General features: G+C 47.6%; 1 protein-coding gene across 3 annotated transcripts; it reads right to left on the reverse strand.

Moving 5' to 3' along the window:
* Positions 1-4214: 4214 nt before the first annotated feature.
* Positions 4215-36160, reverse strand: LOC144151385 (paired box protein Pax-2a-like). 3 transcript variants are annotated; one of them, XM_077682425.1, is made up of 8 exons: positions 36044-36160; positions 30574-30598; positions 21657-21877; positions 21325-21481; positions 20046-20217; positions 19183-19352; positions 11181-11340; positions 6909-7062 (listed from the first exon to the last, which is right to left on the reverse strand). In XM_077682425.1, the coding sequence occupies exons 2-8, from the start codon at positions 30584-30586 to the stop codon at positions 7041-7043; spliced, it is 915 nt and encodes a 304-aa protein (XP_077538551.1). In that variant the 5' UTR covers positions 30587-30598; positions 36044-36160; the 3' UTR covers positions 6909-7040. The 3 variants fall into 3 exon arrangements, with proteins under 3 accessions (XP_077538549.1, XP_077538550.1, XP_077538551.1); XM_077682423.1 differs by lacking the exon at positions 11181-11340 and having other exon boundaries at positions 4215-7062; positions 36044-36156; XM_077682424.1 differs by lacking the exon at positions 11181-11340 and having other exon boundaries at positions 4215-7062; positions 20046-20211; positions 36044-36155.
* Between the last annotated feature and the right edge of the window lie 35929 nt (positions 36161-72089).

The following is a 72089-nucleotide window of genomic DNA, read 5'->3' on the forward strand; positions in this document are numbered from 1 at the left end:
CCAAGAACAAAACCTGCGCCGCCTGCACCACCGCAGAAAGGAAGTTATACCAGTGAAGCCGGCTTTCGGGCCTGTTCCAATGTGATCACAAGGGGCTCGTGCGTATGCGCACCCTTTGCTATACCATTTTAATGTCTACCAAAACGCAAAAATAAATTGGCGGAGCTTGAACTAGTGGTGCAAGGCTGGAGAAACAGTACAGCTGGTGGTCAACCTAGCTTCTTCCCCCCTGGGATCCGCTGTCAGTGTTGGGGTCCGACCGCAACGGCCTTGTAAAATCCGGGTAAACTTGGCCTCACCCCTCAACACTTAGCCTGGCCTAACAAGAACATCGAAAAGCCTAACGAACTTAGCGAAGCGTAGTAAAACCTAGGAAAAGTAAGTAAAATCGGGCGAAGCTAGGTTGGCCCTCAACTCGGGCTGTTTCTTCAGCCTCGCACCACTGGTGCAAGCTGCACCAGTTGTAACAGCGGAGCTGTTGCTGGCCGTAATGTGCGGCGTCAACAGAAAACCCCTGGCCATAGTTACTCCCGCCGCGTACCACGCACGTGAGCACGCGCCTCACGAGGACCGCGCGGCGTCATGCAGGCGGCTTGTGCGTGGCGTTCGGAAAAAATACCAAGAAAACAGTTCACGTGCATCCACGCCTCAAGGGGGAGCTGGACAAGACAGCTAGCGCTGGACTGGACTGGAAAGGACTTCATTGAAACGAGTCCTGCAATAGGCAAGAACCGGGTTACGGCTCCGCCTCGACGTGGCCTGGCGTCGCGCCTTCTTCTGCGACCCTGCTCGTCACAAGCCCGTTTTACGGAGCCCGTGCCTTTCGAGCGCGTCAAAGACCTATACTGGATGGCCCATGACTGGTCTGTATTGCTTGTAGATTCAATGGCTCTCTGGAGTTCCTCCGATACTCTTCGAAGTTCGCGCCGTCTGGGTCGGCGGCACAGTCCCACATGATTGTGCCACCTGTTGGGCGGTCCTTTATTACACACTTCTTACACACATTGCACTGATCACTCGGGTACTCGTCCGGGTACATTCGGTGCAAGGAAGCCGGCGACGTTGTCGACGCCGCTTGGAGTCAGGTGTATCGCCTCCTCGCGGCCCAGTGCCCGGTGGGGCGACGGGTACGCTCGTCTGGCCACATAGAGTTAATACTACAGTCAAACCCGGCTATAACGAACCCGGATAGAGCGAATTATGCTATATATCGAACAAAAATATTTCAGTTACGGAAATACATGGGAAACATATTCCTTATAACGAAGTTCACATCCGACATATCGAACTCCGCGCGCCTAGAATGACCGCCGAAATGCATGGTCTCGGAGCGGCGATTGAGATGTAGATTTGCCGCGACCACGGAGCAAGAGCCGCGACTGGGACATTGCGCCTTGCACGGAGCGAAGTGACGGCCGACACTTTCCGTAGCTATTTCTGACGCGGGGGACTTACGACGGAACCCGCCCAGTCAGCGAGTCCGGACCAAGACAGCAGCATCGGTGAACTGAGGGAAGAGCTCGCCAACGTTGCCGGTTATGTCGCGAGTGAAAGCCGTCCGATGCTTATATAGTGAAGCGATTTTGGCACTCGATGTGCTCCGCCAATGCTGCTTCGATTTTGGAGAACGCAGACTCGTACTGTTGCAAACAATGTTTTGTGTAGAGAATGCTATGCTAGTTGTAGCCGCCAAAACGAAAGTGAAAACAAAAATCATCGCTTTTTTTTTTTTGCAAAATAGGCAGTTAAGGCGGAAAGAAGCTATATTAATTGCCATAAATGGAATATTTTGGGTATGGTTAATTACTACTTTACTGTGTTCGTTTGTGCATGCTGGGATGGTGGAGTTGAGGGGGGGGGGGGGTACCGCGCAATGCGAACTCGTTACAAAAAGCTCGTTATAGGCGGGTTTGGCTATATCGAACTATTGGATATATCGAACAAATCGTGGTGCATATTGCAGTTCGCTATAAACGGGTTTGACTGTACTGACTCGGCCAGGCGTAGGGTCTTCAGTGTTTCGCTGTAGCTCCTGGCTCTGTCTTTGGCTTCCGTCCACCCCTCCCACTCGGGACGAGTGCCCACGTTGAGAGCGTGGTGTGTCATAGCGCGCGCTTCCCTACAGACGTCCAGTTTGCGAAGCCGGTTGTCGCCGGTTCTAGCCCGTGCTGTCGCGTTCCACTTACGGAAAAAATGTGAAAGCGGGCAGACCAAATGACACGGGGCCGCCAGTCATGCACGAGGAAGACGACAATATAGATGGATATGACGAAGACTACTACTACAACAGTGGAACGCGACGACGGAACATGTAAATAAACAGTTGCAAACGCAATGCAATACGCGTGGTGGTGCTTACATAGAAAGAAATCTTCCAGCTTCGCAATGGATATTTGTCCTACTCCATCGCATAGTTCTGCGCGCACTTATCGCTGCGGCGGCGGCGTCCTCGCCTTCCTCCGCCAGGTGGCGGCACGGGTCCCGCGCGCTTCTCCGTTGCCTCCTCGCCAACCTCTCCCCGCAATCGGGCGCTGCTCCAATCCGGGCGCTTGCTCAAGGGGGTGTGGTTTGACCTCTAGCTCTCAAGGTCAAAACTGGTCACCACGCAAAGACTGCCCGAGGTAGCGTACTGTAGCTTCCGCTACAAAAAAAAAAAAAAAAAAAAAAAACAGCAAACAAAACAGGCGTAATTTAGCGCGTAGGGAGCACCGCCGCCGCCGCCATCCGTTGGAAGTCAGCGCTTGTCCATGCAGCCACTCTCTTCGTCCTTCGTCTCATTGTTCGTGCTGCAAGCATTAATTAAATGAAGTTTCCGAGTTACCTGACGGGCAAAGAGCAGTAATTTTTGGCTGATGTGCTTTGTGACCCTCTAATCTAGGTACTGGATGGGTTGGCTGACCACGTTCTGCAAGCAGTTAAGATTTCGAAAAAAGTTGAACAAAGGGTTTCAGGGCCTCTTTGAATCACCAAAACGAGAACATTTGCACAAAGAAACGTACAATATGAATTTGTTTTTATGCCGACGTTACAATGAAACAGAAACGCAGCACTAAAAAAATTAACCACAAAAAACACTCCTGGTTTTTTGCTCCGTATCCGTTTGAACCGGTTCGAACTGGAATGGAATGCTGCTCTGGAACCGAACCCGAAAAAATTCTGGTTCGACGCCCTGAGTGCAAGTAATCCTGCGCGACGTTTAGATTACACTCCCAGGAACACCTGAGCCAAATATTACACGTGCACGTGAAGCGGTAAGTGCGGAAATCGCTGTGAAAGACGCGGAAAAACTAATAGCGCTCTCTTCAGTTTTCCTCATGCACCCCTGGCATGGCCTAAACGACGTCATTGCGGCCACTGCTGTCCTATTGGCTGTCGCTGGTCAAAATACAAAACTTTAAGTTACAAGGGTAGCCTATTCTTTGTTACCTTATAAACTTTAGCATACATAAACAGAACATAACATTGCAATAAACTTTATGACAAGCGATCAGACATCTTTCCCTTTATCTCTGCTAAATTTCAGGTTTCTGTGACAAAAATTCAAAAAGGTAAAGTATTGGTGTTCAATCTTTCAACTGCAGTTTCCTCAAAACGTAATTTTTTACTCCTTACTTTGGTGAGGAATGTACTCTTTCAGGAAATTCGTTTTCTAATTCGGCGCGTATTCTATTAACCGGCCTGTTGGGGCATGGCAATGTTTTTTTTTTTCTTGTAATACGCTAGAAATCAGGGTCAGCAATAAGGTGGGCGACCAAGGCCGTTGCACAGGGCACTACGAAGGCCCTGCGTTAGAATTTTTTCTAGCTTTTTTTGTTTTATTTGAACATTGCAACCGGCTATATACTTATTTACTTTTCGTTCCTGCAATGTGGTCTTGGCTGACAACACGCTTGCATTTTGCCACTATTCGCATGCTCCCTAATATTATCTACTAACATTGTCAATATACATGTGAGCCGTAGCCTAATATTTCCTCATTTCCCCTTTTCTATTTGTCCACATGCCACTACTGAAAAAAACGATACCAGCCACTGTTTCCGGGGGCGCACACCACGTCGGACTGCCTGCTTGCTTATGCCGGATTGGAGTAGGTAATCGATGCTGGCGACCGATGTGAAGCCAGAATCCTTGCAGGTCCGCTGATGGATTTTCATTTTCTGGTGTCAATTGCCGCGTGGTCCAACATTATTTTTCAGGCTTGTCCATAACGTTCAGAAACGAGCATTTCCTGGTCTTGTTTTCAGGTAGTGAGCCTTAATGATTGTGAAGTCACTGTAGGAGTTGATTGCGTGCTTTCTTTTGAAAACGTCTGCAGAAAAGCCGTACAGCCAGATTTGCAGTTTTGTTGCATTTTACAGGATGCTGCCACACGCACGGGCGCACAGCAAAACTGCTTTGTGAATTTTAGCCCTCACACTCTGCCCAACGGGGCTCAGATTCATAAAGCATTGTTTAATTTTTAAAGCAAGGCTTTAGTACTTTCGTCCAGCGGTTTTGCGGAGGATGCGCAAGTTACCATCTTGACCGGAGATTTGACCGGCATCGCGTGATTCGCCGGTGCCGCTTTCGGCGCTGCGCACAAGGCCTCGTTTTAAGTCGTTCTGCTCGCTTGTGTGGCGGCCGCCGCCGTGATAGCGGCCGATCAGCTGATCGGCAACCGACCACCCCCGCAGCCTCCCATGCATGCGCCACTGGGTCGTCTCGGGTTACGTGACTCGTCTCGCACCCGGCGAAGAGGAAGGGCGCGTTCGCCGCGAATGAACGCCGCGTTCGCCGGGCCTCCTTCTGTGAGCGTTGCATGGGACCGAGCGGCTTTGAGCCGTGGTCGGCAATACAGCTACGCCAAAGGTTAACCAAGCGAAACCAAGACTCAACCAGACTAAGACAAGTTTTTGCTTTGCATATCCAAGGTTAGCTGAGCTAACCCGCAGCCATTTTTTTGTGCGCCTCCCTCTCTGGTGGTTGAAAAAAAAAAGTTAGGTTAGCCAATCTCTGGTCTGACTCAAGCCCGACGTATTATTGCCGGACGGTCCGGGTATTAAACATTTTGAAAGTTCGTGTGAGGTGGGAAGTGACTGGTTGTAAGATTGGGCCAAGGGGTTTTGGTAGCGCCCAATAACCTTAAGCAAAAAAAAAAAAAAAGACTGGAGACATACAAGCGTGGGAAGGAAATGTCGGGCCAGAGAAAAGACGCAGGTATGTTCACCCACTTCATCCTCTTCATTTGTATATTTTTTCTCATTTCTGTGATGGAACATAACTTTGCACATACCCACCGGAAAAAAAAAATTGCAAAAGTGCATGCTCACAGAAGTGCCTTTGACAACGTGAACGACAGCAGCGCAGCCTTAGGTGTACCTGTGCACGCAATTCACAGGGGCAAACCGCCACTCGTACACCTGTGTTGGTATCTGTACTCAAGCTTTTACTCTTGGATCTCTCTCTCTCTCTCTTTTTTGATGCTGGCGAGCAAGCTGCAGCGCTTACCCTCGCCATTTTGAAAAAAATGTTGGACGAAAGTTTGCCACAATTTTTTAACATTTTTTTTTCACATGAAAAAGTGGCATCACCCTTTTGGTCTGTAAAATAAGCAGAAACTTTTTTTGTCATTTCAATGGCTGCATGGAATGTTTGCAAAATAAATACAGCAACATCATTTAGGCCAGGCTCCGTTTTGCAAATACTGAATGCATGCACGCCTGATCACTGACCATGCTGACATTTCTCCAACAAAACAATCTACATCGGCCATACAGGTCTGCTTATGTATGGTTAGACATCAAATAGGGAAGTCATGCTGTCCTTTATCACTTCGCTCACACGCCCTGCCTCTTGAAGGACCACGTAGTCAGCACACTACCTTGCCTATTTCGAAAGACCAGGTAGTTCATATTTCACTACAGCTCAGTCAGGTGGGAAATAATGCTGCTATCGTTGAGAAATTCACATCTAAACAGCAGGTTTCTGACTACCGGCTTCCCCCATAAAAAAAAAAGTATCAAGGGCACTCCGATACGCTTGTGGAAGAAGCCAAAAAACGGGTACCATGAATGCTATTTACCAGGTACCACAAGTTTGGCTCCCGCTAAACTCGGTAGTAGGCCCTTTTGACTGTAACGCTATGGCCATGTACTCCACTGTTGCATCAGACAATAGGACAACATGAACACAAATGAACCCTCAATGCTTGTCGTGCAAAATGAACAGACCTAATGGCTGCTTCTTTTTTTCCTTCGAATGTTTTTGAAAATCATCACGCTGATATACGAGCTGCTCAGAGATGACTCCACGTCTGATTTTTATAGCCACCAGAACTTCAGGAACAGTTTCTTTTTGCCATCAAATTACGGCTGACTTTTCTTACACTGTAGCCATGTGTTAACTGGCCTACCGCTCGAAAATACCTGTGTTCTGAGTTTCAAACTGGCGAATAATTCCTGGTTGATTTTCACGACCCCAGCAAGTCCGGACAGGCTGCGCCGTGATTTCAAGTGGCTGGAACGCGTGCCCGGACATCGTCACCTTGCTTCTCTTTATCTTTATTTACTACCTTAATTAAATGCAGTTACATGAAACTGGCATGGTTGTTGTTTCGATATAACGGTCTTTCGAATGAACCACGGTTGTGTGCCGTGGTCTCTCATTTTAAAACGGCAACCCATTTGCTAACACGGTCAACAAGTGTCCCAACGATGCACCATCAATGAGTCAGCGCGAGCTTGGTCGACGTGTCCGCTCCGGGCGAAGTGGCCGAGTCCGCCACGATGTCCGTCCCCGGATCGACAATCGTGGAAGAAGGTTGCGCGGGCGGGTAAATGGCGGCCATTTGCGAGAAGTACGGGAAGGGTGCCAGCACGGGAGCGAACGTCGTGAACGGGAACGGCGTGAAGCCGCCCGGGCCGGCCCACAAGGCGAGCGCTGCGGCTTGCGGCGGGAACGCAGCCACGGTGCTCGCCGCCGCCGCCGCCTGCTCGCCCAGTTGCTGAGTCGGCGCGTTGCAGTCGGCCTCAGCTGACGACGACGTCACCTCGGCCTCCGGGCTAGACTCCGACTTTGTGAGACCTGCAACAAGAGTGGCTCTGAGCAGAAGTAGCAGCGGACCTCTTTCTTTAAAGACGGTCTTTGAATCACCGCCCACAGAAAGATGTTCGGAGAACCTTGAAAAAAAAAAAAAATTCGACGCCTTGTCTCCCTCGTGCCCATCACCATCATCATCATAGCTCGATTCGTCAAAGCCTCATCCGGTGCTATCTGAGCACTGCGCCGCCGTTGGAGGACCCAGAGGTCCAACACATGGTGCGCCCGTGTGTACGAGATTTCGGCGCACGATAAAGATCCCCAGGTGGTCAAAATTAATCCGGAGCCCTCCACTACGGCGCGCCTCATCGCCTGCGTTGCGTCGGCGCGTTAAACCCTACAATCAATCAACACATGGTGCGACCACGTAGGAACGCTGCGAATTTTTCTGAGTTGGCTGAAGTTAATGGTGGTGAATTGATTGATCGAAACTGCTGATTTGGTTTGTCCTTTTGTCTATCCTTGCTTTAGCGCTTTTGGCCCTGGTGCCCTTCATTTAGGACATTACCCCAAATTCCCCTAGCATGTTGAAAACAAAATAAAACAGCTAGTTTTCTAAGAAATAGTTCTGCAGGGACTCCTGGACTTAGGAGTCCCCTTATTGGTCTGCTTCCACACACGGAGTCAGATTGTGATTCAATAAAATTTTACACCTCCTCCTCCTAGTTCTTCAAGGATGCCTCTGGACCACAAGCAACCACAAGCTGAATTTTTCGTTTATAAGCTCATATGGTCCAAAAGTTAAAGAAAACACGCATAAAAGGTTCTCGCTAGAAAAAAAAAAATCAGGGCTGAAAGAGGTAGCATATCCCCGGAGCAGCATAGACGGCCATAAGCTGACAATAACTCCCCGAGCCAATAATAATAACTCTCCGAACTACTAAAGTTAAGCTGTGATTATTATGACAACGAGAACCTTAAATGGGCACACGCGGGGCAAAAGGTGAGTGCAAAGTAGAGGTGAGGAGTTTTCTGTTAATTTAAAGTACTCATGGGAATGGTTTTCTCGAAGCCGAAGTAAAACTACTGCTTCTGAGATGAGGGAAAACTGCGGAAATTCTCTAGTGCAATTGTCAAATAAATGCTCAATCCGAGCTTTTACGAAGTCGGCTTCACCACAGTATACCAATGAATTGCTCGGAAGACATTTCTTAAGGGCAAAATAAGCAGGATGGCCCCACGGTTTTTATTAAACCCCTTCATAAGACCTCATGCATCCTTGCACGCTGTACTCCGAGTTCCCTTTAAAGTTGGCTTCACTACCACACACAAGCGGATCTTTTTTGGACTACTTAAACGCGAATATTTTGGCCTGCCTCCCTCGATTCAGCCTTCCGACCAAAGGTTGATTAGTCAAAAATAAATATGTATATAGCAGAACCGCTCCAAGCGATTAAAAATGCTGGCGTTGCCATACATGCCAGTTAGCGCAAGAAACCTAAATATATATTTAACCACTAGTTACCGCGTTCTTCCAGTTAACAGGTTTGTTTTTAAGATATCAAGAAAAAAAGAAAATGCGGTAAAAATGGCGCAGAAAGTTTCCAGCACGTGCGAGCAAGCACACAAATTTATTAAAACCAGTTTTACGCCTGCGAAATCTGCTGAAACCGCGGAGCTGACTTCGGCACGCTGGCGGCCACCTCCAGAAGCGGCGGGGGTCGCTCACAACTCCGCTCAGCGCAGTATGTACGTACTCGAAGCACGGAGGTCTGGTAGTTTATTATCCGTGGAATATATGTGGGGTGATAGCGCACCGCACGGGCCGAGATCACTCAGTGGACGGCCATTGCATCGTCTCGGATGAACTTCTGGGCCCGCCTTAGGCGCGTACGGTCGAAGGAGTACGGCCCCTCACAATCGTGTGCGGCAAGATTTCGTTTGACTAATGCAGTGGTATTTTCGTGGGGGTGGTGGTGGAACGGGGCTGTTGAGGGGGTGTATAAATCCTTGGGCAGGGTGCCCGCGGATGAGATTTTTTTTTTTGTTTTTTTTTGGGGGGGGGGGTGTTGTTTGGGGGGGTGTTGGCGGGGTGTGTATAAATCCCTGTGTCCGTACTCTAAGCTAACCAACGGTGGTCTGGTAGCTTATCGGTGCATATATGTGGGATGGTAGTGCGCCGCGTGCCCCGTTGCACCAGCCGGGATCGCGCACTGGATGGCCGTTGAGGCGCTGAAACCGTCTGTCTGCCGAGCGGAGCACTTTCGCCTGGACTGTGGTGATGATGGTGATAATGATGACGATGATTGATAGTGGTATTCCCTTTGTAGCGGGGTGATGACACGTCATCTTACAAAAAAAAAAACTAAAGAGGAACTAATATACGTATGTTTTACACTCTTCATTTAATACTAGCGCCGCACTTTGGGCAGACACAAAAACTTGTTACGCACAAAATACTTACTTTTTCTGTTACAGGTGGTAGCTGTTTTAGACAGTATTCCCCTCTCTGCTTTTCGGCCACCAGCATGCTAATCTTCTTTTACGGTTGTCGAGGTGGTGGCACCGTAAGTAGGCTTAGCAAAGTACCTTCGCCTGGCGTGACGGAAACGGACATTGCGAGCCCCTAAACAGCTTTCCTATTAAAAAGGTCGGAGTTTCCTCTCGTGCTGTTCCAGGCAGAACAAGAAATAAAAGATACAGGAAAAAAGATGCACGCTGTCCCAACAGATGACGCGCGAGTAGTAAGAAGGTGGGAAAATTGAATTGCATTGAACAAACCTCCACTCAATTCATTGCGAAAGGAGTGAGAGGGAAGAGGAAGAGCGTAAGGAGTAGGAGCGGAAAGCAGAGGAGAAGTTACGTGGCAGGGGCAACAGAATATCGTTTTCGACGACATTTGCAGTGAAGGAAGCAGATACGCGGTCAGTGTATTTTTTTTAACACGAAAGTGTTTTATTCCCGGATACACCAATATTTCGCTGACGTCATATTCGTCGCGGAAGTGACGCCACTACAACGAAGAAGAAAACGGCCTGTAAAGGGTGCATCCCTACGCACAGGGTCTTCTTGCGGGGAAGCAACCTTCAGAACTAAAGAGTACGTTATGCCTAGGGTTCGAGTTTTCAAGTTTTATATTTTAACCAAAAGTGTCTTATGCCGCGACACCCCAAGATTTCACTGACGTCATATCCGTCACGGAAATGACGCCAGTACACCTTTGCCGAAACGACCCGCCAGCAGGACGTTGCTCGCCAAGCACACCCACAAGACAGCCGCCGACCCGCAAATTGTGCTCAGCTGCAGATTTTGCTGCACATTTCACTTTCGTGTTTTCCCGATTCCTATGACAGAGGAATCAACCACAGTTTTTTTTTCCCGGGCAATCTAGGCGATCCTGTATGAAAATATGAAGGCCGTAGGGCCTTCTCATAAAAGTATTTTTTTTTTTTTTTGCGGCGAAAGCGCGGCAGGTGCTTTGAAAGAAAGCGGCAGCGCATCAGACGGGGTGGGGAGAGGAGTAGACAAACACTTACATAAGTATTCGTCCACTTCTCTGCCCGTTCCTTTTGATGCGTTGCCGTCTATTCCTCTCTCGCTTTCCTTCAAAGTTACGTACCAACCACCCGAAGTCTTAAATTCTGCTGCGAGACACAAAGCATTTTAGACAGACAGGCTGCTTTTCTCTTTAGTACACATATGAGCGCTTCAGTCATTTACAGAACACGCAGAGACTAAAAAAAAAGGTGGTCACTTGCTGTTTCCACGTGACGCGCCGCCAGCGTCCCGGGCACGTGCTGAACGGTTGCGTCGCCATTAAGTGCGCCAAACGGTTAGGCAGTTCTGATAGAGTTAACTGTTCTCCCTTTGCCAGTGCCTCCTTATTCACTTGGTCAAAATGACGTAAGCTGACGTAAGCTGACGTAAGCTGACGCTCTGGCGTAAGCTGAACTCGTAGCAATCGACTCGTGCTGCTGTAGTTGCGCCATACGGATTCGCTTTATTTCAAACAAGAGAAGCGATTTTTCACGGCGAATACCTTTAGCAAAACGAGTAAATACAGGCTTAGCATCCCTTTTGCAACCATCAGAGGGATGTCTCAAATTTTACAGACTCTAGCTTCCAAAGGCACGCTCCGCATGCATTCCCAGAGAGTGGCTTACATCCGGAGAGCCGGAAAAAGTGTGGCTACGGCGGCTGTATCCATGGTTATGATGTCACCCGCGCCGGAGGTGCCGGCGCGGCGCATCAGCGGCTGCGACAGATCCATGGGAGGTGCGGTGTCCGCGCTGGGGGTTGTGCCGGCGCAGTGTGGTGGCGCCGCTGTAGTATGACGTCATACATTGTATACACGTGGAGCAACATAGCTCTTAAGAATACAGGTTGCGTTGTTTCTTTTAGTCAAAAAGTAAAAAAAAAATACAGCAAAAGTTATCAGCGAAAATAGTGTTTAGATGCCAAGCATTGCCAAGTATTCTTTTATTTCGGAGCATTGCTCGCTGTTGCCTCACATGTATCTACAAATCCCTGCGTCCTTAGGGGGAAATTACGAAGAATCCTTAGTACGCCCTAAGAATACTAGTACAGTGGTGAGATCGCTTAGGGGGAACACGGGAGCGTATGGCCTTCGGTACTATCAGAGCAGCCTACCGTGTGATGTGCGAAGCAGCACGCATGCGCTGTGCGTGTTGAGGGAGGCTATGCTTTCAGCGCGCGCATCGCGCCATCGGAACGTCTGAGCATCGTCTGCTAACTTCATCTTGCATGTAGCGGTGGAGCTTCTGAAAATGTTTCTGAATCAGTGGTTATTCGTACATTAGCATGGATGCAATGCAATCAGTTCGTCACATCACAACTCGGCCGCTTGCTCCAAGCAGATTCGATAAAATGATGAAGCTCATTTTAATGGCACTTTATTTTTTAAGTGGTTGCTACAGAAACCGAAGGAGCCCATGCGCGCAATGTTTATTAGAAATAAATTGAGAGCTTGAAGTTAGCTCGGGCACTACAACCTCGATTCAATTTACGGTGGAAAAGCACCTTTGTGATTTTTATTAGGCATGCAAATACAACGATCCCGGATTCGAGGTTCAAAGCGGGACACCATTAGCAGATGGCGCGCAACATAGCAGAAGACGGGCAGACGCTGCAATGACGCGATGCGCACGCTGAAAGGAAATTTTGGCTCGACATGCACAGCGCATGCGTGATGCTTCGCAGCCTGCGGTAGGCTGTTCTGATAGTACCGGCGGCCACGCGCTCCCCGTGTCCACCCGAAGCGAGCTCACCGCTGTACTTCCTGGGAAGGCGAAAGCCTAGTTGGACGTTCTGCTGATCTGCTGTTAAACTTTCTGTTAAACTTTACGGCTGCGCCTGTCACCACTTGACCTGACCTTTGGACAGCACCCTTCGTTCCGCTCGCTCGCCATCGCCAGGAGCATCCTGTTCGCTCTCGTCGGTACCTCCACCTTTCATAGCGGCTCGTATTGCGCGTGCGGCAGCGACCTACCCTGCTCTGGCGCGGGGTTTTCTCTTTCCTGGCGTGCGCTGTGTCGCCCTTTCTCAGAGCCGTCCTCCGACCCTTCTCTCGCACTGCTGTTTCCCTTTCCTGGCTCGCGATGCCGCGCTCACGCAACTTCAACTTTCTTGGACCACCTATTTTATGTGCCTCACAACGCGCGTGCTTGAAACTTAGAGGTATAAGGCTTTCTCCTAAAATTCTGTAGTGTGCGTACAACGAGTGTGTGTGCGAGAGGGCGAGTTATGGGAGCGTGCTTCGTATAACGCAAAGGTTGGCTACACCACCACAACAGTGTTTATGCGGTGGTGCACCCTTTACAGGCAGGTTCGGCAGAGGGATGCGCGCGTTAGAGAAGAGAGCGAGAAACCGGAGATGGCGAGACGGCGCGAGCACAAGCGGAAGACAAACCACTTTCAAAGACAGCTTCGCTGACATTCCCCCTTCAAAGAGTTGGTTGGCTCTCTCATTTTTTTTGTATTCAGTTTGCTGGAGAAAGCAGCCGAAACCCTCCTCCTAACGCAGTTCCTCTAAAACAACATCGCGGTAAACGCCAGAATTGATCCGTAAACACGAGCCATTTCCTTAGGCACGATGAGTTTGGAGTTCGTCAAGTTGGTCAAGTTAAAAATGACGTTTCGTTTGGGAAAATGATGTTCTCTGGAGAAGCTCACACGCTCGCACAAATGCTGCTGGTGAATGGTGATAGATACAAAGCAGACCCACCCGACCCCAATAAATAAATAAATAAATAAATAAATAAATAAATAAATAAATAAATAAATAAATAAATAAATAAATAAATAAACAAATAAATAAATAAATAAATAAATAAATAAATAAATAAATAAATAAATAAATAAATAAATAAATAAATACGTTTAGTATCTCCTAAGACGCAATTGGAGGAACTTCTGAGTGATACACGGCTCTTTTTAAAGGGTTTAAAGGCAAGACTGATTTGTCCCGATAAAAATTATACCGATTTCATCGCCAGCTTCAAGCAGCTACTTACGATATTAAAGAAAACATATCAAGTGGTGGCGACTCCCCACCTGCTTTCCAGCGACGTCTCTATGGCGTCACAGAATCCGCCCACCAAAGCCGACGCCAAGAAGCGTGACTGGGCGGTTCACTAAAATCGACAGTTGGACTAGATACATCGTTGAGTAGCGCTTGAAACAGGACGAAAGCAGAGAAGACGCACACGACGGCGCTAACTCGCAGCTATTTTTACTAGGCGTAAGCACAAATATATACTCAGAATGAACATGGGCCCAGGTAAACCCCTCAATAGTACGGTTCGATAAACACAAGATTGCAATGGTTACAGGATTACTCTCCGATAAACACAACATTACAATGTTCACATTCTACAACAGCCCACAAAACACCTTAATGCATTCGATAAGAAGAGAAATTCTTTTTCGTGTAATGTAATGAACGCGTGGCTGACATTCTTCATCGTCAGCCACGCGTCCTCTATTGCTGGCCTCTATTGCGTCACTCCTGTTCGTATACCATCACTGTAGCGCAAAATTTGAGAAATTTTCAATATTCCTTGTGTTTTATTTCCTGGTTAGAAAAACGCTTTAGTGGCTCCGTGGCCCCTTGAGGCAGGGACAGCTCGTGCACGCAGGCCCTAAACTTCTATGTTAGTACTCGCCGCTCTCAGAAGTGGAGGTGAATAACTTTTTGTTTGCCGTTGTATCTGTTATTGGACGGACAGAGGGAAGAAAGCAATGCACCGGTCCCCCCCCCCCCCCACCCCCCACCCCCCCTCAAAAAAAAAAAAAGTTGCGCGAAGTGAAATGTGCAACACTCTGTTCCGAGCAGTTTAATCGTGCTCTCCACGCATCATTCTCAAGCAGCATTGGAAACGTACTTACAAATAGGCAGTTCAGTTAGTTAGAGTTAGTCATCTAAAGCACACCTAGACCAGAAAGAATTATCATAAGCGAATCAAAGTGTTTCGACAAACATAGTGTCTAGAGTGCCGTCTGGCGGCGCACCAGCTCAGCGCTTTCAAAACCTTAAAAATAGGCACCTATAACTGCTGGGCTGTCATGTGAAAGAGCAACTCCCTAAAATTTCTGATCTCGTGTTGTGTAAACTTTCACTCATGATTGCCCGCACTAAAAAATTATTTACTTGTATTTAAGCATACATCGCACTTTTTAATAGAAAAAGGAACCTGCAAACAAAGTTTATTTATTTCAGTACGTAATCTGCTGTCCTGAGTGTATTAGTGTTGGCGAAAAGAAAAAAAACATAATTTGCTCCCCCCAGCTCCCCGTTGAGAAAATGCCGCGTTAGAAACATCCCTGTCAGACCACAAAATGCCTTAAACTACAGTGCTCATATTGATATTAGGGGCATCAAAGCCCGTCTGAGACGTATAAACATCGTGCACTATACCACCAGAGTCAACCTAATTAAATTCTCCACTTCCGTAACGTCGCGCAGCAAGGGCAGCAAAGTGTACAGGCACGGAGAAACCTCAGGTAAAATAAAGCCTGGCCACACGCAAAACAAAAAACAAACAAATAAAAAAACGTTTCGGGTTCCCTGAAGCGTCGTATACGTGTCGCATCCCTCGGGGCAGCCGCTATCAAGGACGACCAATCTAAATTAGTTTTCCCCTTATTCAAGAACCTGTCCACACGTCCCTTATTTGCGGTGAGAAATTCCGCGAGGTGCTGATAAAGCCACCGCGGCGGGTCCTCCCCGATCGCCCCTTTTCGCCGCAAACGAAGCAAGTAAAGAGCCGCACGTAGCGGCAAAAGTCAACGCGCCGAATCAAAAGCCGGCGGATAAAATCGCTCGCGGGGAGAGCGCTGCTGATATCGAGAAGCAAAATGTGGGGAGTATTGTTGCCTTCATCCGAGTCGACGGGCGGCCGCCGGTGCAAGGGAAGGTGACCGCGTTTTTTTGTCCCCTCCGTGTGCGGGAACCGTGACACCTATCGCTCCCGCCACGAGGCAACAGCCGTGCGCGCAATCACGGCCGTCGCTGGCGCGTGGCGGTGCTCTTGGTGGAGCAAGGGGGAACTAATTGAATTCTCGTTGGCACCCTGTCGCCAGATGGGGCTCTCTCTCTCTGTCTCGCGGAAAGCGACGCTGTCATAAAGCGCGCCAACGCGTGCTGCGCGCGCAGATACGGCGCTGGCTTTCGCGCTTAATGTCTCGTCGACGCCGCCCGCGAGAACTGACCATAGGTGATTAAGGTTCGCTGCGCTTCGTTAAACACTCGAGATGGCCGGAGGCACGTTACAGCGCGCTTGGGATGGAGGAGGATTGTGGTATAGAGCGGCTAATGGTCGTGAGTGCATGCGGCTAGCTGCTGTTTGACCAGTGGAGTTGTTAAGGTGTTGGCCTCGTTATTCCGCGGCGCCCTAACGGGAGTTGTACGACTTTTTTGGCGGTATCGTTTGAATAACGGGGCAAAAATGGCGTTTTTAAATAGTGGCTATGAGGGCGTTGCCCTTCATCAGAACGTTACGAAAAATTATTACGCAAGGAACTTCAGAAATTCACTGCCGGCAACTAACTCTGCGGATTCTGTTGATGGCCATCCCAAGCACGATGGACATTGGGCTGTGACGAGTGGCCGGCGCGGGAAAAGGGGAGGCACTCAGCTCTGAAACAACTGCCATTATCATATTGTTCCGTGATCATTCTCGCATAGACTGAGGGCCACGTGGTGGACTGTATCGACAAGGCCGAGAGAGAGAGGACAAAATATATGAATTCCTGGACAGCCTCCGGTGCTTCACGTTATGGGATCACCCAGCCTCCGGATCGCTTCACGTCGCCCGATGAGTGGTTAGAATGGCGGAAGAGGTTCGAACGTTTTTACGCATCATCAGTCCTGAGTGCGAAGCTAGAACAACACCAGGTCGACGTCTTGCTGTGAATCTAGCTGTTCTTTTGTAGTACGAAGGTAATTAATTCAGGTTATACAAATACCTCTGTAACTATAAAACGTACAAATTATAACGATATTTCAATGCTTCATTTGTGAAAACGGTCTTGTTCTTCACGATGTGTGCTTATAGATGGTGTTAACTGAAAAGATTATCTGTCAATTTCTTCGCTTGGCAACACTGGAAACGGCCATGGACATGGGCGAAGCGCCACGGACATGGCGCGGCTTGTGCCACTGCGGCCGCACGTTGCAGAAAAAAAAAAAAACCGGCTTGCGCCGCCTGCTTCGTTTCAACCCGATTCTCAACGGGGGTGTCAGCAGAGATGCTATTAATCGCACTCACATTGAACTCGAGGCAATACTTTGCGTTCGGTGGGGTAGAGTTTCAAACGTGCAACACACATCATGTGCTTAGCACGGACAAGTACCGTCATCCCGCGGAGTCCGGTGGAACAAGTGACGGCGCACTCACCTGGTTGCCTGAATGCGCGCCTCGCCGGTGAATACAACTTATACGCGACGGCGTACACAAGAGCGATATGGTATACTTCCTGTGTATACTTCAAGGACCATCTCGTTCGTTAAGCAGGTGTAGTGTACCGGAAGGTTTGACCCAGTACTGTTGCAGGAATCTGAGGGGATGACTCTTTACGATTGATAGCCCTAACCTGGCCCAATGCTATACCACGGTGAGTGAGCGCTATAGCTGAATGACCAGGAAGTACCGGATGACCAGTATTTCCAAACGTGGGCAAACCGCAGGTGATCGGACCGATATATGAGCGCCCACCTGTACATACCTCGGCAAAACTCGCACTCACTTGCGCTCACGCTCACTACTCGCCATCACCAGTCGCACTCACCACTCGTCGTCTCCCCTCGCACGCGCGTGTGTGAAGCAGACTCTCCACGAGTCATGGAACCGAACAGTATTAGTGCATTACGGTGTCAGAAGGCCATCCAAATCATATTCCTAAATCAACACGCCACCAGAGAATTAATTCTAGGGTTAAGCAGAGTGTATACTATTGGGCTAGTTGGTGATTCATCTTAACAATACAGCGCAACAGAAACAAAGACTTAAGCTCGTCCTGTGTGCCTCAGCTTAAGTCTTTGTTTCTGTTGCGCTGTATTGTTAAGATAATTCTAGGGTGCCCCATAGCATGAGCTCAGTGATGACATATTTCCAAAGCTAAAAGCAATCTCGTCATTAACAACCATCACAGCGAGCGGCTTCGGTAACGAACAGCCGACAGCGAGTTCAAGCGCTTTAGTGGCGCTCACCGCGGTAGGCCCCGCAAATGGCGCGAGTGGCTCTCGCACTCGCGAGTGGTGAGCGGGGCTCACGGCGTGTAGGGCTTGAACTCACTCGCAGTCACACTCGCCTGTCCAAAACGATGGAGAGGCTCACTCACCCTTCACTCATGAGTGGTAAGTGGAGGGTGTGTGAGTGCACTCGTGAGTGAGCCTGCAGACCTGTGCACCTGTACACCAAAGATACGGCACTCAAGACCAGTTAGTCCCATCATGGCTGCTGACTCTTAATCAAAGACGCACCGAACCGAATTCCCGACTGATGCTGAACTTGAAAATGGGGCGGCCAATGTTGAGGTATGAGTTTGTGGGTGGGAAACATGAAAGAAATTCCCGCGCCTTCCCGCGAGGGGAACACGAGTAAATGCAGAGCATTGGGGCCTCAGTACTGATTGAAGGCAGTGTTGCTTCCATCGCTTGCTTCTTCCGTGATGCCGGAATAGCAGACACGAGTAAACGTGGGCACGAGCGTCAACCAAGGAAGGAAGGAGCAACGCAGTGACTGAAACACAGCGACCGCTAGCCGCTATATTTGCAGCGCGCGCAGTAGAGGGAGAGCAGTACGGGGGGGAGAGCGCGCATGCGCAAGCAGCGCGCGCCCTTCCACGACCCACCGCGCTGCTATCACGCACCTGTTAGGCCGAGACCGCGACGGAGCGAACGGGCTGACTACGACGCATGCGCGCACCAGCTGCTGTTGAGAGAGAGGAGGGAAGGAGAGGCGCATTTACTGCGGACGCGAAACTGTTGAAACCGTCCGACGCAGGAACAGGCGAGGCTAAGAAATGCTCTGCATTTAAAAGAACGAGTGGTGCGAGTGGATATGCGAACTTTTGGGGAAACAAAGCCCGTGGGAAGAGGATGACACTTCGTCGGGTCGTTGAGAAGTTAAAATAAAAAAACGTTAGACTAAGTACGTTCCAATGCCTCGTCAAACTCGGTTCTTCCGCCTTTTTGTCTCGGCCCAGACAAATTGCAAAGTCGTCGCTGCGCACTGCCACTACATTGTAGAACTTGTCTGATCCTCGTCCGGCCATTTCGCACCCCCCCGTCCTCACTGGTTCCAAGGGGAAGCGTTGACTGGCGACTATGCGGGGCTTTATAAAGTTCAAACTTAGGCTTTACGTTCCGATGCTATACTACTGAAAAATTAGTTTTCTGTTTGGTGCGCTTACTCGGCGACCATTTTGAAACACACCTTACGGCTATCCTTTATTCTTACTTAACCCCCCCCCCCTACCCTCGCCGAACAGGCCTGTAGCCCACCCTGCCCCAATAAAAACATTTCTTTCCCTCCCTCCCCCTGAAACAAGCACACTTTCAAAGAAGAACCGAGAAAAGGGGCTTGAAAGCAGGCACCGGCCCCTCCTTGGCCACAGAGAGAGAGATAAGACGAGAAGACTCACTTTTGGACCTCTGCGTCGTCGTTTCGCTCCGGCTGTCCGAGCCCGTCCAGGCCCTGTGCGAAGGAGGCTCCTCGCCGGGCTTCCTTAAGATCTCCTCGATGGAGTACGACGTGACGCCGCCGCCGCACGGCCTCCTCTTCGACGGGCTCGGCTCATCATCCGGGTCGTCCCTGCACGAGCGCGTCAGTGCCCCTCGTGAGGCTAACATTTGCGCGGCATGCGCGGTGTGCTAAACGTGCGTCGCTGTACAGGCTAGAGAAAGGCAACACCATGTTTTTAGCATATGAGCAGTAGGAATAAATTTATTGAGCAAATGTTGTTGTTTAAAGCCGTTTCTCCTGAGGATGGAGCACTTTCATCTAATAATGGTGGAACCTGGAAAAGTTGGCAAAGTCGAATCTATTACTTGCCGCAGAGTGTACGGCATGCTTGGATCCAAGCGGGAACTTGTCCGTGCGTATGTCACTACATATCATCATCATCACGACAGACGTGAGATCCCTAAGTGGTCTAAATTACTCCGGAGCCCTCCACTACGGCGCCCCTCATAGCCTGCAGGCGCAACTTCAGCGCGTTAAACTCAACAGTCGATCAGGAATAAACTGAGTGGGGAATCGGCCAAGAAGGTGGAGGAGGGATCACGACACATCTCCGTATATGTGGAAGGACCGTCCTGGTTGACCAATGAGTTCATGGTCATTCTTGTCTTCAGGGACAAAGATCCTTTCCTTTTCACTCGAAAGAAACATTAATCAGCTCGTCCAATTAGCGACGAAAAAACGATTGATAAGGGAGATCTTGAACTCGCCGTTCACTCGTCGAACGTTTATCATACTGTCAACCGTCGGTGGCCACGTACGCACCTGCTGCGAAGCGTCTTCTTCTGGAAGAGGAGCCCTCCGTGGGACGCCGAGGGCCGTGCCGCAAACGAGGTGGAAGGGCCGCTCTCAAGCACGCTCGCCGCTGGAGGGTGCGCCAAGTACGGGTAGTACGGGGCCATGGACATTGGGCTGCCGAGCCCGGTAGCCGCTGCTCCTTTGGGGAAATAGAGAGACAGTGAGACGAGCGCACACTGACACCCGTGAGGGGGCTCTGATAGAAAGGAACGCCCTAGTGTTACCGCTAGGCAGGCGCCTCTAATGGAGGAGCGAATCCTGCCTGCTACACATTACAGTGGAACCCCGTTCATACGTTTTTTACCGGAACGGGAAAACTAAGGAAAATGCAACCATGTATTTCTGCCACTTTGGCTTTCGAACCTTAAAATCCCGAGAATGTAGGATTGCTTCTTTTTGCGATCGCTAGAAAACACCACGCGTGGCAACGCAAGGTCCCCAGCGACGTCGACTCTCTTCCGCGCTGGCCGCAGTGCTTGTCTACTGCGTTTAGCACGTCTAGTTTAGCACGTCTACTGCGTCTATAGTGCGTTTAGCACGTCAAGCTTTTCCTGAAGGGAAAGCGCTTCCCGTTTTCGCGACGCCTTCAAGGCACGACAAAGTTCGCGGTTGCAAGTTCGCCTGTATTTTTCAAAGCTTGAAAAGCACGATGACGACGAGAGCGCGTGCTATTGATGTGGTAGTGCTTTTATGGCAAACACGCACTTCCGGCATTCCGAAGTGAAACTTCCGTTCTAAGCGCAGTGATGATGGTGATAGTAGCATAGAGTAACGTAGGAAATCTAGGGGTGACGATTCATACGCGCGCGTGCGGCTTCATGCAGTGAGTTTCGAAGCCAAGCCTAACCAAGGCTCGTCAAACGTCAAAATAACGGTCCGCGCATGTTGCCCGGGCGGGTTCGGAATATGAGATTGCGACGAATGATCTGGGAACGTACCGTGAGCCACGACGTCATAGTGAGGATTTTAGTACATGGGACTCCATGTAAGCTGCGCCGGGACAAGAAAAAAACAACGTAGCAACCGGTGAAACGCGGAACTGAGGAACGTAAGAGCGTAAGAGCGGGGTTCTACTGTAAACGTGCATATGCATCGTCCCGTGGCTATTAGTGACCTTCTATGCGCGCGCACACACAGCATGAGCTGGTGGCTTGTTTATGACACGTCTAAAGACGTAGATCTACGAATTGGCCTGTCAGCGTGTTTGCACATTTTCCCCGGGAGGAAGCAATGTTGGGACGCGTACCCGACTGCGGGGCTGCGCAACGAAGCATCCTGGAAGGCGGCGACGCATGGTCGGCGTGGTCGGAGGGCTGGAGAAGCTGCCGCATATCCCAGCCGGAAGAGCTGCTCGCGTCGTTCTTGTAGCGCAGCATACGCCGCATCACCTGCGGATTCGACACCTGCAAAGAGGTCAGTGTATACCTGAAGGGCTGCACGAAACGACAAAAGTTCTGATAGAAAATGTTCCAATCGCCAGTTTCCTTTCGCGTGGCTTGAAAGCCATCTTCTACATCCTCGAGAATCTGCCCAATGAGATGAGAGGGGAAGGGGGAGGGTGATGTAAGGTGGGAATACCTTGGGTTTGCTCCCCCCGATGGATCCCGGCTTGATGGAGCCCGTCTCGTAGAAGCGCGTGAGAATCTTGGAGACGCAGCCGTGCGAGACGAGCAGCTGGCGCGAGATGTCGCACGGCCGCACGCCCATGAGCGCCAGCTCGACGATGCGCCGCCGAATGTAGTCCGGCAGCGGTCGACCGTTCACGAACACGCCGCCCAGCTGGTTGATGCCCGCCTGGCCTGCATGCGGGGTTAATCACAGCCACACGTGTGCTATGGCCATTTCAAATTTGGCGCCTAATAGTAACACATTCTTACTGAAGCGATGTGCAGCTCGGTAACGACAGATTTTTCCGCATTTCACTAAGTGTATGTAAGGGCTTAAGTGTCCTCACAAATAAATCGTCATTTTTAGAAATATTAGCATTAATGAATTGATTTTGCTTCTCAAAAATTCATGGAATGTATATTCAAATTTTTCCATAATCAACTCCAAAGTGCGTGAACCCTGTTTATGGTTCTGCAAATTATGCCTGTTCACTCATATATGAATATCCTAATACTAACTTTAACATTTGGTAGATTAGCCTTAACGCAAATTAGCCTTAACTCAAGCGTTATCAAGCCTTCGTCCAGCCCTTGAGCTGCTGCTGCTGTCCTTTTGAGAAAGAATGGTGGGATGCTTCTATTTTGCGTCGCCTAGTGGCAGCTGAAAAGCATACCATACATGAAAGAAGCAGCCAAGCAAGCACTGTGAATGTTATTTCGACGAAAAGCCTTTGGGCTGAATGTATACGCCAAGCAGCGTTAGAAAAGTACTATAGTTGGCGCGCATACAACCATAGGATGGCATGTGTGTTGAACATTTCAGGAAATATCGTGCTGTAAAAAATAAGTGGTGCCAAGATTTACGCTAAGAAATGGTGCGTGCCACCCATAAAATCTTCGGCCATCGCTACATTCATCGACGCCTCGAACAGAGAAATTGGCGAATGTGCAACGCCGTGCAGTTATATATCTCAGCGTTATAAGCTTGCGCAACAGCGTGTTGGCAAGATAAGATAAATCCCTGGTTTCTCGCCCAGGCTAAACGGGCACCCAAGCTCTGATTCCTGCTAAGAAAAATGAATTAAGAAAAAAAAAAAAGCCTGCGCGTCAGGAGTTTTCGGAACCCGACACTCGACCGGCAATCGCGGTAAGTGATCGCATGGCCTCTCTCCTATATAGAGGCAAGACGCACGCAGTCCGGTCGCAGCAACGCTGACCTCGCCGATGTTTTTATTGCTTTTATCAATAAGCGAAGAGCCCCCAAAGATAGCTTTTGTGGTTTCTTTCTATGATGCCATCTGCGGTCTGGACACCGGGTCATAAACCAAGCCATGGTCAACGCTGCTCGGACGCATTCGGTGACGCACACAGGCCTCATTTTGCGCCAGGGGAATTGGTTGGTCCTCTTGCCATTTCCTCGAGGAACAAACAAAATTTATTATATTACCTGCTTATTTTTCCGATTTCTCACTACAGACATACAAAGAGGTATTGACGAAAGCACAACAGCAAGAACGAATATAGCGCGGGTGAAAAAAAGAGCTTAAGGGAACGCAATCTTGTTCAGGCCAATAATGTTTTCCGTGGCACCACAGTGTACCAAATAGGCAGGTAGTTTTTTTTTTCTTTTAGTTCTTGTTATGTACTTGGTGATTTGCTTTCTCCGTTTCCTCGCGCCTGGTAAAAATAAAACAAAATACAAGCCATGCGCTAGTTCAGAAATAAATTTGTGTTTGTTCGTAACACCACAAACAAAAACACGGAAATACGAAAAGGCAAGAGAAGTTTTTTGGATCAACCTCACTTGAATATAATCATAAAGAAAGAAACACAGAACGTTAAGGGCCGGTTGAAGTGACTCGTAAACCCGACCCGCGAGCGTCGTAAACACGTCAAAATATTGTCAGGGGTTTCAAATCAGGCTGGGCGTCGGAGAGAGGTAATAGAAGACAATTGCGCGAAACAGCGAAGCTTCCGAGCTTTCGGTCACCGAGGGGGGAGCACGCTTGACTGGCCACCCCTTGTCTACATTATACGAAAGCTAACAGGCAGGAACCGCTTCCCCGCCAGGGAATCGTGGGTACGACGAGAACGTGCTCGAGTGAAGCTTCGCGCAAGTACCCTTGTTCTAGAAAACCAATCCTCATAGCAAATACGCTTGCTAGAGTGAAGCATATACGTATGTACAAGGCTAGCGCACGTGTAGCTATGAAAACCGCTCTCGTTTTCAGCATGAAAATTTTCGGTTTTATAATTATCATTTGCAAAGATAGAAATGGTTTTTTTTATTTTGCTGTGGAGTGTTATTTTACTGATGCAAGGTTTTAGCCGAGAAGTAATCCGGCACCCGTTGTAATATCTCTGTGGATAAGGCGTTGTGCCGCTGAGCTCAAGGTTACAGTTTCGATCCCAGCCCAGCTGCCGCCTTTCTGGTGGAGGAGAAACGAGAAAACGCCCGTGTGTAGAGATTTCGGCGCACCTTAATTAAGATCCTCAGGTAGTCAAAAGTAATCCGGAGCCACGGCGCGCTTCATAGCTCTGGTATCTTCAGTGTGTTAAACCTCACAATCATAGCTATTATCGGAATAAAATTGAATTTAACCTTCAGGACAATGAGGTAAGAATCATGGTGATGATTAGAACGACGCATGTGTGTGCGTGCGTGTGTTGCGCTTAATTCGCCCGGTAACCACAGCTGTTTGATGTATGCAAGATCCCGCATGATAGGAAGCCGGGAAAGGCAACCAGGCCATTGAAAGCTCGATTAGTATAGGCAAAGAACGCTTCTCATTCAAAATAAAAAAGAAGCTACTTCGCCATATAATACGGCCGCATTAGAGCGTGCTGCACAATGCAAGACGCGAAAATCAAGATGCAAGTTACTTTCAAAGAGCGCTAACAGTGGGAGCTTTCGCCAGAAGGTACACGATCGCGTCGTTAACACTTGGCTGTGCGGGCCATAAAGAAAGGCAGTAAATTTGTTCTTAGCTAGCTCGCATTCACTCGGCGTTGCGAGGAAAGTCATTCAAAGAAAAATTCTACAGGTCACTAGCGTCGCTCCAAGGCATGCATATACAACTACCGGTACGTTGATCGTTTTGATGGGGGTTTTATACCTTCCTTTTTTTTTTTTTTCGTACGCGCAATGCTTTACGTCTCAAAGAAAACTTCGGCCAAAGGGCTCTGGAATAACTGCTTTATACGTAGAATCGACTAAGACGAATCGTCTTTGACGCTTCGTCTTGTATAATAATTAAGACGAATCGTATTTTATAATGCAGGTTTTCTTTTGAGCCGAACAAGAATTCTCTCTCGCGATAAAACGTAGTATAGGTTCTCTCTTAACTGAGGTAATAACGCAGCTTCCTGAAAGTAAGGCTTAGGGGAAGTCCACGCAACTTTTTGTGATAAATATCTAACGAAGATAGCAGGTTTTAGTGCAGCCTGTGGCTACGGTGGCTGTTCAGTGGTGGACATTACTAGTACTACCACTTTGAATATGCACGAAGAGAAATGCCGCATCGTCAAAATCACTTTAAAATACCGCAGGTTACACACGCCCATGGTAATTTTCTAAAATTTTGACAATGACCTTTCACTTTTATACAGCGATATAATTGTTATCAGTTTAATGTTTTAATCGTGTTTGTGCCGATCTCAGTTTTTTTCTTTGCAAGAACTTTGATTTCGAATACAGAAAAGTGTCTTGCTCCCACGCGGTCCTGCAGGGGCGAAGAGTGAACTCAGGCTAAGCTCGATTTGAAACGCGCTAAGAGAAGGGGAACACCAAAAAATTATTATCTTTACGCTACCACGTATGTGAGAGACATGTAATGAAGAGAGCCCAAGGCGCCCCTGTCAATCAGAACTGCCGTGGTGTACCGTTATTGCATGCGGTACACTCAAAATGGAGATGGTCAGGCAGGGAAATTTTTTAGTGATACTATCAGCTGTCTTAAGGCGCAAGTCTTAAATGGGCGGCGAAAAGGCCTGCGTTGCCGGCTGTGGCCACCAACGGCTGGTTAATCCACGTGACTGCGAAGTGTGACGTCCCACAGGGGCGCATGCTTAACAATAAATAAAACAAACACACAAAAAACGCACTGCCTGAGCATGCGTAGGCACACGGGGACAACCGAGGGTGCATTGCTTTAAAGCGAAAGCTTTCATATTGGGACCGATGGCGTTCTGTCAAAAAACTAATGCATTTCCCCGTAGACCGGTTGGTCGACCGAAAAACTCTGATAAGATTTCTGGACACACGGCGCGTGCGCGAAACCCCCGGGCTTCTATTGCGTCAAAACGGCTGCTTGAAAATTGCGAAAAAGAATCAGTTATAGATAAGACAACACACGCGCCATCATGAGGAAGGAATACAATAGTGTACCTTCATCTCATTGACCCCGTATCGGAATACATTTAGATCGTTCGCAGCTACGTTTACTTGGTGCGCGCAAAATTGTTGAACGGGTTCGTTCTTCGTTTGCGATTTGGGTTTTTGAAGGTTCGACGATCGATTGGCCGCACTTCCAGCGCAGGTTGGACGCACTTTTAGCTTTCGCGCTTTTCTCAACTTTTTCTTTGGAAAGGATGGTAAAGTTTTTTATTTGGATGAGCGACACGTCCTCAAGTCCGCTTTGCGCTGGACTCATCCAATGGCGAAACAGGCAGCGAACTAGGCCACTCTGCGTGGCAGTAGAACTCTCTGCGCTATCATCCAAATGATTCCGGTCTACAGACAGCACGCGAACCAAGAAAGTCTAGAGAACAACCCGCACCAATTTAATCCATAAACTTGAAAACATAGCACAGTCCGCAGCAAAACATCAAAACATTACTCGTAGCGAAATAATCAAAACAGCACTGAGCGTAGTTCAATCGGACATTGTTGCTTTCGAATTCACAACTCATAAGAATATATATATATATATATATATATATATATATATATATATATATATATATATATATATATATATATATATATATATATATATATATATATATATATATATATATATATATATATATATATATATATATATATATGAGTGGCACGTCTTGGTTAATCCTATATGTTTCTTAGAAAGGGGCGTAACTTTATTTTTATAGCGTTGCCCCTGTTTACCTCTTTATTTATTTCGACGCCATTTCACTTCTCATAAACTATACGATTCTAAAAAAAAAAAAAACAGCCAGTGTATATGAAGAAGAAACGCTAACAGTGTTGTCAACTACTTACATCGGTAACTATAAACTCGCACATAGTGATTTTGTATAGCTTAAAAAAACTTATGAAGCATTTGAAGTAAAACAATAGTACGGGAGTCAAGTTAAGAGTTTTCTCTTAGTTAAAAAGGTTGATTTGATTGATTGACTGATTAATTGATTGTAGGGTTTAACACGCCACCGCAACGCAGGCGATGAGATGAGCCGTAGTGGAGGGCTCCGGATTAATTTTGACGTCATGGAGATCTTTAAAGTGCGCCAAAATCTCATACACATGGGCGTTTTTGCTTTCCGCCTCCATCAGAAAATTCGCCGCCGCGGCCGGGAATCGAACCCTCGTCCCCGCGCTCAGCAGCACAATTACGCCTTAGCTGCTGAGCCCCCGCGGCGGGTCTTAGTTAAAATGAAATATCTCGCGTGTTTGTTTTCTTCGCTGAAAATGTCGTCGAAAGACGATCTTATAATCCGTAACTGCCGCGTAACTCCTTCTCATCTCTCATGCTGCCACCCCCTAAGTCCCTTTCTTCCCCCTTCGCTCCTTTTAGGCTAAATGTAATCACGGTTTGTTTAATCCGATTTTCCCACGTTCTCACTGCTCGGGCGTCATCTGTTTGGTCGACAGGGCGCTTTTGTCTCACCTCTCTTCGACACCGCTTTTATTGCGTTGTTTCTTTCGTTTACTATCCTAAAAACCAATCCTAAGTGTGTTTATAACTTAGAAAAAGTGGTTAAACTTGTTTATGTACTTAAAGTTTGCCTTAAATGTGCCTGAAGTTTCCTCTGCGCTGTGGGATGTGGACATGTATGAGCCGTGACTGCAGTTCATTTGCAGAGAAGCAGACCGACACTCGGCCGATTTTTCGGGGCGAAGGACCTTAGGACCTCGCTCTGTCCGGGGCTTGGCGTCCGTGTACAGAGTTGCGCATGCATGATGAGCATTGGATTGAATTGGACTGGATTGAAATGGATTGGATTTGGATTAGGTTGAAATGGATTGTATTGGATTTGATTAAATTGAATTGTATCGAATTGGATTGGATTGGAATTGTATATACTGTACACACGCGTTGTCACTCATTTACATGTGCGAGTGGGCAATGCCACAGCTGATTTACGGTAAGAACGATCCCCAGTGCTTCTCCCCCTCGTCATGATTCACTTCGTGGAGATGCGTGATTTTTTTATGCTAAGGGGCGACTGGTTGAACTGAGTGAAAGACTGACATGCAGACCAAATATTTGCGCTGAGAAAGCCTAAGGGAGGCTATGATCTTTAAAATGCGTTGATTCTAAAGCCCGTTCTACATGGGGCGAATTTCGCCTGCGAATTCGCAGTTGCGGCACCGCCCGTGCGGCAAAACAATTTGTTTTCCTATTTTCACTGCTGCGACATATTGCCAAATGATAAGCGGCGTTTACAAGAGAAGTTCGGCTCTTCCAAACATTTGGAAATTCACCACAGCAACGAGAATAGATCGTTTTGATTCATGGGCGGCGCCGCAGCTGCGAATTCGCAAGCGAAATTCGCCCCATTTAGAACTGGCTTAACACGCGATTCTGATGCGACTGGTCGTGACGACAGTCGCACAGCAACGGTTTGCTTCGCCATTTACCGCTGTCTGCCTGTAAAGGGTGCACCACAGCATAAACCGTGTTGTGGTGGTGAAGCAAACCTGCGGGTTAATGCGGAGCACGCTCCCATTACTCGCGCTCGCGCGCTCACACTAGCGGCTCTCGCACTACAGCACTTCTTTTCCCGTGGGGATGCAGATTTGTGGATACCTACGCGAGTGATTCTCCCAGTAAAAAAAAAATGCTTGGGATTCAAACACAATCCTCGGAGATGGCTTCTGTGGGTTATTTTTGTAGTTTTTTTTTTTTACTGAAACAAAAAAGGGTTATTTTTGTAGTTTTTTTTTACTGAAACACACATTGAAACTTCTACCCCTAAACGTAGAGTTTCATACTAATGTATACTAGAGGGAAATCTTTCGCTGCAGTCGCAGGCCACCGTGTGCGGCGCCTTTGACGCTAGCGACGTTCCTCACCTACTTGGCTTAGATAGCCATATGGCTTCTGTCAGTACGCTCTGTCATTATTAGGCATAGCGTTTCGCTGTCCTTACTGCGGCATGCAACCGATGGCCACCGCCGTCTTGTTCTGTGGTCACGCCACAAACTCGTAAGATAGCAGCTGATGACACCGTGGCGGCGGTGATGGCCGGGGAGGCGATAACGCAACAAAACTTGCGTTGAAACCGAGAGCTCAACTATGTTACTAAAAGCGTTTGAAAGAAATAAATAGATCTGGCAAAAAAAGATTGTGTGATGTTCTTCATTTTAAAACACGCCTTTCAGTCGCTTTTGGATCAACGTTACTTTATTGCATTCTGCTGTTGACGCTAATTTTGATCTTAAGAAATGTTTTTCTCTTCCCAGCCTCAGCTGACCTCGTAATTTTTAGAATGGGTGCTAGGTGTTTCTATATCTTTTATGCGCAATATCTGATAACTTGGTCGTCCTCTTTGTGAGCTAAGCTTCAAATTACGCTGTATGTCGTCAGAGCTATGCGTGCACATGTCACATAGTTTACTTTTTGCTTACACAAAAAGGAAAAGTGAATTTACGAAGAATTTGCGATATCGAGAAGAGGGCTTTTGAAGTCACAATGTTATGCCCTTCGAATGGCGCCGCCTTACTAGATGGGATCACTTGTTCGTGTAGTTGTGAAAAATGGGCGTAACTCTTGTCCGGATGCAACCCACCGCGGTGGCTCAGTGGCTAAGGCGTTGTGCTGCTGAGTACGAGGACGCGGGGTCGATTCCCGGCCGCGGCGGCCGCTTTTCTGATGGCGGCAAAAAGCAAAAACGCCCGTATGTTCGAGATTTCGGCGAACGTTAAAGATCCCCAGGTGGACAAATTAATCCGCAGCCCTCCACTACCGCGCGCCTCATCGCCTGAGTAGCGTTGGCGCGTTTAACCCCACAATCAATCAATTCAATTGTCCGGATACAGCCACTCTAACCCGGTTAGAAATATGCAATGTCACAATTCGAAAACAATTCAAAAATTCGTTTTCATACTGAACACATATGTTCTTTATCGTGACTGCCGAGGAGTTATGGTGTCACCGCTGCTGTAATAGGAATGTATGACGTAAATATTGCCGGACATACCATGCATTTTCACTTCATTTAAAGCGGGTTAAATTAGTGGTATCTCGCGGTTGAATTAGTTAGTCATTATTATATATTTATTCCTCATACTTTCGGCTATTCCACATAAGAACTCTGTTTATTTTAAATAAACATTTCATAAGCGTTTCATGATTTGTATCAGAGTCCTCTCTCTCTCTCTCCCTCTCTCGCCTGCTCGCTCTCTCTCAACGCAACCTGCATTTCATGGCGCATTATTTCTTTTGCCTCAGATTCTGGTATAGGATTGAAGATCGAAATTTCCGGAACGTTTTTGTTATTAAATTATGGGCAAACTCGCATGGTGGTAAGTTTTAGCAACACTGTTAGAAATTTTTCGGCAGATTCAACGCCTATAAATTCTGCAGCACTGCGAGGTGGTGTATGTGGTCCTTCTTCCCCACAGTCAGCCATGGTCCTTGAATTGCTATTACTAAAAAGGTGCCATACAAAAAGGAAGCACTTACCAGTATGCGGCATCAGTTTCGCCACCTGAAAAATGCAAATATGAAGCTTTTATAAGCGATTGTTACAGCAGCTGAAATGCATCGACCCTAACGTGTAATATTATTACCTGATTCCACGTGATTACTACGACACAGCAGCAGGCGATATAAGAATCGAATTTGCACTGTACCGTGTCTGTATACCTGAACGAGAGCAAGGCATACAGGGACTCCTAACTTAAAAACCACTGCAGAACCATGCATTTCCGAGACCATTTTTAATTCACCTTGACAAGTGTCCTATATTAGTTCCACCACGTTTACACATGTGTTGTAAGTGAATGGCTTCGCCGGATTAATGAAAGAAGCAGCCACAGGCTTAGCAGGGCTAACATAAAGCTCCGATCAAATGAAACACGCGTTAACATGTAGATTGCGTATGCTCGCGTGTTAGTTATCCTAGAGGTCACTGAATGCGATTTAGTGGCGAGCTGACTGTGGCGTACGCACGAAGGTCACGAGGAAGTGGATTACATGGATAGCAGGAAAGCTGTGCGCAGAGAGCGGACCGAAGGCGAACGAAGTAGGAGTCAATCTTGTACTTTTTTTTTTTTGCTGCGTTCGCATCGAATGTTGGTTTCGAACTGCACATTAGTCGATACGGTGTTAGACTCAGCAAGAAATGATGAATCACACATTTACGTTTAAGCACACAAGTACGTTTAAGCACGTCACAGACAAACTGCCATTTGACATTATGACTCCCCGCAAATTAACAAGGATTTTCTTTTCGCTCTAAAGATCCTAAATTGAGGCTGAAACTTTCCCGAGCAAGGGAAAATTATCTGCATGGAAAAACAGCCTTCACATGCTTATTTTTAACTGCGCAGGACGCTCTTGTGAGGATGAGCCCTTTCCTTATGAGATGGGTTGCAATAGACTATACTTCCACAAAAATGAAAAGCGCGGAGAACTACAATGGTTTCGACTCGTGGTGGATTAAGAGGAAAAAAGGAACCAAGAATAAAAGCGAGAAAATAAACACGGCGCTGATTCGCAAGTGATTTTATTCGGGAAACGATGAAAAATCATGTACTTTTCGTAAGAACAACCACACGAACGGAAAATTAAGACTTGTAACGCACAAGAAAGGAGCGTAATCATTCATTGTCGAAGTACTTGCCTCAGTTCGGGATTAGGACTATAGAAGGCTTGCTTGTTTTCCATGTGTATCTTCGTAAGCTCTCTCGGTCTTTTTCTTGTCTCTGCGTCTGCACTCTAAGAAGTCCCCGTTCGTCGTCTTCACCACAATGTCCCAGAATGACAAATTGTAGAGACCGAGTGTGCTAATTCGGCGAATGACGAATCCTAACATATGACCGTGCGCTTGGGCAACACGGAAGGCGTGAACGGCGTTTTGCATTACGCCTTGTCTCTACGCACATGCCATTTTCGTTAAACGGGCACTGACACAAAATTTTGAACGCGAGATAACTTCGGAGATAGATTGGCGGGAACACATATACATCATCTGCAAAATATCAGCGGCGAATACAGCCTAGAACATATTTAAAATCAAATTTAAAGTGTGCGAAACGCAACCAAGCAGCCAGCAGAGGACCACGCGCAATCGACATCCCGAGGATATTGTGTAAATAAAAAACATCCAAACACGTCACGAGTTTGTGTTTGCCGCTTCCGCACTGCCGGCGTTTTTCGCCGGCTCGCCCGGCTCGCCGCTCCAATCGGAGGGCCGGAGGGCGGAGCTTCTGCTCTCGAGAACGAACGACCCGATCGTTGGCGGCGGAGGCGCCGTGATTTCGTCAGCTCATCGGGCAGCTGGCCGCGACCAAAGTTCTACAGCGATTCCAGGCACTCTGTTTCTATTACTGTTTATTACCATTGGATGCGAAAACGCGCCGGAAGCACGAAAAGCCCACTGAGCGAGCCGCACGGTCGCTGTGCAGGCGGCGGCCACGGCCGCGAAGTGGCCCAGGCCGGCGCAGGTAGCTCGAGTGATAGCTTGTTACCGCTGCACGAAATTGTCCCCAAGTCCCGACCATGGTGGCTTACACGAGAAAGGAGTTAATGATGCGATGGCGGGTTGCATTAAAAATTGTCATCTGCACCGCTTACGAGAGCGGCACTCGAATATCCGCTGCAGTGCTAAGCCGAACACATCTGTAGGCGGACCTGTAGGCAGACCGGCCGGCAGCCGGCTGCTTCCAGCGCGCGTCTTGCCACCCACCGTCTCGAGCGTCGCGCGTCGTTCTTTAGCCGCGGTAGCATTTGCACTCGCAGCGCCTGCGTCACATCCACGGTCGCTTTTTAATTAAGCGCCTCACGAGATCTGTACGTGGGGGCATTCGCAGAAACTGCCGTCGATGCGGATTCGACAGTTCTACGGCGGCTCTGCTCTGTGATATCCCTCCGACGGTCACGTGGGCAGCTTTGTTCACACAAAATCCACGAAATCCATCGTTTCGCGGCACTCGCTGAAACCGAAACTGCGACTGGCCGCATTGAAAATGCCTCTAATTAAACAACCGTCACACGCTGAAGCAAATGAGGTTTCTACAGGTTATAAGTAGGTCACTAGCTACTTATCGCAAAAAAAAAAAAAAAACAAGATCCAAAATTTTTGTGTCAGTGCCCCTTTAAAATTGACTGCTCGGCCACGTCGCTCGTCGAATTTGCACACTAGGCCACTTCGATTGGTCATTCTGTAGCATTGTGGTGAAGACCCTCTACGGGGACTTCTTAGTGTGTAGCAGCGTTGTCAGATTGGAAAGAGGCTTCAACACCAGCGCCTTGTCGAAATTTCACCAGATTTCACCAGCACTAATACGCGGCCGCTAATAACATATCCCCGGCTCCTGCCCCTTTTCTGGGCATGCAGCTCGCCAAACCATGGCCTTCAATATGTTGTGTTGGTCGCTTCTAGCAGTCCATCTTATCACAGAAGGGGTGACTCGATTAGGGTCCGTAATTATATTAGCTCTAATTATATATATTATCTCTAATATATTAGCTCTAATGTAATTAGCTCTAATTATATATACATTAGTTATATATTATATTAGCTTTCAGAAAATCGAAATAAAATTGCTTGCTCATATGAGTCATACCCGTCACAGTACCTGTCTGAAGATTTAAAGGACATTGGCTGCGCCCGCTGTGCTTTCCGTCTATATTGAAATGCAAGATCTGGTGCAACGTATATTTCTCTCAAATATGTGAGAATTTAGCGCTTTGCTGGTTGTTGTGCAATAAACATCTCATAAAAAGCATCTGTAGCTGTTAGTGACAATTTCTTAGATACCACGTAGTGCTAGTAAAACTCCCTGTATGTAATATTTAGAAGGATGTTAATCGCTGTGGTATGTTTAAAACACAAAATGTCAAATTTCAGTTTAAATTACTTTCATGGAGTGGTGGGAATACAAAATACTTATCGAGCACATTAGATTACGCACGCAGTCTAACGATCGGCCGGATGTTGTGGAAATCGCGAAGGTGGAGTAAGTTTCTGCTAAGGGAAATTTGACATCCACCTCAATGCAGCCGTACGGTTGCATTGAAGTGGAAGTGCAAATTTTCCTTCGCAGTCCAACAATGCGAGGGGCTCTTGGTGCTTAGGAGCGGCCAAAGCTTCCATTTTGGAAGACGGAAACCATGGCTCAAAGCAGTAACAATTTTTTTTCACCAATTTTTCCCAGATATTGTCTGCCGTAGCCGTACCGGCACCTCAGTACCAGTAACCCCCAAATTTCACCAGATGTTTACATTCTGGTGCTGAATTTCACCATCTGGCAACGCTGATTATGTAGCTATACATATGTAGAGCTCGGAATAGTGGGACAGCCATTGTATTCCTCACAGCGTGAAGCCAGATGCGACAGCCCGTAATTCTTCGTGGTCCTCCCATGCCCTCTTCATTTACATATGAAGATTGCCCGGTTTGTCCAATCTACCTGAAACTGCACGAAAGCGGTACTCTGCATACCACATGTGCACAGTGCAGAGAAAACTGGGTGCTTTTGCTGTTTAAGACGGTTACTGCTGATCAGATTACAGTCGACCGAGGCTCAAAAACTGGGAAGTGCTCAATTTAGCTGCTAGAAACGTTGAAATAGAAACGTTTGTTATAACAAACACTGATATAGTGAATTATCGGCTATAGCGAACTAAATACAAACTTCGGTTAGTCGTGTTTTATCCGCGTGATATCGGTCCGGGCGATATCGGATATAACTAAGAAATATTCGACCAGGAGGCTGAGAAGCTCATTGGAAAAAAACCCCGTAGTCCTAAACTGCCGAACTATAAAGGCCCTTTTGTTCCTGGACACTGTGGAAAACTTCATCCTTCTCAGTGCTGTGAGTATCCACCAGACGAAGATCACATCCTTCATCAAATAAGTAAAAACGCATTCCTGTTTTGTCAAGTGAACTGTGTTGTGTTGTAATTCCACGTACTCATGTTCCGGTTCATTGAGCGCGAAATGCAACAAGGAGAAAGGTTAGGGTTACCTTGTTTATAGTGGTTTGCACAAAAAATGCACAAAATATATAGTGGAATGCACAAAAAATGCATTCTTGTAGCAAGTACTTTCCCGAACCAGATTTTTGATTTGTTGATTTTTACCTCTACTGTTATAACGAATATCGGTTATAACGGACTTATTTGCTGTCCCGATACTTCTTCATTATAACGAGGTTCGACTGTAGAACAATTTCATGTGTTACGGGCTTTTTTTAGGGATTGGTACTTTTGATCTTATTAGGTTCCTTTAGGAGGCTTTCAAAACAAAATTCAAGCCATTAACATCAATTTCAAATTAAGCAGTTAGCAAACAGCTAGCGTTCTTGATGGAGGGATAGTTGTGAGCTCTCAAATACACTGCCCATTATAGAGTAGATTGGCTCTGATCTGCGCGAATTGGTACATAACCGGATGTGAATCAGCTTGAAGTTAGATGAACAGCAGGGAAACAGGAATACATCAAACACCATGTTTTGTCTAAGTTTGTCTAAGTTCGAGATGATTCCCGATTCCAGTCCAGTGTACAACAGCGATCGCTGGGCCGGGGGGCTAGCCGTTGGCTAGTAGTTGTAAAGGGGGTTGAAATACCTGGGGTGGGTTTTATTTTTTTAGTGTAACGTGGCTTTTGTTCCATGAGACGATTTGAAATGAGCGATCGATCTAAAGTCAGTTCGTGGAAACTTAACAACACACTTTGCAGAGCTATGCATGACACAGAATATGACATATACCCTTGCCTTTGTCACGAAAGTGCGCGAAGGGCATGATATTTTACTAATTGATTGGTTAATTAAATCGTGCCATTTATTTATCGGACAATGAATCATCGAGTGAGCTATCAAGAAATAAAAACAGCAAAAAAACGTACTGCAAAACTTTGCTAACCCGCTTTCCCGAGCCTAACATGACGCCCCCTGGACAGATATCAATGTAGAGATAACGTTACCGTTTAGGGGAGATGCAAACTTGTCCTACTGCTTCTCGCACGACCACAGGCGTACTTTCTCAAGCGCAAACAGAATAAGAAATCGACGCGTGCATGAGACTTCGCCTACAGGCTGCCTGTTAGCTCTTTTACACCTGGCTTGCTTAACCTTACGCTACTATGCAGATGTCGTAACTGTATACAGCACTCCATAGATATTTTTTCTGCATCATTGTCCGTTGAAAACAAGAATTAGAGTTCAAAAGAAAACAATTATGCCAGGCGCGTTTATGGTCCCACAGCCTCGAGTTCCGTGGCAGTGTTTAGCTGAATCGTTACGTGCGGTTTTATGCGCAGCAGCTCTTTCGGCCTGAACAATCAAACGCTGCTATGAGGGACATAAAATGTGAAAGAATTCTCGATGGGATCCGTGCCGCATTCATTTCTGCCGGTGTACGTGAACGGTCCATGAGAATGAACAGCAACACTTCTTTCCTTTATAAGGTGGTGTACTATTCAAAGAATTAATCTTTCGCTGCTAGGAGGCATTTTTCTTCCGCACTTCTACACGAAAAAATCATCCGGCTTCCATGTTTAAACGTTCGCATTTTCGCTCATAGCAAAAGGAAACTCAAGCAGCTCAAAATGTGGCTGTTCATAAAGCAAGTTGCAAATTTAATTTTTATATTAAGGGTTATTCGTGACCAAGGCAGACGAAACTGAAATGATCATAGACTTAATCGTTGGCAAGTAGTCTCTTTAGCACTTATGTTGTTTTTCTTTTTAATTCACCCTCTTGTTTACCTGAATGCTCTTCAAAGAGGAATAATCTGCTTTCTGAAATCTTGGCTGGTCTCAAAGTCTACGAACACAAGAAAGGGATAAAACATCGCTTTCCGCCATGCTGCCCCGACAATGATCAAATCAAATAACGGTATAGCGATGTTCACGACACAACTGATTTTGGAGAGCATACGAAGTTACGTTGCCCCCGCCGCCTCAGAGACGTCGTTCCTCACGCGAATGAAAGATAATGAAAGATAACTCGCTTCGCAGCATTTCAGCTGCAGAAGTGTGTCTGAAGATTCCGTGTCGCTGCGTCTTCGGCAGTGTTGTTTACAAATGACCTCGTCAAATTTAGCGGTGAGGACGCAGAAGCGGAAATCTGGCAACACTGATAAACAACAAAATGGCCGCCGTTGCTTACTTGTGTGCCTCAGTGACGGTACTCTGTATCTTATCTATAGTGACCCTAATATTTACTTACTCAAACGTAAAGCTGAGCGTTGCGCAAGTCCTTGCCCGCCTATCAAGGTTAGCGGATGGAAAAAAATGTTTAGTCAGTGGTTAATCTTTGTGTCCTGCGTGGAAGAAGGAGATAATTTTGCCACCACATTTATAAATAGGATAAATTGCTAATCCGTCCTTATAACTCCGTTTTATTCCTTAGATGCTATCCGACTGCTTTGAATTTTTTGCGAACATGGGGCCATGTCCACCAGAGGTTATGGTTGATGTATACGAGAAAGAATTTAGGGTAAATTCCTGGTTTAGAGGAAACTGGTCTGAACATAGCAGGTGGCGACTATGAAAAAAAATCGGGGAAGTGTGCACTCACGTGCAAAACTTCAATGACGAAGCTGTTGTAAGTGATAATTGACGGACAAAATGTGGATTTTTAGTATCGTTGTGGTGTCGTGGTTAATGAAGTCGGCGGCATGGCATTTCAATGACCTTATGTTGGGCAAAGCCAGAGTGAGCTCATTGTTTTGGTCGACGTTTTCGTACGCCACTCTGCAAGCGCGAGTTATCGTCTCAGCGGTAGCTTTGCATGCTGAGCCTCTCGAAGCGCGGCCTTTTCCTCAGTCGTGCACCAACTATCCGCGGCCGGGCCATGCGGAGTCGATGATCACCTACAGCAGCTTCGAAATTCAAGTCACGGCTCTTCTACGGTACAGAGCGCACGACGACACGAGGACGAACGAACGAGGGGCGTACGCTATGACGTGTCTTTCTCGTTCCGAGCAAGTGAGGCCAAGATACAGCGAACGCTTGAGTTATTATTATTCTTTTTTTTGTGGCCAATGTTGGTCAATCTCCTTAAGTGAGTATGCTTGGCTTGACAAATGCGTGCTCGAGGCATGCACGTGCACGAACGCTCACCTCTTTCTTGACATTTTTAACTGCGAAACCATACACAAACGATTTGCTCGGCAGCTTTGCTGTTAAAAAATCACCATTGCGAAGATAAAGTTCGTGCCGAAATGCTACGCTTTTGGGCTTCAAGCCTGTCGAGCTAAGCAACGTTGAGGTGGAAGGACTTCGGGATGTACGGAGACGGACAGACGCATTCTCTCTAGCAGACAGGCACGCACAACATTCGGCGATAAAAAAAAAATGCCCGAGGACTAAGGACATCCCGTATGTTGATTCGGAAACCCATGCAGGACTTCTTGTCGATAACCAACCTGAGCCCCCCGAGCCCAGAAATAAAATACAGGCGCTGGCACCCTGCAGGGTCGTGAATGAGCATGATCACCCGCCACGGTGGCTCAGTGGCTAAGGCGTTGCGCTGTTGAGCACGAGGTCGCGGGTTCGGTTCCCGTCTGCGGCAACCGCTTTTCTGATGGAGGCGAAAAGCGAAAAGGTCCGTGTGTTCGAGATTTCGGCGCACGTTAAAGATCCCCAGGTGGTCAAAATTGATCCGGAGCCCTCCACTATATATATATATGTATACGGCGCTCCTCATCGCCTGCGTTGCGTCGGCGCGTTAAACCCTACAATCAACAATCGAACGAGCATGGTCAGCAAGCATGAATCGAAGTTCCAACAATGCGCTTCTTGCTCGGGCACATCCAAAGTGTTCTCTACAGCTGCATTATACTGTTTTAACTTAACAGTAATATACTCGAACCGGTCACATCAAAAGAAGGTCGAAAACAGATTCGCCTGCGCACGCCGTCTGCTTAGCGTGCATGCATGCACGCAGGAGAATCTCGGCGCGCATGCACCGCTGCTGCCGCGGGGCGGCCAGCACCTGCGCCATTTCCGGGGTGGCGTGCCGCGCCACGCGACCGAATCCCGTAACGACGCCGAGACGTCACAGCCCACGGACGACCCTGCATATTTGATGAGTGCCGCACGCATGGAAGGGCGACACGGCGGCCCAATCTGAGGGGCCACGCGACGGACGGACGGCGCGTGGCGACGGCCATGCTGCGCCGCGCTTTTCTCTTGTTGTTGCGCGACGCCTCCCTCCTCTCTCTCGCACGATGCACTTTTGCCGGGCACGGCAGGCGTCTAAGTAAAAGGCACATCCGCGCCGCCTGGGAACCAGGGGAACTGTTTGATCTTCGAGGGGCGAAGAGGCAAATTGAAGGCGGGCTTGAACACAGTGGCTGTGTTTCAACTTTTTAAAGCGAAGCTTTGCCTGGCTAGTGTTCCGGGCATTTCTCATGCGAGCCAAAAAAAAAAAAAAAATTCAGCCACCTTCGCAATTGAAATACGAATACTGAGAAAACAGCGGAGCTGGTGGACTTCACTTGCTCTAACTGGGCTATTCTTAGGTTTGCTCCTTTCTTAAAAGAAATATGGTTAAAAATCGAAGCTTTCTTTATGCAAACTGAGACAAATCAAAGTCCACAAACCATCCGCCTAAAGTCCAAAATCCATACTTCCAAGGTCCGAAGCCAAAGTCCACTTCAACTCAGCCTAAGTTCAAAGCTAACGCCCACGCTACGGACCCAAAGGAAATGTTGCGCGCACCGAATGCGATGATAGCGCGATCGGATAGACGCCGGTTTCGTAATGCAAGGGAACCACTTCCAATTCCGTCCACGGGAGGCGTTTTTTTTCCTTGAGGCGCGCACTCCCAACCCGTCACACTTGTCGGCCTACCATTTTTCTCCTCTCCACTTCGCCGAGGGAAATTTCCTGTTAACGATCCCCACGGACACAAGAAAGCTTAAACAGCTCCGCTGTTAAAAAATTTTTGAAGCGCGAATGGTACCATAGCACGAGGGGTTCCATAAAGCAAGCCGTTGAAAAATGAACGTCCCCGTGGGTGCGCGCCATTTGCACGCAGTCACCATTCTACGCTCGCAACGTCCTCCCTTTATCGGCGTTGGAAGTGCGCGTGAGTCTAGTTTCTTCCGGCTGTTCGGGGCGGCGGTACCGTTAAAGACAGGTTGCCGTTCTCCATTTTGAATTTATTTTCTCTTCCGTCGTCGCAATAGGGAGGTTACAGTCTTCAACTGTACGCGGCCTCCAGCTACGCTGCTCACCCACCTTCACGAAGAGGAATGACTCATAGAATGTTTAACTTTGAGGTATTCTAGAGGGATTCTCTATTGAATATGGTGGGCTCTAGCACATATGACCCGCCGCGGTGGCTTAGTAGATAAAGGATTTACTTCGGCATCGTGACGTTGATGCTATAACGCTCGAAACAAGTATTTTTCTAATTCAATTCGAATGATTATTGAAGTGTGGAGGACTCAGCCCGACCCTCCGGAGTGCACTGCCCGTGATGGAGACGCTATGACTAACCTTAAACAATTTAGCCGCCTTCTGCCAGCAAGGTTCCGGCAGCAGTTTTATTGTTATTGTTTTTAGATCGTTTGTTTGTGCATGTGATGTGTCGAAGTATGGCAATAAAAAAAGCGGTGGCTCAGTGGCTAAGGTGTTGTGTTGCTAAGCCCAAATACGCGGGTTTGATTCCCGGCCGCGGCGGCCGCTTTTCTGATGGAGGCGAAAAGCGAAAAGGTCTGTGTGTTCGAGATTTCGGCGCACGTTAAAGATCCCCCAGGTGGTCAAAATTAATCCGGAGCCCTCCACAACGGCGTGCCCCATCGCCTGTATAGCGTCGGTGCATTAAACCTAATCGTCAATCAATCATAGCACTTGTGGTAGTGTCAAACAGGAAACCAACAAACATGGGGGAACTTAAGCCTCCTTAAGTGCTTTCGGTAAGTCTCGTTACGGTTATCGGTTGTCGGGTTATAGTTTTTGGGAGACTCGTTTAATAAGCTGGGGTAATTGTTCTCCTTGCTTGAGAATCCAGTTCATTGCATGGGGTATGACCGCCACCATCCTTCTGGAAGTGTTGGCCAATGATTTTGACTGTTTGCGGGGTAGGAATGGCTGCGCCCTGAATCGTAAGCAAAAGAGGATTTCCATATTTTATTGGTGACCATGAATACTTCTGTTTTTTCTGTGGAACATGTCAGAACTACATGTCAGGCTTCTTGGGTTTTATTGAGAACCTCTTGTCGTTGTGTTTAAATATGTCCGGGGGAGCCTGTGATGGACGTCCGCCGCCTGTTTCAGCGCCCTGTGAATCTTAAGGAATGCAAGGTTGAACAGTGTGGGAGATAGCACTACTCCCTGTGGTATGCCTAGTTGCGGGCGGGAGAAACGTGGTGTCTCATATTCACCTATAGAAACCACGAGGGAACGCCCTCGTAAGAAATCCATTATGCAGTTGTACAGGCTTGGCCCGCAGTTGGTGGCGGCTGACTCCTCTAATATGGCGTCGTGGTCCACGCAATCGAATGACTTCTTGAGGTCGACTGAGAGTATAGCCCTTTGTCGTGCAAAGCTTGGTTCAACGGTAATTTCTTCATGTAGTGCTTGCTGGAAGGACATCCTGTGTTTATAGATGCTGTCTGAATCATGGCATATTGTACGGAATGGCATCAAGTTCTTCAGTGTGATCTTGCAAGTTCTGTAGCATCATACGTTTCATAAAAAACTCTTGATCCACCGCCAACTATGGTGATGGAAGCAATTAGAGAATAGGGAGTACAGAAGACGTAAAGGGTTTCTGGTTGACGTACACAATGAATTTGCGAGCATGATAACGCCTCATAAGAAGAGTGAGAAGTTTCTTATCAGGAAGGGCACCAAGAAGGCACCATCTCACCGTAATTACTTACAGTCTGCATAGAACGGGTATTCCAAAAGCTTGATTGTGAGGAGTCACGGATACGAAGAATAATTTAGCTCCGTGGGGTTTGCGGATGATGCGCTGTCCAGTGATTCTGGAGAAGACATGCAAAGTATATTTCAGGAACTCCGAGAAAGCTTAGTCGTACTGTCAAGGATCAATATAAATAAGTCGAAAATAGAGCTAGACATGAAGAAAGTTGATTGATTGATTGTAGGGTTTAACGCGCCGACGCAACGCAGACGATGAGGCGCGCCGTAGTGGAGGGCTCCGGATTAATTTTGACCACCTGGGGATCTTTAACGTGCGCCGAAATCTCGTACACATGGGCATTTTTGCTTTTCGCCTCCATCAGAAAAGCGGCCGCCGCGGCCGGGAATCGAACCCGCGACCTCGTGCTCAGCAGCGCAACGCCTTAGCCACTGAGCCACCGCGGCGGGTACATGAAGAAAGTGCTCTTGTAGCCTAAGCAAAGAAATACCATGGTAGGAGTGGATGAATTTAAATGTATTTGGCAAGTTGTGAACTGCCAATCCAAACCACGAAAAGGAAATCAGGCGTAGAACTACAACGGGCTGCGCATTGGGGCACTCTGAAGCGATGAACAGTAGGCCATCTCTGTCAACAACAACAAAAAAAGGCATACGAGCAATATGTGCTTCCGATGATGAATAATGCATGGTGCAGCATCTTGGAGTCCTACTAGGTACCTTGAAAGAAAGCTACGGTCGGTCCAATGAGCCGTGCATAAAAAAAAAAAAGAATGCCGTGGTTAATATGCAATCATGCATAAGAAAAGTGCGTTATGAATTAGAGACAAAACTCGGGCTGAAGACAGTTTATCCCGAGTTGAGCGTAAGGAGTGGGATTGGGCAGGTCATGTGATGCGAATGATGGACAAACGGTGTACAATCCGTTGAACGGAGTGGATCCATACCGTGAGGCGGCAGACAATTTTGGAGCAGACCAAAGACCTGCGATCTAGGAACGAAATACGAAAATTTGGGCCAGGGGGAATATATATTGCCGCGAACTATGCATTGGGGTTGTTTATTAAAGTTTTGTTTTTGCCGACCGGCTGCGCCGGGCTGTGTTATTTGTTTATCCGTGGGTCAAGTGAAGCGCGTGTTCCATTCCTTATACCGCACGTGTTATCTACTTTACATCACCACTAACATCACCAGCCTAGAATAATCTTCTTCGATCTACAGTGTTCTGGATGTAATTCGACGGTTCGAGAGACACTCGTGCCGGGAGATATATCACCGCGGCATTCAATTCGGCGGCACTCGCCTGCGCACGTCACTTTGTTGACCGTTGCTTCGCTGCCTCTGTATTCTTTGAGTTGTTAGGGTAGCACAAGTTCGCTCCAATAAACTTGTTTTTTTCTTCTTCAAGACAACTGGGTCGTCTTTGGCTTCGTGACATCTGGTAGAGGTGCGGGGTACGCCCCCTTTATGCTCCATACGTCTTCTGGAAGCCGACAAGCCAGCCCAAGCCGAGCCAGCGGCCAACTGCAAGGTTTACTACCCGACTTTGGTCGTACCAAAAAATAACCAAGAGGAAGACCACTGCAACCGACAACATGGTGCAACAAGTTACTCCTCCCATCGTCCTGCAATATCCCCTGGAACCACCATCATTCCGCAGATTCCCCGGCGAAGACACTGAGGACTGGTTCGAAAAAGTGGAGCGCGTCCGCTTTTTTAAACAGGTTTGATAGCGAAGAAACTTCCCGCCATGTTTTCTTATATTTAGAAGATACAGCCCGAACGTGGTTCGACAACCATGAAAGCTTCCTAACCAACTGGACTTTCTTTCAAAACGAGTTTTTTAAAACATTCGCCACGGTCGTGCAGAGAGAACGAGCCTCACTTTTGCTGGAAACGCGCACGCAACACCCCAACGAAGGGATCGGGATCTTCGTTGAGGAGATGAAGCGACTATTTCGCCGCGCGGGCCCCGAAATGACGGAAGAAAATAAACTCAGGTTTCTGATGCAATGAGTGAAGCATAGACTCAGAAATATAATAGACTCAGATATCCCGCGGTAGAAGTGATAAACAATCTCTGGGGAGAGCATTCGCGCTACAGTGGACACGTATGGGACTATACGGAAGCGCTCATATATATATATACTGCGCTAAAATTGGGTACGCCCGCAATAAATTTCATTCGCAACGTCTTAAAAGACCAACCAGCGTGTGACAAAATTCTATAGCCTTGCGGCTCGACGCATCCGCGAAGCCTTGGCAGGTTAGTGCCAGTCCTTCTGAACGCCTTCCCTCAAACACACAAATTAAACACAGGGAACAAATATGGAAGTCCTTCAAAATAATTTGAGGCAACGTGGGGCTACCCCATCACTTGGCTCTCGACGCCTTGAATATACGTTCGCCCTATGGGAGGCAGCTCTGGCCAGCTCCGACACTAAAATTTAGAGTTGGAACGAGGGCACCACTCCTATAGGACAATCGCAAAACCTGTTTTTGTTTTAGTAGACATTTTCTTTTTTCTTTTCCTCCATCTTAAAAGAACGTTCTATAAAGTATTTTGCGTTAAGGCATGTGGCAGTCGACGTGCACATCAGCGACTCACCGACTACCTTCCCGAAAGGTCCCAGGTCTCACATATAATCCGCAGATTACGTATGCCTCCTGATTTAACGTATCGTGACACCAGGCCTACGCTACTCATTTAGTACTTCAGTATACCACATTTTGTGCTGAACGAATTAGCATGCACTCCTTGTTTCCCATTCGAAACTATAGCTCACTTCACAAGCCGAGTGCAGCACAGTGGGTGCTAGACAATTCTTATAGGGGCCACGTAGACCAACTACAAGTTTGTTTGATTCGAAAGATTTGGTGTGAAGCATTGCATAGGGACATCCTTGAACACCTTCACCACCTGGTGACCTTAGCCAAGGTCGGTGTTGCCAGTAGCCTGGAGAACGGGATTTAGAGGACGTCTACAATCCCTATTCCCCCTCTTCCCGCACCAGCGACCTGCAGTCCTCCCCTTCCTATTAAAAGAATCCATCATCATCATAGTACCCTCAGCGCTTATCCGGCACCAAACGATGATTTATTCACTGAGAAATTAAATATTTTAAGCCAAAATTTTGATTCCCACACTGAGTCGTTTGTTTCGAGACATCTGCGATGAGGTTTCGCGGGCAACTACTGAAGTGAACGTAAGTATGCAAACTAGGGCTGCAGTGAATGGAGGAACGTCTTGTTTGCTATCAGTCTTCCTAGATGGCGCCACCATACCACTCGGAACTGCTGTCCACCCTCGCTTTGTTTTTGACCGGATTTGTGCCTGGATAATGTTTGTTACGGTTGATAGCACTCGTTTCGTGAAACACTGGGTATGCTCGACAAACAGAGTCACAGAAAACAATGTCTCTTATGCCAGTTGGCGAGTATAAGCTCAACGCGCCGGACGGTTGTGCAGCTATAATCGGCACAGTGCGGTCAGTATGCACTGGTGCTTCTGTTTACGTGTGCATTCGTAAATTCCACTACTTACCACACCATCCTTACTGCTACAAAAAGAATATGCAATAAATTTAAGCGCAAATAGCTTGTTTTGCGAACTTATAAGACCTGCCTAACTTGCGTAACTTGCGGTTGCTTTTGCCGGCCTCAGCCTGTAATACCTCTTGAAAAGTGGCGCGGAAAGACGTTGACTAAGAAGAGAAATACACAGGACGACGCCAATTTTCAAGATAAATCAACACCAACTCGCCCAACTTACCATCCTGTTAAGCCTGTAATACGTCATAGGTTCTAGTGCGAGAAATGAGGTAGTGGGTCGCATGGCCATTCTCTTCTTTCCTAATTACTTAGCTTATCTGAGTAAAGTTCGCGTTAAGAGTGGCGTCAGTGTTATTCTAACGGGGCAGTCTTTCGAATGAACAAAACTTGCATTTTGTCTGCATGGCCCCTTTACAACCCACCACTTCAGCGCGTCTAACTCAGCGTGAGATTCTATGGTGGCCGGCTGAGGTTGCACCTGCTACTCAGCTGGGGGGGGGGGGGGGGGGGGGAGGAGGAGGTATGGGCTTTTCAAGGTTTCAGGGTAACAGAGTGCGCACAGAGAGATGGCACTATAGAATCAGGGAAAGACCATTAACTCGACGGAGGCACGGAATAAGAAAGTTGGGTGGCAAAAAATGGACTATAGTACAGCGCAGGACAGGAGCGGTTAGAGGTCGATGGAAGAGGCCTTCGCCCAGCAGTGAGCCTAAATAGACTAATGATAATGGTGATGATGATGGCAGCGACTATGATGATAACGATGACACACTACCCCTTTCCCCATGCATTTCTGCAACATACATGCAGCCAACTATCAAGCGGGAATGAAAAAGTAAAAATGAAAGAGAATTGAGAAAATGAGTGACCGATGTTGCTGAATACACTATGAGTCTAGCGCAGTCTGTTGACCAAGAGCGATTGCTTATGGGACGACGTAGTGATGGCACCGTTGGGAAATTGCTTGGCCGACAACCCATTTGCGGCAGAACACCTCATTGTGCCTTCATACAGACATTCCTCCCAACGCCCCGCTAGAGTGCTTTCACCGCAAGGCTTACGTGCCATCCGTGGTCGTTTTAGCTTCTCTCCAGCCACATCCTCCACTCTATCTGCACGCATTGCTGCTAAACTGACGACACGTGTGACAAAGCCCCCAAGGTTTATGAAATAGCTCTTTGATAAGCTATTTTTGATAGTGCTCTTTTGGGTGACGTCAGTACCGAAAGTGAACTCCCATTATTTGAGTTATGTCCTTGATCTTCGCGTTCTCGATCTTCTGTTGTCCATATTACGAGCTTTGTAATTATGTCCCTCCTGCTTGGGCCCTTCACTGGGCCTGCAGTATTATGTAAATAAATAAAAAAAAATAAAAAAATTCGCTTGCGTGTTTCAAGTGTGCTAGTAAGGTCTCCGTGAGCCCGACTGCGGCGGCCGCTTTTCGAACGGAGGCGAAAAGCAAAAACGCCCGTGTGTTCAAGATTTTGGCGCATGTTAAAAATCCCCAGGTGGTAAAAATTAATCCCGAGCCCTCCACTACGGCGTGCCTCATTGCCTGTGAAACGTCGGCGCATTAAAACCCCACAATCAATCAACGTCTCCTTGAGCCGCCTACTTGCTCAAAACACATTTCTTTTGGTTCATTAGCCTTAGAGTGGTTTTTGTAATGTCTCTTGCACAATGTCTATGGTGCCGCCTGAAGGTACGTCACAAACGGCCTCCGCCAAGGTAGCTGGTTTTACTTTAAATTTAACCTTCTCTATGTGTGAGCATGCCGTCGATTGCATGGTGAGAACAGGAATTAGGTTAGTTGAGTTTAGTGTAGGTTGTATCTTTGTGATAGGGTTCGTCCGTGTGTATTTTATCTTCGTTTCACCCTGTCATTGCCCACTATGTTATTTGAGTTAGTAAATTGAGCAATTGTTACCGATAACGTTCAGCCTAAAATTTCTAGTTTTTTACAAACAGTCTTCAGTTTAAGTCAGCTCTTCGCTTGTGTTTCTTTTTGCTTTCATACTCGTAACTGCAGCGTTGTTGATGATGATGATTGCTATTGGTTTCCCCTTTGTAGTGGGGTGATGACATGTCATCTTATGTAGATTTGGATGGATACCCTCACGTTCTAACACTATGTGCCGCATAGTTTCTGTTTCTTTTCCGCAGACCACGCAATGCCCCATCATTTTGTGAATACTTCCCCACAAAGCTTTTAGTTCGGAAGCAATCTGCTCTAGCCGTAAAAAGCAAAGCACTGCCCTGGGAATTATCCTAGGAATTTTCCTTTCTGATGTTCAATTTCTCAGCCCTGTACATCTCTAACGACGGTTTAGCTTCCATTTTTTTCTCTGTTTTTCGTTTCAATCTGCCTTGCCTCTTTTTTGGTTACCTTGGCTGTTTTGGATTCTCCACTGTTCTTTCCGTATTTCATCGTTAGCCTTCTAGTCTTCCTTAACCACTGCGTGTCCACGCTTTTCAAATATAGGTACCTAAAAACCTTAGCTGCCCACCTTCGTTGATCCATTGCTCTCAACCTCATCTCAAAACATATATTTTACTCTGTGCTTCTCGAACCGCTATAAGGCTGGCTTTTCCGCAGTGCAGGCGGACTGTGACAACGACAACGGCGACGCTCACAGTCTTGGCACATGGAAGAGGCTATGTGCGCTACGTACGATGCAAACGAAGTTTATTGCGGTGCTGGTACGCAGTAATGCGTGAGTAATCAAATTTAGTTACGTTTTTGAAAGAATTCACCCTCCAGACATTTGTTAAGTTGCGCAAAATGCGCCACACGATTCGTGGTTGCAAAATACAGGGACTCACTTGCAAAATTCCGCTGAAGGAAGTGGCGGGGGCTCTTCAAGAAGTCCACACAGGCCGGCGTGAAAAGTAGCGAACACCGTGCGTCACTGCACCGGCGGGTCCATGCGGGACTGTGCCACTGAATCGGTTCCAGCGGTTCCATGAAACTCCTCCAGTTCCGTATCGGGACGCGGCCGTGCTACCTAAAACAACCGCCAAGAGAAGAAAAACAAAAGGGAGGAGGGGGAGGAACCGGACGATTGCAGCAGCGCGCTTAGCGTGAGGTGGAAGCGAGAGAGAAGAGGGAAACGAGAGCGGAATCAGCCGAACGGCGCAGAAGCGGAGCGTGCGGCCGACGGAAGCATGACGTCACGGCTGGCACGGATCGAGCGCATTGGCTGCGCGTCACGCCCAATCAGATCAACAGAGCGCGTGTCACGTGGTTCGTCGGTGGGCGGAGCTTCCTGGCGTGCGCGCAGTGAAGTACGAAAACTGGGGAAGGGTAGCTTCGAACCAACACGGTCCGGCTCTGTGTGCAAGCCCCCTTCCCCGGCCGGCGTCGCGCTCGCGACGCCGCAGTCATGAATGTTTAAGCGACCGCTGCAACCTCCACCCCTCCACTCCTCTCGGGAAGCAACGTCCTTCGTTTTGCCTTCGCTTTTTCTCCCTCTTTTCTATTTTTCGCGTGAAGATTAACTGTAACTACACGAAAAAAAAAGAACGTCGCAAATTAAAATCCCAAACTGACTCGCGCTCAGGTGCGGCGCCTTTTGAGGCGACGGCGACGAAGAGGTAAGTGGAGCTGGAAATAGTCGAAGTTTGCGGGGTTGCGAAGAGTGAGAGGGACTACGTCATATTGAAGAAACGTTCGGTGAAGAGCAAGAAGAACGCGCCGCACCTGCTCCAAATTTTCTGTGTCTCGCACGCTACGGCGAGGCTTAAGCGAAAGAGCCACGCCTTCTCCCCCTCACCCTAACGGCAACGCACCCGGCGCAAGAAGGGGCGGGGCCACGTGACCGAAATGGCGGTGCCGCGAAAAGCCAAGAGGGATACTGCCAGGGGCGCCGGTGCATCGCTGCAAAAAGTTAAAAGCTTACTAAAGTTGAGCGGGAGTCAGCAAAAGAAGAAACAATTTGCGCGATGATAGTAGCGGCAGAAAGGGAAGAAAATGTAGCGGATGAAATTTTGAAATTTGCGCGTTGAAAGGCTTTCCTGAGAGGGTAGCCTTGGTCGTGCTCAGATCGATGGAAAAGAAAGCAAAGGGCGGCACCCGGCACATTTATCTCAGCTTCACACCCGGCCTCCGCGGCGGTCGAGTACACATTTTATTGAAGTCGTTTTCTCTCGGTAACGATCGCTGCGGAGAACGGAGCAATGGAAAACGTTCCCTGCTGAGAGAACTTTAAAGCGCTTGCGTTTGCGTACTATTAAACAGTTTGCGGCATTTCGACGCTGTTTTTACCGCTCGCGACCCGCCGGCAAAACTGTACATTTGACCTGGCTTCCAGTGGGTGCAGTGTTGGGTTTAAGTGTTGGGTTTAAGGGCATATGACCGAGTTAACCCGTCGTATACCCTTCCATAAAGGTTGCCTCCTTTCAGCAGGTGCAGCGGGAAAATATTTATTTGCTGCCGTATTCGTATTCTAACGGGAATTGCGTCTTCAGTTTTCATCTTTTTTATCACACAGGAAAATATCCAAAAGGTTTGGCTTCATTTTATTTACGTTATTAGTGAGCGTCAAAGATGGGCTTCTAAATTTTAGAAGGGCCAATTTCATAAAACAACATCAAAAAAATTCCTCGGGGCGCTTAAGTCTGCGTATGTGCTTTATTGCGAAAGCGTTGTGTCTTCCCTGACGATGCTCATCAAAAGATTTCTTCTCTACTATATCGACTGCCTGGGCGTCATGGTGGTTTCGTGAAGCTACCACAATACACATTTGTATGTCCGCAAAACGGAGTTCTGGATGGTCTGACGTCTGGTAAACAATGCAGACGAAGGAAGGAGTGTTCATTCATATGCAAAACTTGAGTTTCTTTTCAGTGTCGACAAGGAACTTCTCAATGTCGTCAAATCTTGTCAACAGTGTCGACAGGATTCGCTTTCCCTGGAGGCTCCATTTGGTTTGCCCATGCTGATTTAGAAAGCAGATTTAGGCTCACCAGGAAGATGGTAAAGCTTTGGGATTGGACGTGGCTACGGCCTACGTCAGTATACGGGAGTATTGCTCCATCGCTTGAAGGCCTGTAATTAACCTCCCTACATATACGCCCGAGCGCAGGAGCCCTTAGAAGACTGAGATTTTTTTTTGCTTAGGTAGTAGGCGCCACTCAGGCTTGTTCCCTCAGACCGGATGTATTCCCCAGGGGTCTCTTCTTTCCCCAGCTCTGTTCAATATTTTACCCAGCTTAATCCCACGCGACCCGGGGGGTAACTATGCTTATACTGGGGAAACCGCGTTTTTTTTTTTTTTTTGCATTTGAAGAGGATTTGCCAGTCCCTATACTAACGTCTTTAAAATTATCTTGACACAATGGCTAGGTGGCTCCGCTCACTGGACTTAAACCTAAATGCAAGAAATGCTCTCTATTGAAGTTTTCCCTCCACGACAAGATGCTTCAATTTCTATTTCAGACATAAATCATACCATTAGGCGAGGGAGTTCATTGAAATACCTTGGCGTAAAGTGCGACATTACACTGAGGTGGTGCTCTCACATTGAGTCCATAGTATTAACTGGGGAAAAGGCTCCATGTCGTGTTATGAGGCTATCGCTTACCGGAAATCACGAATGTGCATCCCGAGAGACATTGCTGCTCTGGTACAAGGCGCATGTTCGCCCCTTCCTAAAAGTTGGCTGTGCCCTCTTCCCAGGCTTTTCTGCTTGAAAACTGCGACCCCTTTTCGTGCTAGAAGTTACTCCCTGGCAGCGGCGCATCCAGAAATATTTTTTCCGGGGGTGTTATATGCCCCAGACAAAACCAAAATCATAAAATGCTAAATAGCCTGTGCGCAAACATAATTTCATTTTAGGAGCGAAGCCCCTTAGGGGCTGGGGCTGTTGGCGTCTCCTGTCGTCGTCGTAATTGTCGTCTCATGTATATAGTCATGGTACTAAAACACCGGGAAACTCATTTACGCCTCGCGCTAAAACATAACGCGTACTAAAAATAACACCGGGACACTCGTTTACGCCTCGTGCTAGAGAGCTTCGTGCTTCAAAGGCAAGAGACTTTTACAGCAAAGCTGTATACCTCTACCCCCAACGGTTTCATCTTCGTTTGCAAAAACACCAAGGCGCCAAGAGTGCACTTATACACTGCATGCTTCGCGCCTCCCCAGGTCTCACGTTAGTGGAGATGGCCCGGGATTTTTTTCATTTTCTTATCTAATTGTGATTTTGTTTTTGCACATTAATATACCGTTGCGGAGTGTTAACAGCGTGGACGAAAAAAAGGTCGAATGTGGAGGAGACCGAGGGGTGATTTACCGCTCAGAAAATTTGGGGGACGGTAGTGTTTTGGCACTGAAACACCCAACCTGTTACGCCCCTGCTCCTTGGGTTGCCAAAGTTTGTTGATGACACGCTACTCTGCCTCGCGGCTCAAATTCCATCACTATAGGTTTCTCCTTCCATTAAATTCCATCCCTAACAGCTCTGCCGGTGCAAGCGTACCCCAGGATGATAGAATCGCTGATTGAGATAGGGCTGTTCGTATTGTTGCAATAACCCCTTCCACTCTTGACACCCAATGACTTCCCCATGTTTTATTCATGAAGTCAGTCCTTTACATGGAGTAGGCTTCTGTACTCAAACGTCGGCCCGTGGACGACACATTTCCGAAGAATGCTGAGCTGCTGCCTGGACACGTGTACAGAGCATATTCGATTAACATACCGGCCATGTTATTGCCAAACACGAAACTACGTGGAATTTGCACTACGGACCTGGAATGGAGTTTCTCCTTTATGCTGCCACATCCAGAATCGAGACAGAACTTCTGCCCATGGCTCTGGCCGTGACAAAATTTCCTAGCTCCGTCTCAAATATAATTTTAATAACAGACTGCCTGTCTCTTTGTACTTCGTATGATGAACCTGAAAAACCTATTCATCTAAACACTTTCCGACATTTGTTTGCAGATCACGCAATCTCAGTGCGTGTTCTGTGAATGACTACAGGATATTCCGCAATGCGGCTACCGCGATCAATGAGATTACGGATTCGTTAGCTGGTTTCGCTTTAGATGGTCCTGCAGTACATGTGTGCCCTTATCCGACCGTATACGACGATATTGCCTGCTCAGTGACCGATCCAACGCTGTCATGGACAAGCCAAAGTATGAAAACATAGCACTTAAATTGAACGCATCTGTCTGTCTTTCACAGCCCTGAGATGCCGCCTTCTTAACTTAAACTTACATTTTTAACATACCCAGCTTTCTCACTCATAATTCCTACCTCTCGGGAACCCAGGAAAACCACTTCAGGAAAGTGATATTTGGCATAAAGCAAGACGTCAATGTGAAGATGAAAACACTAAAATAACTTTCCAGGATTCTGAATATTTTTTGTGTAATTCGCTGAGTCGCGCAACGTGCGATACTTGAAACTGCGCACAAAGCAAGTTCCCTCCCCCTCCCCCCGTCCCCCCATTATTAGCTGCGCAAAATCTTTCCATTTCGCTAGAAAACTACAGATTAATCACAGTTGAAAGGACTTCCATGAGCGGGAAAGCTGCACATGAAGTAGGGTTGGGCGTCGATTAAAAATGCTCACCCAATTAACCAGCGGGGTTTAATCGGTTAATTATTCAAATAAATGGTTGCCTTAGTTTAAGAAGAAAAACGATAAAAATAATTTTTCATTTGTAATCTTAATATGCAAAAGCAAAAGTAACATCAATATGCTTCTCAGCCCGTTCACCGACATTCGAAATGAGGCAAGCAGACCATCATCATCATGGCGCTGATTCGGGCGAGACGCTTATCAGAGTATACAGTTTAGACGAGTTGGTACGTATAACGGTCGATGCTTGAAGGCGCCGTCCGAGACGAGGGACATGAAGAAGACACGCAGCAAGTTGGAAGTGAGCGCTCTGTGTGTCTTCTTTATGCTTTGGACGTTTATTATCGCGTTCATTAAAACTATTTCTACAACCGGGAACATCGGCACTAGCCATTATTAGGTGGGGCACCGATTAATCACGGTCTACCTAGACCAGAGGTAGTTTATATACAGCGGTAAAATGGTGTGTGTGGTCGCTCGAAATTTTTTCTACCGTGTATATTTTTATCAAGATTAGCCATTTTCCCGTCAATATTGAATATCAGCTTGCAGTTTTAATGACTATCATCTCTGAGCATCCTTAATTGATTGATTGTGGAGTTTAATGCACTGAAGCTACTCCTTGGCTATGAGGCGCGCGGTATAGTGGCGGGCTTCGGATTCATTTTGATCATATGGGGATCGTTACGTGTGCCGAAATCTCGACACGCATACGCGGGCACTTTCGCTTTTTCCTCCATCAGGAAAGTAGTCACCGTGCCCGGTATCGAACCCGCACCCTGGGGTTCAGCAGCAGAATCTGAGCATACTTGCATCATTTTTTATTGTGACGTAAGCCGAGTTATTTGAACACATCCTTGACACGCTTGCACTGCGCACAATTTCAACATGGCACCCTATAGTTTCATTTTGCTCGCATGACTTCACCTGATTGACCGGTTAAAAAAACAAATCGCGACTACGTCATTAATCGGTTAATCGGAAAGTTAATCGATCAGTCCCTTACCCCTACATTTGAGCATGGTCTGAATTGGCATCAATGGACGCTTGCTTGACTTGTATACCCATCTTTCACTGCTGCCGAGGTTGCTGCCTACAATGATGTAGATAGGCCACCGTAGTACGGTATAGTGTCGTGCAGAGGGGCCTGGGTCGCTTATGGCTATTGTACCGCTGGGTTAGGCGGGTATATGCAGCTCTGTACGTATATGTGAGGATGGGAACTCGAAAACGAAAATCCCGAGGTAAAAGGTAAATGTTGGCTAATGCACTCCTCGGGCCGGCGTGTTACCATTCTTTGGCCTAACGTTACAAGAAACCCTAATGTTGAGCCTTAAGACGTGCCAAGCAAGTTCGCGAGCTCATTATACGCCAAGCTCATTATACGCCAAGCAAAACAATTATGCGCTCACAGGTATACCTGTGAGCGCATAATTGTAGGTACGTTTCTGTTAGCATTATAGTTAGTGTCACGTTAGGCCTAACGTTCCCGGGTAAGCGAGCCAATATACCGCTGCGGGTGGCATCGCAGCGCGCCGACAATGGGAGATTTAGGAGCCGTTTTGCTGCTACAGACGCCGGACGCAGCTTCTTCGCCAAATGAGCCATTTAATGTTCTGACATAAAAAAAATGCTGGTTACTTGGATCCGATAGAAACCTGCATTGTTTTACTTTAATAGGGAAAACAGCGACCTTTTTTCATCGCCGCTTTCACCGCGCTGAAGCGTGCGGATAGCTTTAGTAAATGGGGAAGGCAAGGTGTATACTATAGTTCAAGGACCAGTGTTGCAGCCCCGCTGCCACACCCAAAACTGCCGTAAAAGTATACTGGCCCATTCTTAACATGCATAATGACTATATATACAGATACCGTCCTTGCCATGGCAGAGAACGCGCGCAGGCGCAGTCTTGCAACGGGTAAATGGGTTCGAAACGTCAACGCCGCGAAAAAGCAAAAAGGTATTTTTAAAGTTAAGGTCTCGATAATGTGTATACAGTGTTAGCTCTGTCGCTACCGGCGCAGAGACAACCAGCCACGGCAGCGTTTGGGCTCGAACCGTTTTTTTTTTTTTTTTTTTTTTCAGCCAGCGTGAGCGCACGTGAGCCTGCGTCCCGTGAGGATCACCCGGGGTTGTCCGGGCGGGCGCGTGGGCTTGCGCCACGCCGTGAGGATGCTCCCGCCTTCGTCGTTGTCGTCATCGGCGCGGCGGATCCTGGCGCGAGGATCGCTACAGCTCCTTAAGAAATATTGAGGCCAAACAAACACCGGGGAAATAATTCGGTAACACATAACCGGTTAAAACTGCAGTGACAATACAAAAGAATAGCGCGCTCCTCATCGCCCGTACCTTCCTAACGTTCATCTTAAGCGCAAAAAAACACACGGACACAGAAGACAAGGACAAGCACTTGTCCTTGTTTTCTGGGTCCGTGTGTTTTTGTGCGCTTAAGATGAACGTTATGGAATACCAGCTAGCCCGAACGCAAGCTCTTCATCGCCTGTGTTGCGTCGGCGCGTTAAACCCTACAATCAATCAATACAAAAGAATAAGTGCCCATCCCTGCATCGTGAAGACAGAGTCAACAAAAAAAAATTAAAGCAGCTCACACTAACGCGTAAGACTTGACGGTAGCGAAGCTGTACGCAACCTTCGCGACCATCACGGCGATTTAAGTCCACGATTGCAGCCAATTTGCTTTTAAGTGCGAATGCACTTCTTAAGCGAGCCTGAATCGTCCGCCGCCGTAGTCCGCATAGCAACAGTTGCGGGTGCGCGCGCTCCTCGTCTTCCTCCTCGTCTTCCCTAGCAACGGGGGGAGATGGGCGCGCGCTACTCTCCTCCTCCTCTCTCCGCTCAGTGACTGCGGGTGTTGGGCGCCTCCTCATGGCACATACCCACGTGAGGGATTGATCAGGAATCGGGCGTGAGAAGGGCTAATGCACCCGGCCGCCCCGGCACCGCCGCCGATGCGCCCGCCCGCGACGACGCCGTCGACGAATACCACTTTGCCCGGAGCGGAAGCCACGGAGAGTACTGCGGGGTATACCTCGTGGGCAACGTCTACGCCGACGTCGTCTCTCACGCCGTTGCCACCTCGCCCGTCAGGGACGAGTCGCCCTACAGCATGGTCTACACCAACGCATACTGCGGCGACGGTATCTTCGTGCTGACCGCCTACCTCGCACCCAACCTCTCGCGCGAAGCGGTCCTCCAGTACGTGGACGCGGCCATGGAGAGCGTCTGCGCGCGTTCCAAACCCTCGGATCCCGTCGTCTTGGTCGGCGACTTCAACGTCGACGTCCGCAAGGACGGAGAGTGGTTGGTCGACTACATGCACGCCACGCACTCCATGTCGTGCGTACCCCTCGACTCGCCCACCACCATCAACGGCGGTTTCATCGACCTGGCCTTTGCGAGAAAATGCCAAGTCCGCACCGTCCTCCAAGACCCTTTGACGGTCCATTTCACGGACCACAAAGCGATCCTTCTAGCAATTAAGTACAACGACAACACAAATAGGTGTCTGTGAATAAATGCATCTTTCTTTTAAGTGCGAATGCAACCGTGCATTCGCACTTACACACTCTCCCCCTCGGGGAAGTGCGAGGGAATTTTTTTCTTCGCTGCCGCAACGACCTTTACTCCATCATTGTTGCATATTGTGAGCGTGTGTGAGCGCATTCAACCTTAATTGGCACTTGTTGCGCTGTAGGACCTATATATATGCTGTAGCCCTACCAACCGTCAGTTGGTAGGGCCAATCTCTCATGTGTGCATACCCATTATAATCATCATCTGTACATAATCATCATCACGAGTGCCTTGTTCTGTCGAGTGACAGACGGGCTGATTAAAACCAAGACCACTGGTACTGCTGCTGACTAGTGTGGGATCTTCCCTAGCCTTACAATTGATAAATGTGTGAGCCTCCTTCATGTTTTTTTTTTTTTGAAGTGGTAATCATCTGACATCACCTCGAACGCTCGAGCTTTTCTTTTTTTTTTTTTTCCAATCTTGGCCGATCTTCCTAAGTGGGTATGCTTGGCTTGACAAACATGCACCGGGCACACTGGGCGGTCGCCGCGAGGCCCGCGCTCACGTGCGCTCTGCATTTTCTTTGTATTTTTAAAACTGCGGACACAAACGAATAGATCAACAGCTTCGCTGTTAAAAACAACAATAATAACGGCAAATCGTCAGCGCGCGGTACAGCCAAGCGCCTTGCTGTTAGCTTTCATTAGCGGGACATACATTTCTTGCGCACAAAACAATGACAATGCCGCAACAGCCATAAGACCCGGCTGCATTTTCTAGTCCCATCTATACCAACGCAAATTTGAAGAAGTCAGGAGCGCCGGACTTCGTTTCGCCGACGCAGGAACATATATTCCCTGTTTCCCTATTAATTCTCTCATACAGACGGCCATGAACTCGCATATACGAGACCAAAGACATTTGGGATAATTTGCGAACATAAAGAAACTGGTTTGGGGCTGTTAATTTCTTCCGAAGTGGGTGCGTCGTCAGACCACTCAGCGTCCTGTCGCGACGAGTGCGATTGGTGTTTTTTTTTTTTTTTCTTTAGCTTATGAGCGTCTATGTTTGCAGTCGAAGCTCAGCAATAATCCCTAGAGAGGAGCCTAGAGTAAACTGCGAGCAGTTACATCGTTAGGAATCCCGACGCCAGCAATAAACGTGACGACGCCGAGTGCAGAGTAGCAAACGTTTTGCACTTGACTACCCATTTTATGTCCCGTTCTCCCATACGGCCTTGTGCGATTTTGTTAGCGGTTAGCGCGTCGGGTTCATGTTGCGGAGGGCAGGGGTTCGATTCCCTAAGCGGGCTGTTTTTTTTTTTTTTCGCCGCTCCTAGATCGTCTCCGGGGTGTGTCGGAACGGAGCAACCGTTTGTCCCCTAAGGAAGAATGGTTGGGGGAGTAACCGTCCCTCACCTAGCATTTACTCCCGCAGGGGAGCAATGGTTGCGGCAGTGCAGTTAGTCCACCAAAGGAGTAATGACACTCCCCCGTTGCTTTCTTTTTACTAAGAGTGTACTCCAGATGCATATCCAAGTGATGAGACGTATAAGCTTTAGGTCCAAATGAATGTTTTAAACGGCGTGTGACTTTGATAGTGCCCGAGTGCTAATAGCACACACTGTGCACGTTCGTTTTTATATCTCCCCATAGAACGCCTCGCGTTTAAAATATACATAGATGATCGGGAGTTTTCGTTCGCTGACATGAAAACTGCTTGAAACCCTTGCCCCATTAGCTTGTGCACATAACCGAGAATGGGGAGACACATGGATGAACGAATGATAGATATACCGCCAGTGGCCGCCGCCTATATATAGGCCGCCGTTATGGCAGGAAATGCCAGGAATGAAATGCCTACAGCGGGATCCAGCCAATGTTCCAGTTTTTGTGCGCGTGGGGACATTGTCAGCGCAGAAGCTAAAAGCAAAACCCGTGAGTTGGCACTACAACTCGGGGATGAATTATATCGCAATTTATCGCGGGGATCAATTATATCGCAAGCGTAATTTTACCGTTTCCGAAGGGGGAGTTCCCCTCGCGGCTTCCTTTTCTTCTGGAAGCACGACGGCGAGGGTTCCATGCAAGTTTTTCTGGCTTATAAAGACTAGGATGAGGCATGTTACCACTCTTGATTTCTGGATTATTCTCACTGACTCCCAGGCCGCCTACCGGAGCTATGTAAAAGGAAGGGTCTGTTCTATAGCGCATCGAATTCTTGCCAGCATGGCGTCAGGACACCTCCCAAATGTCACAATAGTATGGACTCCCGGACACGGCTCTTTTCGTGGCTATCAGCGAGCTAACGCTGTCGCCCGAGCCCATGCCTCCCGGGCGCCACTGGAGGATTATTGCCCAGAGCCCATAATGTTGCAATACAGCGCAATGCTACAACACCAGCGACCCCCCCGACAAGCCTTTCCTCCTCCACACAAATCCTTAACGAGAGAAGAGGCGACGTTCTGGCGTCAACTACAAACTAACACCTTCCCGCACCTAGGAAGGCTGCACTCCATGTATCCAACGATTCACCCTTCAAACAAATGCCCTTCCTGCCCATCTGAGTACGCCTCTCTTTACCACGTTACGTGGGCCTTCCCCGACATTCCAAACATTCCCTGAATACCCAACCCAACTCTTGAGCAGTGGAAAGCTGCGTTGCTCAGCTCGGACCCGCAAGATCAGCGACATCTGGTACGACGGGCCACGAGTGCAGCCAGAGATACAGGGGCTGTAAAATAGGGACACCTCTCCTCCTCAAGCAAACAACACCCTTTACTAACCAGTGTAAAATAAAGATATTCCTCTTACTCCTCAACTGCAATAATAGCGCATTTTTCACTGACCACAACTAAATAAATCATGCGTTCATAGGCCACGAAGGGCCGGCGTGGTGGATGGAGAAGTAAACTGCCCTAGCTTTAGGCCCGTGCTCCAAGGCCGTTTACGTTTTCTAACAGCTCGGTGAAGCGCAACTCAAAAGCATCTCAAACTACAAAGAGGTCTGTGGACCCACATACGTTAGTTTTGTGACGAATGCCACCTTCAGGCACTGAACATCCTAGATAGTTGTTAAATCTTTCGTCGAAGTACACGAAAGACCATCAAGACATGCGTAAGACCTGTCTTTCTCAGATGAAAACGTAATAGCAAAAGGGAAGGCCCTTGCAGTAACAGAAAACGCGCCTGAGGTTATATATACGATCCACACGGTAAGAACACGTCAGTTCAATTCTGCAACAATGGTCAAGGCACACTTCTGTCTGCCAGGGCATTGCGATATAAATAGATACACCGTAACAGTATCTGGCAAACGTGTCTTCTTACAGAAATACAGATGCTCAAAAGTATAGATCTAAGTAATCGAAATACTTTTGTGTATCTGTCGCCCTGGTCCAAAGGTGTACGAGAAAATCTATTGGTGGCTAACGTGAGCATAGTACGGTGACCGCGCTTCTCCCGAGCAACACAGCATATCCTCTTCTCTTGCGTTTTTCATCGATCCCAAGAACGTCAGGCGAGAGTAATTGTCGTCTTGCTCCTCGTGCGGAACGGAGAAGCAGCCGCAAATTTACTTCCAGACTCCGGAAGTGCAGATTCCGGGATAATTAATAATTACGTCTTCATGTAGCGGTCGCTTTCTCCGTGAAATGAAATTTTCCTTAGTGCAGTGTTCCACTCGTTACATCAGTCCTTTACACAACTAGTGCGAGCTGACGCAGACGTAAAACAATTCAAAAACAGTCAGCACGTTCTATACTAGTGTTTCTTAACGATGATCGTGCCGAGGTCCTCTTCTGGGATTTCAAAAATGATGGGGGACCCCACGATGAAAAGTGCTCATACGTGTCATAATGTCGAACATTATGACACGTATGAGCTGACTTCGCAGCTGAGTTCGACCACACGTCTATTTTCATGTCAACATTTTGTGTGCCTGGCTTTCTCACATGATTTCAGTGTCCCGCAAAAAGCCGACTTTGAGTACCTGCTACGCAGGAAGGTCTACAATGCATGTGGTGCGGCAAAGCCAACATTTCTATGTGTTGGCGGCAAGCTCTGGCTAAGAGAAGAAAAAAAAAGGAAGTGTAGTGGATGGACTCGCAGACCCCCTGAAGTGTCATTACGAACCTCTGAATTCCACGGACCCTCATTTAAGAACCCCTGTCCTACACCACTTTATCCAAATATGACAAGAGACGCAAGTGTAGGCGCCCAGTCACACGTGCTCGGAGCAAGAACCTGCGCGCAAAATACAAAGAGGGCCACTAGTCCGGAAATGAAGCCCTCAAGTCAGTGGGCACGTTGTTACTTCCGCTGCTTCGCTATCAAACCGGAAGGCGTCATTCATGCGGAACCAACGCTGTCCGTGTGAACACATGGGCAACCTTGTGGAACAATATCCCGTTGAGCGGTGCCGGACATTGAAGCGAAAACGGTGGGTGTCGTTCGGCAGTTAGCCTGCAGTGGAGCGGACGGTACGCTTTAGAGGGGCTTCCTTGACCTTCTGGGGAGCTAACGGTTTTACTCCGAGTGACTAAAACAGCCGTCATAACCGCCCAAAGGCATTATTTCACAAGCCTAAAGGTGCAAAACGTGCTTGACATCCACGCAGTCTGCGTTCCGTGCAAGGCACAATAATTGGGTCCTACGCTGTGAGTGTAGAAATCCTGCTTGAAATATTATTCTACTGCAAGAAGCAGAGACAAGCGCTTTTTTCCGTTATTTCTTCCTTGGTGGTCCTGCTGTCTTACGGTCCTGCGCCGGAAATAAAAGTGTTCTTTTGTTTAACACTTGATTCGAAGCACTGATGGCATGTGTATAATTTCCTATTCTTTCAGGTTTAACCATTTAGGTTTCAGGTTTAACCAGCCCTAAGGCAAGTCTGCACTTCCTGACGTTTACAGGTTTGTTGATGTTTACATAGTGAGTACGCTGCTGAGCGATCCCCATCAGTAGATTTATATTTACTTGGAACGATGTCTAATGCCCATGCTGCTTTTAGTAGACACCGCCTTATGAATGTTCGTCTATATACGTTTGCTTTGCTCCCAACTGAACATTTATACCTCCTTCTGTGTACGGGCACGCATTTTATAGCTGCAATGTGAAGGCGCAACCATAAGTGTGTGTAGTTACGGGCGTCAGAACAAGCTTTCATAGATGAATTAGAGACTCTGGGGTCTTCATTTATTAAACATGTACGATTGATTATGATGATGAGAAGGAGGAGAAGGAGGAGGATTGATATTGGTTTCCCCTTTGTAGCGGGGTGATGACGTGTCATCTTACCAAAAAAGGACTACTATACGGTATACCTATGTTTTATATTCTTGATTTAATACTAGCGCTGTTTCGAAAAGATGTCTTCTTAGCAATACACTGTTGTATAAAGTGAAGCCGACATTAGTATGAATAGTGAAAGTTTGGGTTTTGTAAGCTGGCTTTCCTACAACTATTTGCAGTGAAGCTTAATGCGTATACATATTAAAACAAGGCAGCATGCGGCAATAAAATAACGGGCAGCAAAGACATCACGACTGGACTAAATAGGAGTGCAAACAGACCAAAGAGCATGCTAAGGAATGCTTAAGTAGTGCAATTAAATGGCTAATTCTATGCAATAAAATATGCTTTCGCCGGATAGACCGTGGTCGGCTCAGCCAAAGTTGCCAAACCATCTGTTTTTTTATCATCTGTGTTTTCCAAACATAAGAACACGAAAGTGTCAAGTACGGCTGATTGAATCGAATTAGCCGAGCTTTCGAAACTGATTAATAGAAGTAAAACAAACGACATTCGTGCATACAACATGGCAGTGATAGAGGAAACGTTGGAAATAGGGGGAAGCTTAAAAATAACTAAGATAAAGCTAGCGGCAAAGTACGCACTCAGATACGAGCAGGGTAACATTACGCACAACTTGGACGAGATAATAAAGGTAAGAGAATGATTCTACACCAGGCTGTATGCCAGCGATGTTAGACCAGAAGAAAGTACTTAGAGTACAAGCTAAACTTGCGATGTCCCACTAGTAACTAAAGAGGGGGTATGAAAGGCTCTCAGAGGCTTGAAAACAGGAAAAGCTGCAGGTGACGACGGCATAACCGTGGATCTTCAGAAGGAGGGAGGAGATATCGTACTGGAAAAGCTTGCTGTACTTCTTTCGCAATGCTTGAAGTCTCAAAAAGTGCCCATAGCCTGGAAAAACGCCAACATTATTGTGATTCATAAGAAGGGAGATCCCAAGTACCTCAAGAATTACAGACCAATCAGCCTACTCTCAGTTGTTTACACGCTGTTTATCAAAGCTATAGTAAGACGCATAGGTGACAGCCTGAATTTTCAACAACACGAGGAGCAGGCTGGGTTAAGGAAAAAGTACTCAACCATGGATCACACCCATGTCGTCAATCAAGTGATAGGAAAATCCGCAGAATACCACTCTAACTGGCATTTATAGACTATAAACTATTCCTTACTCACTGCAGCACTAAATGACCAGGGAATAGAGGAGACCAACATAAGATTTCTACAATACATATATAAGGAATTCACGGACAGGATAATCCTCCACAAGCAAATGGATGAATTCCCGATCCGAATGGGAGTAAGACAAGGAGATACCATCTCGCCAAAACTATCATGGTATTTGGAAAACTTGTGTGGGAAAGTATGGGATCAGGGATACTTAGGAAATACTTGAACCATGTGAGGTTTGCGGAGGACATAGTCTTGCGGAGTGAGAAAGCAGATCACCGGCAAACAATGCTTGAGGAACTACAATCAGAAAGCACCGCCGTGGGGCTAAAAATAAACATGAATAAATCTAAAGTAATGAGGAATGAGCATGCCAAAAACGTCCCCTTCAGCTTAGAAGAAGAAAGGCTTGAAGAAATTAATGAATACAACTACCCTGGACATATGGTTAGTGCTGACACCAACCACGAGAGAGAAATCCGGCGCAGAATAGGTATTGGTTGGGGAGTACTCGGTAAGCACTCCCAAATAAGGAAAAGTAAGATATTTCTGTCACTCAAAAGAAAAATCTACAGCCAGTGGACACTTCTGGTTATGACATGCGGGCCTGAAACTTGGCGCTTTACTAAACAACTAGAAAGCAAACTTATGTCAGCTCAACGGGCCATGGAACGAATAATGTTAGTGTAACAGACATAGACAAGGAACGAGCCACCCGGACCAGAGAACAGACTAGAGTAGGAGATATGTTGAAACAAAGAAAAAGAAATTGACTTGGGCCGCCCATGTAGTGAGGCGAACCTACAACCGGTGGACAATTAGGGTAACAGAGTGGATACCAAGAGCCCGGTCTAGATGAAGGGGAGGGTGCATTATCCCGATGGAGGGATGAAATACGGAACTTCGGAGGTAAACTGTGGACTCGAACAGCGCAGGACAGGAGTGGTTGGAGGTCAATGGGAGAGGCCTTTGTACTGCAGTGGACATGAGTATGTTGATGATGTGTTATCTTCAGTCCACCGAAGAAAAGAAACGTGTTATCTATATTATGTCAAATTAAACTGTATTATGAGCTCCTCAAACGCAGATTGCTGCCCAAGTTCCTGCCCCAAACGACTTCCAGTTTGGTTGGTTACATGTCTATTGTTGCGCGTGATTCAAGTAGCAGACAGACCCAAATGTAGACACGCAGACACAACTCATAATTTTTCAGCAGAAGTTCCTCAGGTAAGAGAATCCATTTTACTACAAAAAAAAATTAAAATGAGACACGCAGCTGCGGAACAAACTCATCGGAGTCAACGGTTTCAGGAGCCCACACGAGGCCGGCTGGTGTTTAAGCTTCTCGCTTCTTAAGGTCAAAAAAAGCCTCCAAAAGCGCGCGTGCGGCCGCATAGTGTGCCACCTGCTTTTTTTCCCTCGATTACTGGCGGCGATAACGTTTGAGCACCGAGAAGCCGAATAGTGGAGGAGCATATAACGGTTTCCTCTTCCCTCTCCAGATGATGAAGCCACAATTCGGCTTCGAGGCGAGCGGCAAACACTAGTACACCGCAACACAGAGGCTGACAGAGCCCCTATACGGTCATGAAATGGTCACGAACGCCTCCTCGTGGTGGAACTGAATGCACGTAACCGAGAAACAGGGAAACGAGTGCAGCGTTTTTGCCCGCTTCTCTGATGCACGCTTCGCCGTCGTGTTTGAGGCAAATACAAGCGGGGCGCAAAAAAAAAAAAAAAAAAGCATGTTAGCCAAGGTGCAAGCCTCCGTCGAACGGTTACAGCTGCAACCACCGTGGAGTCCCCTCAGCCCTGGATTAAGGCGCGGGTTGCCTGTCGTCATGAACGGGATCGTTGGGAGGGGGAGGGGGTGTGGAGGTGCGAAACGCGACCGCTGTAATTAGCTAATGGTGGGTCGTCGAACAGCCCTCCGCTGCTCGGCCCGTAATTGCCGGGGGCGTTAATGGCCTCTTTAAGGTTAAGCGGCGGCGTTTGAAAACTTCATTTCCTCTCCGACACCTCCAATTCGTGGGGGGGAGGGGGGGGGGAGATTTTTCCCGGTACGCACGCTCGTGCCAGTCATTTCTTTTCTCTGCACTTTTAGTGTATGGGCCTGAGTGTGCTTACGCGTGCACGCGTGCACGCATTTCGACTATAAAGCAACGCTTACATCGCTTAAAATTCGTTAGCTTCTGTATTGTTTTACTTTCATGCTTTCTGTTGTACGCAAAACATTCAGGCCGTTATTTAACCTCTATCACACCTACGGTTTCCGATTTTTGCCGCCAGGACTTGTAGAAATGCGTACCGCTTTTCCCGACCGCATATTTTCAATAGGTATTAGATGTGCCTTGAAACATTGCCAGTAAAAAAGTATTTATGTATTTTGCATGTTTGTGACTTTATACGCGTTGGGCGCGTGGAATGACCGTCTTTTCTATGCGATATCGTTGTTACCGTCGCCGCTTCACAATTATTCTAATGTGGTCTAAAAAAAAAGAAACCTTGGAACAAGCTAATTGAAAGAGCATATGCGCGTATGGATTATATTTAAATAGTTTCATTTATAAAACGCTGTGTATAGAGTGCCGTCCTACGGTACCATAAGCACTCTACTAAAGCGACGTCCATCGGCATTTCGGTGAAAAAAAATGTCGCGTTTGGCACTACTTCGCCTCCACTAAGGTAACGTAACGTACTAACCTAACCTAACAGGACAAAACCAAACCAAACCAAACGAAGTGACAAATTATCTGAAACGCGAAAAACTATAATCTAAGACATCAAAATATAAATAACGAAAAAAAATAAAAGTAGCGCAAGCCGGGTTCGAGCCACCGACTTCAATAACAGTAACTTAAGACGGAACCTTTACACCACAACGGCAGACGCTTTGTCATGTATCAGCCCAGCGTTAAATATTCGAATGTTGTCGGACGGCACTTTAGCCTTGCTTGGGGCGCTGAGCTGGAGTACCGTCGGACGGCACTCTAGACACTGCGATAAAAAAAAAAAGAAATATTTGGATCTCGTCTTTTTCGTTGCGTGCTTCCACTGCAAGTTCGCTGCGTTCATGCACCGATCGCTAAAGGTAATTTCGTCGCATTCATTTATCAAAACTATTAAACAGGCGCACGCCTGGTAACAATTTGTAGTTCATAATTACCCTTTAAATATTTCTTACCATATTCCAATATTTGTTTGACTAAAATGAAGGCCTTAAATGCCAAAGCTTTCTTGTTTCTTTACCTTCGGGGCTGTATTTCTCAACTCATCGCATAACAAATCTAGAAGATAAACGCACATTAGTTATATGATGTGCTAGTTTTTCAGACACTAGCATTTTGCTTGCTTTATAGCACTTTTCTTGCTCTATAGCGCCATCACGCTTAGGCAGTGTAAAAAAATTAGCAGTGGCTTAGCTCGGCTATGGCAGGATATACGTAGCGTTCAGCTGGTTATTCTTACCTTTCCTGGTTGTCTAGGATTAGCTTGATTATCATGCTTACTGCTGCTTCAATTAATGACACACACATGGTATGCGCATTATGTGACGCATGTATATTTATCAAGTGGCTCCAGCGCAGCGTCACCAATCGCCCCAGAGCTAAGCTGGTTCCACAGGCGCACGCCGGTGTTGCTGCGACGCACGAGCCATCGGTTCCACCCCGGCCACCCCTCGCATGACCATCAAGTGGACCGGGTCAGCACGTGCGGAACGGCGGTCGGCGAAGGCGCTGGGCACGTGGGTTGCGTGAGAGACGCCGGGCATCGAGCAACGCTCTGTGCGCCGTGTGACGTCACTGCTCCTAGCGCATGCGCAGCACGGCTCTCCAGGAGCCACGCGAAACTGCTCAACCTCGGCCAGTGTAGCTCACGCTACAAAAAGTTTTTTTCCCTTTATATTTATAGTGCAATGGCAGGAGATGGGGAGGAAGGGAAAGTGCGAAGGGCATGTGTTTGCGAAATATAAAATTCTTAACTGGCTTCTAAAGTTACTATGTATATTGGAGCCTTGGTAACTTTACCTACCCATTAGATAAAAGAATGAACGGATATTTTTTCCTGAAAAATTGTTCAAAGCCAAATTTTTTATCCGTAAAATGAAACAAAAAATTAAACAATATTCGGCAGTACCCTTGCCAGAAAAATGTACAGGAGGCGAAATAAAAAACCAAGTACTAATACAACACGAAGTCAATAAATATCTATGTGACCAAGAATCGCTGTGCACGAAGGGTATACGCGTCGTGTAGTGCAGATCACGAGAGCAGAAAACGATATGTCACTCGAGGTATAGAACCCTTTCACACGTTTCGTTTTTGTGTCGGTACTACTTAAAAATGCGGTGGCTTTTTGCCACTGTCCCCCTGCCGCCATCGGTGACAGACAGGGTTATACGCTTTTGTTGAAAAAACCCGGTGGAAAAGAAAAGGGCCGAAAGGTCGCGCTGGCGCCCAGAATTTCGCTATACACAAAAGGCATAAAAGCACAAAGACTAAAAACAGGTGTAGGCACGAAGTAGAACGTTCACCTGATGTAAGGCCGAGATTTGTACCACCACGAAAATAAGCTCCCTCGCTTACTTTTTTTAGCTGCATCGCTGTAGGACGGGGCAGCGTGCGCCGTCCTCGACGAGGGCTTTAATCGAACATTAGAGCCACCGGGCAGGTGCTCGATATTTCCCGACTTCACCCTTTTTGTAGAATTTTAATGGACAGCGCCAGCCATTAGGGGATATGGGTCATGAACTGCCGAAGAAGGCAAACATAATTGCCGGCACTTGAAGGGGTTTTATATGCGAAGCGAATACTTCCTGCGATACGGAGTAAAATAATGCGGCGCTTAACATTCCTTTGGTTGAGTGGTCTTTACAAAAAAGTTGCAGAATAAGCAACGCTTTCAACTAATTCGTATTATACGAACAGCTGTCGTCTTGATACATTCATCCGATAACATGGCAGGGATAATTTTACATGCTCTTCAAGTGTTTGAAATGCCATTAGCGTTGCCGGTAACTAATGTTTGTTTCGCACGAAGCCACGTAGACGGGAAACAGCTTGAAGAAAAGGCAACGCAGTTTTCAAAAGTTGCAGTAACGAATGTTCCAATCTGTATAACCTAAGCGCTCTGAATCTGTAGTTCTTATTTCTGGCCACGATGCCTGTCTCCGAACTCAACAGACCAGTCATTCGTGTATTCCGCCCTCAAAAGCTTAGCGAGCGTTATAGGTGCACCTGACCCCGACTATACGACGTGCCTCTGTCAATTTCGATGCTTAGTTGGTAAGCCTTACCTCGTAGTTTCTGTGGGGGAGCAATTACGCATTTCCTTTTCTCGGTGTGGTTTCCTTTCGGCCTCATGGTTCACTAGTAACGCATAAACTACCCCTTTCACTGACTGCGCACCACTGACGTCACTGGAAATGACGTCAAAATGACAACGAACATGAAGAACGGGGAAAAAAAATATTTTATTACAGATTTTGTACTAACAGAAATATTTGTGCATCCGCTAGTGAGAGAAGTTTCGGGGAAAGGGTGATTTATCACGCAGATGGGCACAGCTGGGCTCTAACCAGGCGTTCACGGGGCTCGAGACTCGCCTGACGGTTGAGACCAGCCCGAACCGGCCTGTTCCGTTCACAAAGCGTTCGAAGCACTATCCACAGGGCGACACTGGTCCTGGAAGTTGCTTGCTCCTTGTTCAACCCACTTCATTGCAGAAAGCATCGATCGATAATGTGGGCCTTGTACCAGCAGCAGCTCTGAAGCTCGCCCTGCGGAAAAAAAAAAAAACGTCATCACCTTGGGTGACTGCCATATGCCGACGTGCCACCGACATGTTGAAGGTATGACCAAAGTTGGTTTTGAGAGAACGCTTGGCATCGTTTTATTCCTTACTCGTTGTGCTCCGACCTTGTTTCGTGCGGTCGCAAGATTGCTTTATGGCGAGTTGCCTGAACGTCCGCTATGATTTAGGGTTAATTCCCCTTTCTAGGAATCGGTAGTATATAGGTGATGGATTTATTCATACTCACGGAAACTTTATTGCACACACGTGCATGTTTTCTAAATCCACTTCCGACTAACAATCCGCTTGTGACTAACACGATGATCAGGTGACTGTCCCTCATGTGCGAACCCCCACTGTCCACCTGCTTAAAGGGGCCATGCAGACAAAACACAAGTTTGGTTCATTCGAAAGATTGCCTCGTTAGAATCATACTGACACCACTTTTAACGTAAACTTCGCTCAAATAAGCTACATAATTAGGGAAAAAAAAGGAATGGTCATGCGACCTACTAGCTCATTTCCCGCAACAGAACCTATGATGTCATATGCCCAGCTCTGCGATTGGCGGAGCCCAGCAAAAGCAAACGCAATTAGGCAGGGCTTATAAGCTTGCCAAAAGAGCTATTGGCGCTTAAATTTTAGGCCACATTGTTTTTATAGCAGTAAGAACGTTGGGGTAAACAGTTTACTAAAGTACACGTAAACATAGAAGTACCGATGCGTACTGCTGTTGGTACTGCGCGCACTATGCTCGTTTTAGCTGCACAGCACTGCGGTGCTTTGGGGTTGTCTCAGACGACGCTGGCCGATTGGCGTAAGCAACGGTGTCTTACATGACCATATTTGTCGAGCGAACACCATGTTTCACGAAACGATTATTTTCTGCCTTAACAAAGACAAGCCAATTGCAAATACGGTCAAAAACAAACCAAAGGCAGAAAACGGTCCGGCGCTGTATGGTGGTGCCATCTAGGAGGACTGACGGTAAACAAGGCTCCGCAGTCAGCTCCCGAGCGTAATGGCGCACTAGGTTTTGCTTAAAGACCGGTTCTTGTGACGTCATTGCAGACGTCACGAAAACACGATTTGGCGGGGGAATCAAATTTTTAGCTTGAATTAATTAATTTCTGAGTGAATAAAGCATCTCTTGTTTCCGGGAAAGCGCTGGGGCACTTTAAAAAACGAAATCTGTCGAGAGAGAGAGAGAGAGAGCGATCTTTAATGAAGTCTGGCGATGTTAGCTGAGCTAAAATGCCTAACTTGCTACGCCAGTTGATGACAGGATGAAGATGATGGCGATGATGTTCAAGTAGTTGATGCGTACAGATACGGCGAGTTATTTACAGCGACTGGTCTAGATCTGTGTGTTGCAGGTACTCTATCAGAGCTTTGGTAGCCCTTAAAGCACGTTTGGGACAAGCCCATGGTCCTAAAACGTCCTTTAGCTGCATGTCCACGGAAAGCGGCAGTCCCAAAGTCACTGCGAGGGATACTCTTTGAGCACTGAATCGAGCACATTCACAGAGCAGGTGCTGCAGGGTTTCTCGCACATCACAGTGTGGGCAGAATGGCGACGTAACCTGTTTTATCTTGAAGAGGAAGTTGCGCGTGTATGCGACATTCAACCGCATGCGATGTAGAATTGCTTGTACCCGCTTGGGGAGTCCTGGTGGCATTTTAAATTTGCAGTTGGGATCTATGAAATATAACGGCGCGTAATGACGTGATACGTCATCCCAGGCTGCACGCTGCATATTCCATGCCACGCTGGATGCAAGTATAGATGCATCTTTCCTGGAGAATGGTATAGCTATTGCCGATCCATTATGCTTATGCGCAACGGATGCAGCAATGTCCGCCTTCACATTGCCAGTTATCCCACAATGGGCTGGAATCCACTGAAGTGCAATGTGATGGTGCGCTTGGAGAGCTTGGAGATTTAAAGCGTGTATGTCACACACAAGCTGGTCTTTTGGAAAAGATGCTAGACTTTGAAGGGCAGCCCTTGAGTCTGTGAAAATGGCCCACTCTCGAGCGGGTTGCTTGACGATATGAGCGAAAGCCACCCTCAGAGCTGCAAGTTCGGTAGCCGTAGTTGACGTTCTGTGGCTGAGCATGACACTGATGGTAGTACGGGATGACGGTATCCACACCCCGATAGTGGATGATGTTGACGACACCGACCCATCAGTGTACACATGAGTGTGGTTTCTGTATATCCGCGACATGTAGTCCAGGGCGAGGAACTTTAGTGCGGGAGCCGGAATATACTCCTTCCTCGTGATACCGGGCACAGTAGTCGTGACTGGTATGGGCGGGAACATCCAGGGCGGGTGCTCAGGAAGAGAAGGCTCTTGATACACCTTCGGCAGAAATTCACGCACTTCTTTGGCCCAGCTTGTCGCTAGAGGATGGCCCCGCTGTCTTGCCACAATCCGCAGACGCGTACGAAGCAACTCCTGCGTGCTTAGAGCGAGTGGTGAGAGCTGCCTGCATTCTGTCAGCGTTCCGATGGTAGAGGTTGTCTTTGGAACGCCAATGCAGACCCGCAGGACTTGTGCTTGCATGCTCTCTAGCGCTTTGACAGTTCCTTTTGATAGAGGGACCAAAGCAGGGATGCTGTAACTCATCAGGCCAACGCAAAGCGCTTTGTATACCCGTAGAAGAGAATTGACTGAACAACCGCCAGTGTTGGTGGAGAGCATGCGGAATATGCGGGCGAACGAAGTAATCTTGTCCTTGAGGTGGCGAACAGGAGGCGACCAGGTGAGATTACTATCAAATGTCACTCCCAAGAACTTGTGGGTCCGGACGTATGGAATTATGATCCCTCCAACAGTGAGGCCGTAGCGCGTAAGGTCACGCTTTGTGAAGGCCATCGCAGCACACTTATTCCCTGAAATCACTAACCCTCTAGTTGCCAGAAATGCCGCAATACAGTCAATTGCCCGCTGCAGTCTTGACCGTAACACTCGCCTATTGCGGCCAGAACTCCATATGCAGATGTCGTCGGCGTAAAGGGAGATTTCTACCGACTTTGGCACGCATTTCTCCAGGCCAACTATGGCAATGTTGAAGAGTGTAGGGCTCAGCACCCCACCCTGGGGAACACCTCGGGTCATCTGATGTAGCGATGAGTCGCCCATGTCGGTAGACATGTACACATACCTAT

Source organism: Haemaphysalis longicornis, unplaced genomic scaffold (assembly GCF_048455015.1).
Source record: "Haemaphysalis longicornis isolate Haplotype H1 unplaced genomic scaffold, Haemaphysalis longicornis Haplotype H1 scaffold_9, whole genome shotgun sequence".
In the NCBI taxonomy this organism is placed as follows: domain Eukaryota; kingdom Metazoa; phylum Arthropoda; class Arachnida; order Ixodida; family Ixodidae; genus Haemaphysalis; species Haemaphysalis longicornis.

Bases quoted from the DNA above. Each gene is read 5' to 3' on its own strand.
- LOC144151385 (XM_077682423.1), bottom strand. The intron at 20,218-21,324 runs GTACGCGTCCCA...ATTTCCCCAAAG, and splicing joins TTGCGCAGCCCCGCAGTCGG to GAGCAGCGGCTACCGGGCTC. The intron at 19,353-20,045 runs GTGCGTACGTGG...GCGCTCGTGCAG, and splicing joins AAGAAGACGCTTCGCAGCAG to GGACGACCCGGATGATGAGC.